Consider the following 68,571-nt stretch of genomic DNA (forward strand, 5'->3'; position numbering starts at 1 on the left):
CCGCCCCTACCCCGGTGGCCCTGGCCATCCCTTAACTTTGTCCCCCCTTTCTTCATATCCTTTCCTTTGGGCCATGGCTAAAACGTGGGCCCCTTTCTTCCGAGAACGGGGGATTCTGTTGCTTCCAATTATATAGCTCACTAGTGGTAAAGGGAACATATACCATAGTGAGATTACCCTCAGGGGCTACAGTTTCCTGCAGTGGATACAAATAATTCTGTTGCAGGGGCCCTTGGAGTACCGGGCCACCCTTGCTCCTGGTGTGGTTAGACACCGGGGAGCTCAGAGAGATCGGAGGGGGCTCCCGTTTGGAAAAGTCCTGGTCGCTTGGCTCACCCCTTTCAGTTGAGCCATTATCCTCAGAGGAGGGGGTGGGGATTTCAATTGAGGATACCGGAGCCAGGAGGCCGGGATACAAAGGGGGAGGGGGCATAGGATCAGGGGCAGAGGGAATCACAGCCCGCAGACAAGATTTCTTAACAGGGAAACAGGGTTTCCTAACAGGGGCACGGGCCATTAAGGTTTTAATAGTTTGTGATCTACATTTTTGTAACCATGGGGGATGATTGGCCACAAGGTCCTGCCAAATATCTATATAGGGATATTGGTCCCAATGCCCATCCCAGGTCACAATGCTATGTACTGCTTGTACAACCCCTGGTTTGAGCGTCCCTCCCTCGGGCCATTCCACCCCGAATGTCATCCATTCAAGAGTACAGAATTTTACAAGCTTGTCTTTACATAATACAATTCCATAATTAGCCTGGCGTCTAAACGCCTTCCAGTTATGCAGCATACATCCCAGGGGTGTCCAGGAGAAGGTGCTTTGTCTGGACCCCATTATGCTTTACCCAGAGTTTTCCGAGACAGAGATATCAAGAGGGGGAAGAGGTATAGATCTAGTTCTAACTCAGATATCCGCTGGGTCACGAGGTTCGGCTGACCCCCCTTGCAATCAAGATATCCTGGTCATCGGGTTTCCCCTTGCAGGAGTCTTGGGGCGGCTGAAGTCAGCTTAAGCCTCAGACCTGTCAGCAGCACTCATTCATCTTTCACACAGATCCTTTAATCAGTTACAATCTCGGTTTCCAACACACCATTAAGAGGAGAAACAAGATTACCCTTCTGTGACGTTATTGACATAAACTGGGACCGTATAGATCATTGTTGCAACCAAGGTCCTGTGGTGGCACCCAAATCTGGTATAAAGGGGGTCAAATGGGGTGTCTAGGACAAGGTTATGGTTTACTGGTTATCATAGAATCATAGAATCATAGAATCATAGAATATCAGAGTTGGAAGGGACCTCAAGAGGTCATCTAGTCCAATCCCCTGCTCAAAGCAGGACCAATTCCCAGCTAAATCATCCCAGCCAGGGCTTTGTCAAGCCGGGCCTTAAAAACCTCCAAGGAAGGAGACTCCACCACCTCCCTAGGTAACGCATTCCAGTGTTTCACCACCCTCCTAGTGAAATAGTTTTTCCTGATATCCAACCTGGACCTCCCCCACTGTTATGATTATGCTGTCTATATGTGTGTATCAGTTTTGTAGTTGAAGTTATGAATATTGGCTCTATACTGTCTGTATGGCAAACTTATGCTATGCTTCTGGGTGACATCCCAGACAAGCTGAGATTAGCTCTGCCTAGCCTGCTTGATGGCCCATTAAGGACCATCAGCTATACAATGGACCCATTGAGAGAAGGCAGATACGCCTTGTAACTCAGCAAAGTATGCAGGGACTGGCCCATGTGACTCCAGACTCCATTTTGCTGTAATTTTCCACAGTAAGAACAAAGAGGTATTCTTACACCTGGAAAAGACTATATAAGGCTGATGCCTCATCTCCATCTTGTCTTCAATCCTGCTTCATACCTCTGGAGGAACTTTGCTACAAGCTGAAGCTTTGAACAAAGGACTGAGGACCCATCCCAGCGGGGGATGTATTCCAGAGACTTGATTTGAACCTGCAGTTTATTCCATCGCTGCTGCAAGCCTGAACCAAGAACTTTGCCATTACTGTATGTAATTGATTCCATTTAACCAATTCTAACTCTCATCTCTATCTTTTTCCTTTTACGAATAAACCTTTAGATTTTAGATTCTAAAGGATTGGCAGCAGCGTGATTTGTGGGTAATACCTGATTTGTACATTGACCTGGGTCTGGGGCTTGGTCCTTTGGGATCAGGAGAACCTTTTTCTTTTACTGGGGTATTGGTTTTCATAACCATTTGTCCCCATAACGTGTGGCACTGGTGGTAATACTGGGAAACTGGAGTGTCTAAGGAGATTGCTTGTGAGACTTGCGGTTAGCCAGTGGGGTGAGACCGAAGTTCTCCTAGTCTGGCTGGTTTGGTTTGCCTTAGAGGTGGAAAAACCCCAGCCTTGGGCTGTAACTGCCCTATTTGAGCAATTTGTCCTGAGTTGGCACTCTCAGTTGGGTTCCGCCAGAACCACATTGTCACACCTTCCTATAGACAAGAGTAATCCCTGAGGTTGCTCCAAGTCCCAATAATTGTTAAAAATGGCCCATGGACTTGTGGAGTTAGTTACGTTACTCATTGGCCGTTATTTGCTTACCCTTTAACCAAAAACACAACAACAAGACATTTACAAAGCTACAATAATGTTAACATACCTTCCCGTATACAGGCTGCCTAGGGGATTTCCACTGTCCAACCCACACCTCGGGGGCGTTATTCCTCAAACCCAGGAGGTAAACGCACTTACCGCCCGAAGTGGCCGCGTCCGGCAGTCAGACTTCCCCTCCTTCTGAAGCCGTCTTGCTTCCGTGTCCTTCAGAGTTCTCTTCAGAGAGGACGCAGCCGCCCCGGCCGATTGTGACGATCCGAGGCCCGAGCAAAGCAACAGCTCGAGGTGGCCACTCCTCGGAATCGCCCTCGGCCGTCGGTCAGTGCCCTCTACAGGGAGAGAAGTCCCGGCAGAGTCGCCATTGTTAGCCAAATGGGCTCGTTTCCCCCTGGAGCTGCCCAATTACCCCAAGGAGGCACGGGAGTCTAGAAGACGGCTTCAAGTCCTTTATTGATCAGTCAGCTGAGCGGGTGTCCCCCTCGACTCATGCCAGAGGGAGGAACACACCTTACAAGCACAACTGGGCTTCTTTTATACAGAGAGACAAACAACTTAGCGTGTCTAAATTCTGCTAACCTATGCATTGTTTAAATTCAGTTCTAGTAGTAATCAGGATACATCTGTTTAGCTTCCCGTCCTTCACATTCCTTTCCCAGGGTCCGTCCAACCCCCTCCCCTTTGCCATATATCTTCTATACATCCTGTATACGTGCAGCTTCATGCATGGGAAACGACAGTGAGAACTGAGATAAGCATCTTTACTGGGATAACAAGCAGAAGCCGAGATAAACATGTTTTTCGGTTTTTGGGCCTAACACCTTCCAACCCTGATATTCTATGATTCTGTGATTCTATGAACAACAAAACGGAGTGTGTGTGTGTATGTGAGTGCATGTGTGTAATATAGATCATATGCATATGATACAGTGTTGATTGATATATGTATTACTAATAAATGTGGCGTTTTCCCTTACTCCCTGTGACGGTGCTGCCCGTGGGAGCCAGCTCAGGTCACTCAATTAGGGTGAACTGCAAACAAAACAGGGCAGACAAACCCCAAATGTGGGTGGTTGTTCCAATACTTAGATTTACCAACCAGCACAAAACCGCTTCTGTAGTACCTCCCTGGTTACTCAGAGTCCAACCAACGCAGTTCCCTTAAAGTGCCCAGCCTCAGGCCTCCGTCCAGACACACCTGTCAGATGTGATGATGATTCCTGAAAATCTGATCTCATCATATAAAAGAAAAGGTTCTTCCAACCCCAAAGGATCAGCCACATACCCAGGTCCAACTATAACTTAGATCTGACCCAAAATACACGCTATAGCCAATTCTTATTAACTAAACTAAAATTTATTAAAAAAGAAAAGAGAGAGAGTGTTGGTTAAAAGATCAGTATACAGACAGATTTGAATTCAATTCTCGATGTCCAGATGCATAGCAGAGGTGAGCTTGTAGCTGCCAAAAGTCCTTTTAGAAATAGTCCAGAGGTTATAGTCCAATGTCCATATTCAGGGTGGCTCCAGTCAGTGACTGGAGATCTCAGTCCTTATGGCTTAAGGTTTCCCCCTCTTGAAACCCAAAGCAGATCTGAGATGAAGCAGGATCATGTCCCAGGGTTCTTGTACATTTCCAGCAGCCTTTCGGCCTGAGAAAACAATAGGTTTAATTCTCCTTCCAAACATCCTGGCAATTAGCACAGGGTAACTTATCCATTACACAGTTCAGATACAGGTTACCACAACCTTCAAAGAGACATAGAGACAATAATACTATTTCACTCAAGTATCATCATAAATGTTAATATTCCTTTTTTGATCTTTGAATTAAAGCTATAGCAATAGACAAGACTTGTTTGCTTACATCACAAGCCCTGAGCAAACACCTCCCCTTCTACCTCTAACAATGCCGGCTGCATTTCAAAGCTCTGTTCATTTCCAGATCTTCCTAACCAGTCCTTAAGGTTCACCCATGGGTCAGGTCAGTCTGGGAGTTAATTAACTCTTTCTGGCCCTGTCAGCTTCCAATGAAATATTATATCCCACTCAGAACGTCACACTCCCCCTGCAAAGATCCTGTGCAGTACTTTAAGTACAACACCCCTCACTCCTGACCCACAGCCCCCCCACTCCCCCGGCCCCTGACTAAGGGGTCCGGTTTCTGTATCTACAAGCTCTGTTTTAGACTGTGTTCCTGTCGTCTAATAAACCATCTGTGTTCCCAGCTGGCCGAGAGTCACGTCTGACTGTGGAGCTGCAGGGTCCTCTGGCTTCTGCAGGAGCCCCACCTGTACGGACTCGCTGTGGGAAGCGCACAGAGGGGCAGGGGAGGCTGAATGCTCCGAGGTCAGACCCAGGGAGGTGGAAGCCGTGTGAGCTTCTTGCCCTGGCGACAGTCTGCTCCGAGGGAGAGGAGGCTCCCCCAGAGTCCTGACTGGCTTCATAGGGAGCAGCTCCAGAGCATCGCCCGGGGACTCCGGGACAGGGGCTCAGGTGCTGCAGGTATCAGGTGGTGTCACAGACTCCCAGGTCCTGCCCACTCTTGACCCCGTGTGGTCCGTGGGGAGGAAACCCCCTTCAGTGCAACAGCCCTTCTCGGGGGTCCACTCTCTCTCGGGGTCAGGCCCCTCCACCTCCTGGAGCCGCACCTCTCGGAGCCCTAGCACGTCTGTCTCTGCCGTGGGCCCCCTCAGGGAGTCCCCTTGCTCTGAACCCTCCGGGCCTCCACCCCTGAAGGGGACGATGTCCCCCTGCACCCCACCCCCAACCTGTTCTCTAGCCCAGAGCGACTCTCAGCCAGCGTAAAACAGGAGGGTTTATTGAGCGTTGAACCTAGCACAGGAAACTCTCCAGACCTCAGGCCTGGCCTCCCACAGCCCAGCACATCCCAGTCTCCCAGCATCCAGGTGGGCTCTGCCTGCTCCCCCTCTCCAGCCCAGAGCCCCCCTGCTCCCAGCTGGGCACCTGAGATCCCTGGCCCCAGGCCCCGCCTCTGTCCATTGTCTTCTCTCCAGGGAAACAGGTCGCCTGGGCCTCCTCTCCTCTCTTCTGTCCTCTGGCCCCTCTGGCTGGAACCCGCTGGTTACCGGAGTCCTCTCTCCACAGCCCATTGTCCTCCCACTGGCCAGAACCGGCTGCGACTCCTGAGCTGGGCCTCCCCGTCACCAGTCACTGGGGTCTCCATTCTCCAGGCCGTTGGCTGGGGTCCCAAGTTCCCTCTCCGGTCCTGTGTAACAACAAACTCCCTCTCCCCTCACCTCATTAAACCAGCAACACCCAGAGACACTGAGTCCCACCCCCTCTGCATGCAAACCATTGGAAAAAAGAGGAAAAAACAAGAACACCCCCCCCCCGACTTCGTCACACCACCAGCAAGGGGAACCCCAGGGACCGCACGGGGCCAAGAGTGGGCACAACCTGTAAGTCCGTGACAGGCGGTCGGTGGATCCCCAGGGTTGTGGGGGGTGTGACGAAGTGGGACTGTTCTTAATGTTTCTTCTGAATACTGTGTGGGTGCCTCAGTTTCCCCTATGCATCTCTTAAGTCTCCAAGGTGCATAAATGGCCGACACTGCATCCTGGCAACAAATGGCTTGGGCCCTTCCCCCCTGCAAGGGAATAGCTAAAGGTGAACAAAGAGGTCAGGTGACCTCCTGGCCCGGGAAAGGAACTCAGCAGAGAAGGAGGGGCTGGAGGGGGTGTCAGTTTGGAGCTGGCTGGGGACGGGGAGTGAGGGCAGACGGGGGTGTCTGGCTCGCTGGGCCCCAGAATGGACCTGGCTGAGGGATCCGGTTCTCTGGACCTACGAGCTCTGTGTTAGACCGTGTTCCTGTCATCTAATAAACCTCTGTGTTACTGGCTGGCTGAATGTCACGTCTGACTGCGAAGTGGGGGTGCAGGACCCTCTGGCTTCCCCAGGACCCAGCCTGTACGGACTCGCTGTGGGAAGTGCATGGAGGGGCATATGCTGAATGCTCCAAGGTCAGACCCAGGAGGTGAAGCCGTGTGAGCTTCTTGCCCTGAAGACAGTCTGCTCCGAGGGAGAGGAGGCTCCCAAAGTCCTGACTGGCTTTGTGGGGAGCAGTTCCAGAGCATCGCCCGGGGACTCCGTGACAGGGGGTTCCCCTCGCTGGGGCTCGGTGGATCCCCAGGGGTCTGCTCTGGCTCTGCCGAGGGGGCTGACGCCGGCGTGGCTGGGGGTCAGTAAATCCCCTGGAGGCAGCGCTCAGCCGGGGATCACAGTGGCTCCAGAAGGAGCCAGGACTCGGGGGGCAGGGACGCTGGGCCAGGAGCCCAGGCACCAAGCTGTGCCCTTGGCAGTCCTGCCCCCACCCACCACGTGGCTCACAGCGCAGATAAGGAGGATATCAGCGGGGAAGGTGCCCGCTGCTCAGTCCCGGCGCTCGAGCCAGAGGCAGCATCACCCCTGGGCACCCGGATCAGGTAGGGGCCACGGACTCGCTGCCTGGGGACCCTGGCTCTGCCCAGCCCGGCCCCTTGCTCCCGGGGCCGCGGGGCGGGGGGACCAGGCTGCTCCAGGCCTGAGGTCCCCCCATGCGGCCCCAGAGGCAGAGAGCCCTCCTGGCAAGGGGGTGTTGGCCGGGGGTCCTGCGGGTGCAGGTCTTTCTGGTCCCGGCAGGTGGCTGGGGGCCTTGGCAGAACAGGGGAGAAGGGGAGCTCCAGGCCCTGTGGGGCCCCAGTGAGAGGTCCCTGCCTGTCCCAGCTGGGCCGCTCCCTGGGGCTGTTTGCACCCCGGTCCCAGCGTCTGCCCTTGGAGCCGGCAACGCGTCTGGTGAGGTCACCTTCAGCGGGTGGCTCCCTGCCTGGCCCCCTGCGCCCGCCCCTGGAGCCAGCCCGGTCCCCTGCGCCCGCCCTTCCCCCCTGCCCCTGGAGCCAGCCCGGTCCCCTGCACCCGCCCTTCCCCCCCGCCCCTGGAGCCAGCCCGGTCCCCTGCACCCGTCCTTCCCCCCCACCCCTGGAGCCAGCCCGGTCCCCTGCGCCCGCCCCTGGAGCCAGCCCGGTCCCCTGCGCCCGCCCCACAGGAGCCAGCCCGGTCCCCTGCACCCGCCCCACAGGAGCCAGCCCGGTCCCCTGCGCCCGCCCCACAGGAGCCAGCCCGGTCCCCTGCGCCCGCCCCACAGGAGCCAGCCCAGCTCCCTGCCCCCGCCCCACAGGAGCCAGCCCGGTCCCCTGCGCCCGCCCCACAGGAGCCAGCCCGGTCCCCTGCGCCCGCCCCACAGGAGCCAGCCCAGCTCCCTGCACCCGCCCCACAGGAGCCAGCCCGGTCCCCTGCGCCCGCCCCTGGAGCCAGCCCGGTCCCCTGCGCCCGCCCCACAGGAGCCAGCCCGGTCCCCTGCGCCCGCCCTTCCCCCCCGCCCCTGGAGCCAGCCAGGCTGGAACGGGCTGTGTTGCCTGCCCCCTGCCCGAGCTCTGACTCCCCCTGAACTCCCCCTGCCCTGCACCCCCCTGTATCCCCCCCGCCCCCCGCCCGCACCTCCCACCGCACCCACTTTTCTGATAAAAGGGCGTTTGTCCCGTTCACTCTTGGTCGGCAGCAAGCGGGACAAATACCCACTTCTGCCAAACGTGGGGGGCTGGCAGAGAGCGGGGCTGAGTCCGGGCTCGCTGGGGGGGCAGGCGGCTGGGGCCCTATAGCACCAGGGGCAAGTGAGTTGGGGGCCCAGGCACTGTGTAGACCTGAGTGAGACCCCCACACACCCAGCCTGCCTGTGCACCCAGCCCCTACCGTGCACACATCCAGCCCCCCCAACATGGACCCAGCCCCCCGTGCACCCAGCCCCCCACCGTGCACACACCCAGCCCCCCCCACATGGACCCAGCCCCCCTGTGCACCCAGCCCCCCACCATGCACACACCCAGCTCCCCCAGTTGGACCCAGTCCCCATGCTTACACCCATCCCCTTACCATGCACGCAGACCCCCTGCGCACCCAGCCCCCCCACACACGCACCCAGCCCCCCCACATGGACCCATCCTCCCCCTACCATGCACGCAGACCCCCTGCGCACCCAGCCCCCCCCACACGCACCCAGCCCCCCCACATGGACCCATCCTCCCCGTGTGCACCCAGCCCCCCACTGCGCACGCACACAGCCCCCCACACACATGCACACAGCCCCCCTCACATGGACCCAGCCCCCTACCCAGGGCCGGCTCCAGGGTAGGGAAAAAAAAAAAAAAGCCATGATCGCGATCTACGGCGGCAATTCGGCAGGAGATCCTTCGCTCCGAGCAGGAGTGAGGGACCGTCCGCTGAATTGCAGCCGAACAGCTGGACGTGCCGCCCCAAGCACCTGCTTGGTAAGCTGGTGCCTGGAGCCAGCCCTGCCCCTACCATGCGCACACCCAGCCCCACAGCTGGCAGAGGGACGCGCTGTCCCTGGTGGACGTGAACACGGGGTTGGCGGGAGGTCGTGGTGATGACAAGTGGGGCAGCTTGCCCCCCTCCCCCCCGAGTTGCTCACACCCGGTGAGAGCAGCTCGGCCTTGAGGCCCCAGCCTCTGTGAGATCCCCCCTTGCCCCCCATGTGGGGGCCCTGCTCCTCTCTCCTCCCACCCCCAGGGGCCCTGCTGCAGCATGCCGCCTCCCCCCAATGCTCCCTGGGCACTGCCAGGATTCCCCCCTGCACCCCTCCCCCACCTCCACCCCCACCCACCCACGTCACCCCCTCAGCACCCCCGTGTGTCCGCAAACGCGGGGCCCCGGCTACTCCCCACTGCCGCACCCCCGGACCCCTGCCTAACTCTAACCCTGCACCCCACTGCCGCACCCCCGGGCCCCTGCCTAACTCTAACCCTGCACCCCACTGCCGCACCCCCGGGCCCCTGCCGTGTGTCCCCCAACCCTGGGACCCCTGCTGCACCCCACCATCACACCCCTGGGGCCCCTGCTGTGTCCTCCCAAACCCTGGGGACTCTGCCACACCCCGTAACTGAGTGTGACGTCCCCTCTCCCGCAGGCCCGGCATGGCGCTCTTTGGGCAGCTCCTGGAGCCCCACGGCTACCTGCAGTCTCTGCGCTCGCTGGTGCTGGGCGTGGTGGCGCAGCTGCAGGGCACGGCCACGCCCGAGGAGCTGGAGTTCGTGCGGCGGGAGCTGGAGCTGCTGGACCGGGAGCTGGCGGGGGGCCCGGGGCTGCTGGATGACGCGGAGGTGGGGCGCTACGAGGACTGCGTGGCTGCCGTGTACGGGCAGCTGGGGGCGGCCGTGCGGGCGGGCAGTGCCCACGCCCCGCGCGAGAAGGAGCTTTTCCTGCAGAGCTGCGCCCAGTACGAGCTGGAGCGGCAGCTGCTGGGGCTGTGCCGGCGGGCGCAGGGCGTCTCCGTGCTGACCGGGCGGCCGGCGCTGCTGGAGCAGGCGGTCCAGGCCCACCGGCCCCGCCGCTGGCAGATGGCTCAGTTCTGCCAGAAACTCAACCTGGTGGTGGGCGCGGGGCTGCTGTGTCTGCTGTGCGAGGCCGGACTGACGGGGCGGGACGGGACCCTGCTGCTGGGCCGCTGGGCCGGCCGCATGGGGGCGCTGCACCAGCGCATGAAGGAGGCCGTGGGCCGGTGCGCCGCCTACTTCCAGGGGCAGGCGCAGGAGGACCTGGCCGGCATCCTGGCCCAGGTCCCGCTGCCTGGCCCCGCCGAGGTGGCCGCCAAGGTCCTCACGAAGCTGGAGAAGAACTACGACTGGCTGCGCTGGGCGGTGATGGCGTGGGGCGGGGAGCCGCAGCCTGGCCCGGACGGGGAGCCGCAGCCCGGCCCTGACGGGGACCAGGTGCTAGCCCAGGGCAACTACATCACGGGCCAGGCGGCCTGCGGGCTCAAGGTGGTAGCCTGCTACAGTGAGAGCCCCTCCTCGCTGGACAAGGGCCGCACCCACCAGCTGATCGGGGATCTGGAGTGGAAGCTGCCCAACCCGCCGCCCGAGGTCTATGCCAGCCTGGAGGCCGAGCCAGCCCGGGCCCGTGGCTACCTAGCCCAGCGCATGCTGCAGAAGCTGGGTGAGGGGCTGGGGCCTGGCGTCACCGTCCACGTGGTGCCTGGCAAGCTGGAGATGAGGAGCAACTTCCCGCCGGCCGCCTGCCTGCTGCACGAATACCGACACCGCCTGGCCTCCGGCACCGTCTGCATCTTCGGCTGAGCCGGGACGCCCAGCGGGGCCGGGGCTGTTCTGGGGGCCCCTCCCGCCCGGCTGGCCTGAGCCAATAAAGCTTCATGCTACTAAATGCTGCCTCTGTCGGTCATGCATCACCTGCCCACATCCCCCTCGGGAACGTCCCCACATGGGCACCTCTCCAAGCCGCACCCTCCCCACTCCTAGGCAGCCAGTGCTACCCCCAACCTTCAAACAGGCCCTTGGGGGGCCCCCATAGGTGGGCCAGATCTCCAAGGGGTCCCGCTCTCCCTTCAGGACGTCACCTGGCACAAAGCCAGCCTGGGCATCTCGCTGCCAGGGGCTGCTGGGAAGGGCAAAAGTGTAACAGGGTCAAACAAGAACTAGATACATTCATGGAGGATGGTGTTACGGACTCACAGATCGTGCCCACTCTTGGCCCCGTGCGGTCCGTGGGGGGTGCCCCTTCCAGTGAGACAGCCCTTCTCAGGGGTCCACTCTCTCTCGGGGTCAGGCCCCTCCACCTCCTGGAGCCGCACCTCTCGGAGCCCTAGCACAACTGTTTCTCGCCGTGGGCCCCCTCAGGGAGTCCACCCGCAAAGAGGTTGATGCCCCCCCCCGCCCTGTTCTCTAGACCGGAGTGACTCTCAGACAGCGTAAAACAGGAGGGTTTATTGAGAGTTGAACCCAGCACAGGAAACTCTCAGGGCCTTAGGCCTGGCCTCCCTCAGCCCAGCACACCCCAGTCTCTCTGCATCCAGGTGGGCTCTGCCTGCTTCCCCTCTCCAGCCCAGAGCCCCGCTGCTCCCAGCTGGGCATCTGAGATCATCAGCCCCAGGCCCCACCTCTGTCCATTGTCTTCTCTCCAGGTTGTCACGGAGTATTGGGGGACTCAGGGCCCTGCACCCCCGGCTTCCTGCGATTCACCATGACTCTCAGCCAGCCAGTAAAGCAGAAGGTTTATTTGGATGACAGGAATACAGTCCAAGACAGGTCTTGCAGGCACAGACAACAGGGCCCCCCTCAGTTAGGTCCAGCTTGGGGTCCCAGGGCATGCCAGCCCACCCCCCTTTGGGGGGTCAGAGCCATCTCTGCCTCCCAGCCATCTCTCCAGCCTCCCTCCAGCCTGCTTCCAGCCCTCTCCCTTCCGCCCTCCCCTTTCAGCGACCCCTCCCACAGCCTTTGTTCAGTTTCCCGGGCTAAGGAGTCGCCTCGCCTTCAACCCCTTCCTGGGTTCTCATGTTACACACTCAGGTATGCGCCCTCGGGCAGATCCCATCCTACAATGCAGACTATCCCAGCACACTCCCCTGTCAGCATTCACAGACCACAGTGAGAACAGGCCCAGTTCTTCACACAGGTAAACAGGGTTGTAAACCGGGGCCTCCTCTCCTGCTTCTGTCCCCTGGCTGGAACCGGCTGGTTAGGTCACTGGGTCCTCACTCTGCAGCCCATTGTCCTCCCACTGGCCAGAACCGGCCGCATCTCCTCAGCTGGGCCTCTGGGTCACCAGGTCACAAGTTGCTGGGGTATCCATCCTCCCGGCCATCGGCTGGGTCCCCAAGTCCTCTCTCTGGTCCTCTGCAAAACAAACTCCCTTCCCTCACCTCGTTAAACCAGCAACACCCAGGGAAACTGAGTCCCACCCCCTCCGCATGCAAACCATTGAAACTCCACAGAAAACAAGAAAACCCCCCACTGCGTCACAGATAGGTCCATCAATGGCTATTAGCCGGGATGGGCAGGAATGGTGTCCGTAGCCTCTGTTTGCCAGAAGCTGGGAATGGGCGACAGGGGATGGATCACTTGATGATTCCCTGTTCTGTTCATTCCCTCTGGGGCACCTGGCCCTGGCCACTGTCGGCAGACCGGACACCGGGCTAGACTGACCGTCGGGCTGACCCAGTCTGGCCGTTTGTATGTTCAGGGCCGGCCATGGGACCTCCGAGACAGATGTAAGCAGGGGAATGATCCTGTTCTTGTGGGGAGCTTCCCTGGCCTGCCTGACTCGAGGGCTCCCCTTCCACTCCCCAGGGTGGCAGAGGCCTCGGACCCCCAACCAGGCTGGGCCCAGGATTCCTGGGGCTCGACCCCCAATCCGGCTGTCGTACTTAGGACAGGGCTTGGGTGTCCCCACTCCGGGGGGCTCTGTCCTGACCCACTGATCATTGCATACAGTTCAAAGCAAACACGATTTATTACACAGCAAGTCCTTAAAAAGAAGTAGAAACTGGGAAAGGTGGAGGGAAAAGCCGTCACCCCGCTCTGTGGCAGGGAATGCCAGGGCAGTGCACAGTCTGTTCCTCACCCGGCCCAGGCCCTGCCCAGGCCCTCGCTGTGCCGCAGGTCGGACACTCTCTCTGGTGGTGGCCACACGCCCTCAGGCTCTAGGGGGCAGCCCCCCCCCGCCCGTGGGGGTTACAAGCCCCCTCCCAGTCTGGGCTGCAAGGCCTCTTGGCCTGGGGGCATCTCCCTGCGCTGGGCCCTCTGCCCAGGGTCTCTCTCACTCTGCCCAGCCGGCGGCTCAGGCACTCGGCTCCGGACGGCTGCAGCCCCAGCCCCACCCCCAGCTCCAACTCCCACCCCCCACCCCCAGCTCCAGTCCCCCGCCCCCAGCTCCAGCTCCCGCCCCCAGCTCCAGCTCCAGTCCCCAGCTCCCGGCGCCCGCCCCTGCCCCCAGCTCCCAGCCCGACCTCCAGCTCCAGCCCCCACCCCCAGCTCCACCCCCCACCCCCAGGCCCCGCTCCCAGACTCCACCCCCAGCTCCCAGCTCCCGCCCCCATCCCCACCCCCAGATCCAGCTCCCACCCTCAGACCCCTCCCCCAGCTCCCGCTCCCACCCCCAGTGCCCAGCTCCTGTTGTACTTAAAGTCCTGCACCGGATCTTTTCAGGGGGAATAAGGCAAAACACCACATTTATCAGTAATACATGTATTCATTAACACTGTATCATATGCATATGATATATAGATATAGTACACTCACACACACATAAGCACACTCCGTTTTGTTGTTGTTACCAATTAGTCGCTCCCCTTAACTGCACTGGCCAGGTGAGTTAGATGGGGGAGGGGTGGAGCCGGATCAACGCTCCATGTTGACAAGATGAGACCCAGGTCCTCCGCAAGACACCTCCCATTTATATCCTTTAAATCGGCTTCTGTACCCAATGACTGGAAGTTAGCTAATGTAACGCCAATATTTAAAAAGGGCTCTAGAGGTGATCCCGGCAATTACAGACTGGTAAGTCTAAAGTCAGTACCGTGCAAATTAGTCGAAACAATAGTTAAGAATACAATTGTCCGACACATAGAAAAACATAAACTGTTGAGCAATAGTCAACATGGTTTCTGTAAGGGGAAATTGTGACTTACTAATCTATTAGAATTCTTTGAAGGGGTCAACAAACATGTGGACAAGGGGGATCCAGTGGACATAGTGTACTTAGATTTCCAGAAAGCCTTTGACAAGGTCCCTCACCAAAGGCTCTTATGTAAATTAAGCTGTCATGGGATAAAAGGGAAGGTCCTTTCATGGATTGAGAACTGGTTAAAAGACAGGGAACAAAGGGTAGGAATAAATGGTAAATTCTCAGAATGGAGAGGGGTAACTAGTGGTGTTCCTCAAGGGTCAGTCCTCGGACTGATCCTATTCAACTTATTCATAAATGATCTGGAGAAAGGGGTAAACAGTGAGGTGGCAAAGTTTGCAGACGATACTAAACTGCTCAAGATAGTTAAGTCCAAAGCAGACTGTGAAGAACTTCAAAAAGATCTCACAAAACTAAGTGATTGGGCAACAAAATGGCATAATTTAGCTAGAACAAGTCAGGAAAAAGATCTTGGAGTCATCGTGGATAGTTCTCTGAAGATGTCCACGCAGTGTGCAGAGGCAGTCAAAAAAGCAAACAGGATGTTAGGAATCATTAAAATGGGGATAGAGAATAAGACTGAGAATATATTATTGCCCTTATATAAATCCATGGTACGCCCACATCTCGAATACTGCGTATAGATGTGGTCTCCTCATCTCAAAAAAGATATACTGGCACTAGAAAAGGTTCAGAAAAGGGCAACTAAAATGATTAGGGGTTTGGAACGGGTCTGTCGCGGAGTATCGGGGGACTCAGGGCCCTGCACCCCCGGCTTCCTGCGATTCACCATGACTCTCAGCCAGCCAGTAAAGCAGAAGGTTTATTTGGATGACAGGAATACAGTCCAAGACAGGTCTTGCAGGCACAGACAACAGGGCCCCCCTCAGTTAGGTCCAGCTTGGGGTCCCAGGGCATGCCAGCCCACCCCCCTTGGGGGGTCAGAGCCATCTCTGCCTCCCAGCCATCTCTCCAGCCTGCTTCCAGCACTCTGCTTTCAGCGACCCCTCCCACAGCCTTTGTCCAGTTTCCCGGGCCCCGGAGTCACCTGACCTCCAACCCCCTCCTGGGTTCTCATGTTACAAGCTCAGGTATGTTCCCTCGGGCCGACTCCCATCCTCCGATGCAGACCATCCTAGTCACACTGCCCTGTCAGCATTCCCACACCCCAGCAAGAACAGTCCCAGTTCGTCACATCTCTCCCCCCCTTCGAGACCGAACTGAGCGGGGTCACTTTAGCCAGTGACCTGGGGAAGTTCGAACCTACCCCCGTTCCCATGGATGCCCCCGCATCCCTCCAGTTCCTTGGTGGGAATTACACCAGGCCCCTTCAATTTCACGCCCCCCCTTAGGTCGGGGTGCTTGATGGCACTCGCAGTTCGCATGTGGGAAGGTTTATGCGGCCTGTGCCCTTTTCCCACCCCCATACCTCTGGGGTTCCAACTGGGCTGTGGTCTTCTCCCAGCGCTTCAGTCTGGAGGTCTGTGCTTTGGGCTCCCTTGGTTTAGAGCCGCCCTTTTAACCTTCAGAGGGGTAGCCGTGTTAGTCTGAATCTGTAAAAAGCAACAGAGGGTCCTGTGGCACCTTTGAGACTAACAGAAGTATTGGGAGCATAAGCTTTCGTGGGTAAGAACCTCACTTCTTCAGATGCAAGTCACTTCTTCAGATGCAAGACTTGCATCTGAAGAAGTGAGGTTCTTACCCACGAAAGCTTATGCTCCCAATACTTCTGTTAGTCTCAAAGGTGCCACAGGACCCTCTGTTGCCTTTTAACCTTGGCCACCCTCTGGAAAGGATCCTTTATGCTGGGCAAGGGTCCTAAAGCTGTTTTCCCCTTGTCCCAGGCCTTCCTCCCCCTCTGACAGGGGTCACAGGATCCGCAGTACTGTCGGACAGTAACAAAGACCCCAGGCCAGTAAAAGCTCCGTAGCAGCCTCTGCTGGGTACGCCAGGTTCCCTGGTGCCCTGAGAGGGGAATGTCATGGACCCGGCACAGCAGCTGGCGGCGATACTTCTGGGGTACCACCAGCTGCCTCCTGATCCCCCCTGACTCCATTTTCCCTGGGGGAGCCCATTCTCGGTACAGGAACCCCTTCTCCCACAGGAACCTTTTCCGGCCACCTCGTCCCATGGTCTGTACCGCATTGAGGTTGGCCAGGTCCCTTATCTTCCGCAAGGAGGGATCTCTCTGCAACTCGGCCTGGAACTCAGCAGCTGGGACAGGGATGGCCACCTGCTCTTTCTCGCCCGCTGGGTGTGAAGCTGCAGCCTCCCTGAGCCGTGTCCCTGGGCGTTCCCTCCCCACCAGGTTAGGGTCCTGCGCCCCAGGCAAGGCACCCCCCCCAAGGCCAGGGCGCAGTGCCCCTCGCCGGCTCTGACCGCGGGTCACAACCAGTGCCTTTTGGGGGTTGCTTGGCCAGTTCTCCAGGTCCCCCCCCATCAATACCTCAGTGGGCAAATACGGGTGTACCCCCACATCCTTGGGGCCCTCCTTGGCCCCCCACTTCAGGTGTACCCTTGCCACGGGCACTTTGACTGGTGTTCTGCCCACCCCCGTCAGGGTCAGGTAGGAGTTGGGCACCACCTGATCTGGGGCCACCACCTCGGGCCGGGCCAGCGTCACCTCTGCGCCCGTATCCCAGTATCCATTGACCTTCCTCCCATCCACCTCCAGGGGAACAAGGTACTCTCTGTGAATGCTGACAGGGGAGTGTGCTGGGATAGTCTGCATTGGGGGATGGGAGACAGCCCGAGGGCGCATACCTGAGTGTGTAACATGAGAACCCAGGAAGGGGTTGAAGGTGAGGTGACTCCTTAGCCCGGGAAACTGAACAAAGGCTGTGGGAGGGGTCGCAAAAGGAGAGTGCTGGAAGCAGGCTAGAAGGAGGCTGGAGAGATGGCTGGGAGGCAGAGATGGCTCTGACCCCCCAAAGGGGGGTGGGCTGGCATGCCCTGGGACCCCAAGCTGGACCTAACTGAGGGGGGCCCTGTTGTCTGTGCCTGCAAGACCTGTCTTGGACTGTATTCCTGTCATCCAAATAAACCTTCTGCTTTACTGGCTGGCTGAGAGTCATGGTGAATCGCAGGAAGCCGGGGGTGCAGGGCCCTGAGTCCCCCAATACTCCGCAACAACTGGTGGCAGAGGTGGGATCTACTGCACCCCGTGGACGGCGCTTCCTGCAGTAAGTGACCGGGGAGCAGTAAAACGAAGGGGGATTGACGGGGACCAGGCGTGCTGAAGAGTGGGAGAGAGACGGTTATTACCCCTGGGAGTGTGTGACCAGCGAGAAGGACTTTTGCAGTAACAGGGTCCCCCGGGGGGATCGCAGCGAGTGGTCCCAGGGGCGGAGGAGTCTGCAGCTCGACCCTGGCAGAGAGGTGGTGACCTCGAGAAGGGCTGGCACACTAGGGGGCCCCCTGGGAACTGTGGGGAGCTGTGAGCACACAGGCCGGTGAGTGGCCAGCAGGAAGATGTATGCCAAGCGGCTTAAGAGCGACCTGGTGGAGCTGTGCAAGCAGAGGCGGCTGCGCATTGGGAGGCTCACCAAAGAACAGCTCATTGCCCAGCTGGAGGCAGAAGATCGCGCGAATGAACTGATCCCTGTGTCTCAGGGAAGCAGCCTGGCAAATGCAGCGCAGGCACCAGTGTCTGTCCCAGCTGGGAGTGGTCAGCCGGCTGCTGAGGGCGTCCCGAGACCCCTCCTTCCTATGCCTAGGGGAAGGGTGGGGAGGAGCCCAGCAAATACCGAAGGCGCCGTGGCCCCCCCGGCCAGCAGGGGGTCCCCCCGGCGAAGCTCGCCGGCCAGCAGAGGATCCTCCCGGCGACGTTCGGCATCCGGGGAGCGGAATTGGCTGGAATGGGAGAAAGAGCTAAAACTGAGAGAGCTGGAGGATCGTGAACAACAGAGACAGCATGAACGGGAGGAGAAAGAGAGACAGAGACAGCATGAACGGGAGGAGAAAGAGAGACAGCATCAGCGTGAACGGGAGGAGAAAGAGAGACAGCATCAGCGTGAAGAGAGAGAGCGTCAGCAGGAACGGGAGGAGAATGAGAGACAGAGACAGGAGAATGAGAGACAGCGTCAGCATGACCTGGAACTGGCGAGATTGAAGGGCAGCGAACCCCCGGCTGCGGTGAGTGAGGGGGGACCCAGGACTGCACGGAGCTTTGATAAGTGCATCATGGCCCCATACAAGGAGGGGGAGGACATGGATGACTTCCTGGAGGCCTTTGAGACGGCCTGCGAGCTGCACCGGGTGGATCCCGCGGACAGACTCCGGGTCCTTACCCCCTTACTGGACCCCAAATCCGTGGCATTGTACCGCCAACTGGGAGAGGCAGAGAAAGGGGACTACGAACTATTCAAAAAGGCCCTGCTACGAGAGTTTGGGCTGACTCCTGAGATGTACCGGGAAAGGTTCCGGAGTCAAGATAAAACCCCTGAGATCTCATATCTGCAACTAGCCGCCCGCATGGAAAGATACGCCAGCAAGTGGGCTGGTGGGGCCCAGACGAAGGAGGACCTGATTAAACTGCTGGTACTGGAGCAACTGCATGAGCGGTGCCCATCCGACCTGAGGCTGTGGTTGGTGGACAGAAAGCCAGAGAACCCGCGACACGCCGGGCAGCTGGCTGATGAGTTTGTAAAGAGCCGGTCAGGGGGTGGCAGGGAGGAGTCCCAAAGGAGCAATCCCACCACAACGCAGAGAGAGAGTCACCATGGGACCTCCCCGTGGGAAAATACAGAAAAACCCCATCAGAGGGGAACATCCGGCATCAGGACCATCCGACCCACTCAAGGGGACCCATGGGACATGGGCTGCTACCACTGTGGCCAAAAGGGCCACATACGGGCCCAGTGCCCCAGGCTCAGGGACAGACTGAGCAGGCCGAACCCACAGAGGGTTGACTGGGTAGAGACCCAGCCCGGCGAGAGGCAGCATTCCCAGGGAAGGGGGGCTGGCAGAGTACCACCTGCTAAGGAGGGAGGAGAGCCCCAGGCCAGCTTCTCTGGGGGGCCAGATGCTCCGGATTCAAAGTTCTCCGTTTACAGGGTTGGCGCGGGGCTGTCCCTGCGGAGCGAGTGCCTTGTTCCCCTGGAGGTGGATGGGAAGGAAGTTTATGGTTACTGGGACACGGGCGCAGAGGTGACACTGGCCCGGCCCGAGGTGGTGGCCCCAGATCGGGTGGTGCCCAACACCTTCCTGACCCTGACCGGGGTGGGCGGGACCCCATTCAAGGTTCCCGTAGCGAGGGTACACCTGAAATGGGGGGCCAAGGAGGGCCCCAAGGACGTAGGAGTGCACCACCATTTGCCCACTGAGGTGTTGATGGGGGGGGACCTAGAGGACTGGCCCAGCAGCCCCCAGACCGCCTTAGTTGTGACCCGCGGTCAGAGCCGGCGAGGGGCCCTGCGCCCTGGCCTTGGGGGGGGTGCCTTGCCTGAGGCGCGGGACCCTAACCTGGTGGGGAGGGAACGCCCAGGGACGCGGCTCAGGGAGGCTGCAGCTTCGGACCCAGCGGGCGAGAAAGAGCAGGTGGCCATCCCCGTCCCAGCTGCTGAGTTCCAGGCCGAGTTGCAGAGAGATCCCTCCTTGCGGAAGATAAGGGACCTGGCCGACCTCAATGCGGTACAGACCATGGGACGAGGTGGCCGGAAAAGGTTCCTGTGGGAGAAGGGGTTCCTGTACCGAGAATGGGCTCCCCCAGGGAAAATGGAGTCAGGGGGGATCAGGAGGCAGCTGGTGGTACCCCAGAAGTATCGCCGCCAGCTGCTGTGCCGGGCCCATGACATTCCCCTCTCAGGGCACCAGGGAACCTGGCGTACCCAGCAGAGGCTGCTACGGAGCTTTTACTGGCCTGGGGTCTTTGTTACTGTCCGACAGTACTGCGGATCCTGTGACCCCTGTCAGAGGGGGAGGAAGGCCTGGGACAAGGGGAAAACAGCTTTAGGACCCTTGCCCAGCATAGAGGAGCCTTTTCGGAGGGTGGCCAAGGTAAAAAGGGCGGCTCTAAACCAAGAGAGCCCAAAGCACAGACCTCCAGACTGGAGCGCTGGGAGAAGACCACAGCCCAGTTGGAGCCCCAGAGGTATGGGGGTGGGAAAAGGGCGCAGGCCGCATAAACCTTCCCACATGCGAACTGCGAGTGCCATCAAGCAACCCCAACCTAAGGGGGAGCGTGAAACTGGAGGGGCCTGGTGTAATTCTCACCAAGGAATGGGAGGGATGCGGGGGCATCCATGGGAACAGGGGTAGGTTCGAACTTCCCCGGGTCACTGGCTAAAGTGACCCTGCTCAGTTCGGTCTCGAAGGGGGGAGAGATGTGACGAACTGGGCCTGTTCTCACGGTGGTCTGTGAATGCTGACAGGGGAGTGTGCTGGGATAGTCTGCATTGCAGGATGGGATCTGCCCGAGGGCGCCCGAGGGCGCATACCTGAGTGTGTAACATGAGAACCCAGGAAGGGGTTGAAGGCCAGGCGACTCCTTAGCCCGGGAAACTGAACAAAGGCTGTGGGAGGGGTCGCTAAAAGCAGAGTGCTGGAAGCAGGCTGGAAGGAGGCTGGAGAGATGGCTGGGAGGCAGAGATAGCTCTGACCCCCCAAAGGGGGGTGGGCTGGCATGCCCTGGGACCCCAAGCTGGACCTAACTGAGGGGGGCCCTGTTGTCTGTGCCTGCAAGACCTGTCTTGGACTGTATTCCTGTCATCCAAATAAACCTTCTGCTTTACTGGCTGGCTGAGAGTCATGGTGAATCGCAGGAAGCCGGGGGTGCAGGGCCCTGAGTCCCCCAATACTCCGCAACACCCCCCCACACCCAGCCATCTGTGCCCCCCAGCCGCCTGTATCCCCCCTGCCCAGCCCCCTGTATCCCCTCTGCCCAGCCCCCCATGCCCCCCACGCCCAGCCCCCTGCGCCCCCCGCACAGCCATCTGTGCCCCCCCAGCCCCCTGTATCCCCCCTGCCCAGCCCCCCATGCCCCCCACGCCCAGCCCCCTGCACCCCCCGCACAGCAATCTGTGCCCCCCCAGCCCCCTGTATCCCCCCTGCCCAGCCCCCCTGCGCCCCCACGCCCAGCCCCCTGCGCCCCCCGCACAGCAATCTGTGCCCCCCCAGCCCCCTGTATCCCCCCTGCCCAGCCCCCTGTATCCCCTCTGCCCAGCCCCCCATGCCCCCCACGCCCAGCCCCCTGCGCCCCCCCGCACAGCAATCTGTGCCCCCCCAGCCCCCTGTATCCCCCCTGCCCAGCCGCCTGCATCTCCCCCAGCACCATGTCCCCCCCCCCGCCCAGCCGCCTGCGCCCCCCCACCCCCTGTGTCCCCCCCCTGCCCAGCCGCCTGCGGCCCCCCAGCCAGCTGCAGGCTCCATTTGGCTCTCCCCAGGCCAGCCCTTGTTCTGACTTCGGTGTCTGGGCCCCTCGGGTGCTGAGTCCCACGTGCCACTTGCTGGCTCCCTCGTGCAGCCCCGGGGCACCGGCTGTCTGGCTGAACCCGCCACCGAGTGGGGGCCCTATCACCCCCCGACCCGGCCAGGAGAGACCAATGGAGCTGGTCTGAGCCCGGCACGGCACAGACCAGCAAGCCCCCCACCCACCCCCGGCGCTCCCACAAGTCCCCCCGGCAGCTCCCCCAGCAGGCGCCCTCAGGGGGCTCAGCTCCCAGCTCTTGGCTCGTGTTCTGGGCCCCTCCTGCCCGGGGGGCGCGATGAAGGTGCCTGGGAGCTGGGCTGGGGGGCGCTAGCTGGAGGGCGCTGGGCAGCTTCTCCATGCCAGGCCCATCGCCAGCCCTGGCTGCAGGGTCCCAGCGTCGGGCTCCCCCAGCTACGGAGGGCAAAGCCCCTACTCCGCCTTGCTGCCCCCTGGGCCCGCGGCTGCCAGGCCCTAGCGCCGGGGAGAGCTGCCGAGCCCCTCCTGTGGGCAGCCCCCGGGCAGCCTCCCGCCCCCATCCCCTCGCGCCCCAGCCCATGTCTCGCCCTGACGGGACTCCTGGGGGGGGCTCCTTGGCTCGCCAGAGTCTCTGTGGCTTTGGGTGGGTTTCAACCATTCCTGTGACATCCCCATCATTACACACACCAAACACACAAACACGCAAACTCACACACACACACACACAAACACACACACGCAAACTCAAACACACGCACACACAAACACGCAAACTCACACACACGCAAACTCACACACACATGCAAAAACACACACAAACATGCAAGCTCACACACACGCAAACATGCCCACACAAACACGCACACGCATGCAAACACACACATACACCCCAAACACACCCACAAACATGCAAACTCACATAGACACAAACTCACACACACGTAAACAGTCACACACACAAACACACACAAACATGCAAACACACACACACACAAATGCATACACACAAACACACAAACTCACACACACACACACACACAAACACACACACACAAACTCAAACACACACACACACAAACACGCAAACTCACACACACGCAAACTCACACACACATGCAAAAACACACACAAACATGCAAGCTCACACACACGCAAACATTCCCACACAAACATGCACACGCATGCAAACACACACATACACCCCAAACACACCCACAAACATGCAAACTCACATAGACACAAACTCACACACACGTAAACAGTCACACACACAAACACACACAAACATGCAAACACACACACACAAATGCATACACACAAACACGCAAACTCACACACACACACACAAACACACACACGCAAACTCAAACACACGCACACACAAACACGCAAACTCACACACACGCAAACTCACACACACATGCAAAAACACACACAAACATGCAAGCTCACACACACGCAAACATGCCCACACAAACACGCACACGCATGCAAACACACACATACACCCCAAACACACCCACAAACATGCAAACTCACATAGACACAAACTCACACACACGTAAACAGTCACACACACAAACACACACAAACATGCAAACACACACACACAAATGCATACACACAAACACACAAACTCACACACATGCAAACACGCACATACACACATACACAAATGCACGCACATGCAAACACACACACACATGCACGCACATGCAAACGCACGCACAAAGACGTGCACACACACACACGCACATGCAAACATGCACGCACACACACACACAAACATGCACACACACACCTGTAAGCAGGGTCTGAATGAATTCTCCCCTGACAGCTAGGTGGGAGGGGGAGAGACTTCAGGCGCAAACTGTATTTCCATGAACACGCCGATGCTGCGTCAGTATCCAGCAGATAGAGCTGCGTTGCTCCAAGTGTTCAGGTTTCATAGAATCATAGAATATCAGGGTTGGAAGGGACCTCAAGAGGTCATCTAGTCCAACCCCCTGCTCAAAGCAGGACCAATCCCCAACTAAATCATCCCAGCCAGGGCTTTGTCAAGCCGGGCCTTAAAAACCTCTAAGGAAGGAGATTCCACCGCCTCCCTAGGGAACCCATCCCAGTGCTTTGGCTGGTGTTGGGTTACAAATCACTTTAGTACTGACTGCAGGGGTATGAAATGCTGTTATCAAGGTTGTCGTCTTTATTGTATGTGTAAAGGGGAGCAGAACTGTGCTTAACTTGTCCCAAATGAGGGGGTCACCCTCAGCTGAAAGGACCTCGTTAAGCCAGGGGCTCGAATGCCAGAGCCCTGTGACAGTAAGAGGGGTGGGAGAGAGGTTCTAGCTAGGAGGTGCCCCCCTCCCAAAGGGTCCCTGGCTGGGTTTAACCTGTTCCTCCCACTGTTCAAAGACAGAGCTAAATAAGCTTTATTAGGAGCCATTTTGTTATTTTAACTGCTCAAGGAGCGCAGAAGCCAGTTGTGGTGGGACAGTGTTTGTGCCCAGTCTGCTGAGAGCTCACAATCACTAAGAGACTGACCTGCAGAGGTCACAGCAGAGACGCAGGTGGAAGCACAAGGTGACTCATGGGTGGCTGATGAAAGTGCCAAGCTGGTGGGAGTGGGGAATGGGGGGTGGAGGGGCGGCCAGGTGGCAAGGAACCGTGGCTGGCAAAGTGGTCAGCCAGAGCGAGTGCTCAGATGGCAGAGCAAGCCAGGTGCCTTCTTCCCCGGGTGGGAGGGGAACTCACACAGATGCACCTCTGAACCCCGGGTCCTTACTGACCAAGGACAACCCCTGGGAGTGGGGTGTGGTGGAGGGGGAAGGGAGGGGCACAGTAAAGGAACGGGGGGGTTCAGGGAGCGTGGCGGCTGGAAGGCCCCACTCACCCCTGGGGATCGGGCAGGGTTGCCCCGTCAGTGGGGGCACCCGAAGAGGACGGCAGTCATGTTCTGCGGGGGGGAGGGCTTGGGGCTCGTCGTGAGCTCGGCCACGCTGGCGTAGTGATGGATGGTGTTTCCGTGGAAGAGGTGCACCCCGTCCGCATTGCACATGGCGCTGTCCACGTGGGCGTGGGGGATGGACCCCTCCAGCCTCGGGCTCCGCGGGCTCAGGGTCAGATCCACCCGCTCCAGGGCGTTTCCTGAAGAGCAGACAGGAGCTGTCAGAGCCCCCGGCCCGGCCCCACATGCCCCTACCCCAGCGACGTGAACAAAGCCCCCCGGCCCGGCCCCGCGCGCCTCTGTGACGTTCTGAGTGTGATATATTGTCTCATTGAAAGGTGACAGGGCCAGAAAGAGTTAATTAACTCAGACTGACCTGACCCATGGCTGAACTTTAGAGACTGGTTAGGAAGATCTGTAAATGAACAGAGCTTTGAAATGCAGCCTGCATTGTTAGAGGTAGAAGGGGAGGTGTTTGCTCAGGGCTTGTGATGTAAGCAAACAAGTCTTGTCTATTGTTATAGCTTTAATTCAAAGATCGAAAAAGGAATATTAACATTTATGATGATACTTGAGTAAAATAGTATTATTGTCTCTATGTCTCTTTGAAGGTTGTGGTAACCTGTATCTGAACTGTTAATGAGTAAATTACCCTGTGCTAATTGCCAGGATGTTTGGGAGAAGGAGAGTTAAGCCTATTGTCAGGGCCGGCTTTAGGACCTGCGGGGCCCGATTCGAATACCCGGTGGCGGTCCGGGTCTTCGGTGGCACTTCGGCGGCAGCAGGTCCTTCACTCGGCTCTGGGTCTTCCACGGCACTGAAGGACCCGCCGCTGAAATGCCGCCGAAGAGCCGGACCGCCGCCTGGTGAAAAAAAATTTAAAAATTAAAAAGGCACCTAAGGCACGGGGCCCTCTTAGGTGCAGGGCCCGATTTGGGGGAATCGGGGGAATCGGCCTAAAGCCGGCCCTGCCTATTGTTTTCTCAGGCCAAAAGGCTGCTGGAAATGTATAAGAACCCTGGGACACGATCCTGCTTCATCTCAGATCTGCTTTGGGGTTCAAAAGGGGGAAACCTTAAGCCATAAGGACTGAGATCCCCAGTCACTGACTGGAGCCACCCTGAATATGGACATTGGACTATAACCTCTGGACTATTTCTAAAAGGACTTTTGGCAGCTACAAGCTCACCTCTACTATGCATCTGGACCTCAAGAATTGAATTAAAATCTGTCTGTATATTGATCTTTTAACCAACACTCTCTCTCTTTTCTTGTTCAATACATTTTAGTTTAGTTAATAAGAATTGGCTATAAGTGTGTGTTTTGGGTCAGATCTAAGTTATTATTGGTCTGGGGCTTGGTCCTTTGGAATCAGGAGAACCTTTTTTCTTTTACTGGGGTATTGGTTTTCATAACTATTCGTCCCCATAACGAGTGGCGCTGGTGGTGATACTGGAGTGTCTGAGGGAATTGCTTGTGTGACGTGTGGTTCGCCCGTGGGGTGAGACCGAAGTCCTCTTAGTCTGTCTGGTTTGGTGCCTGGGTGTGCAAAGGGACCCCAGCCGTGGGCTGTAAGTGCCCGGTTTTAAGCAATTTGTCCTGCATTGGCACTCTCAGTTGGGTTCCGCCAAAGCCAGCGTCGTTACACCCTCCCCCGCGATGTGAACAGAGCCCCCGGCCCACAGCCGCGTGCCCCTCCCCCACGATGTAAAAGGAGCCCCCGGCCCGGAGCCGCGAGCCCTTCCCCCGCGATGTGAACCGGGGGGGGTTGGAAACAGAGATGCCCTGCCACACCCAGGGCCCGACAGTACTTCAGTCACTCACTGTTCTCCACGGCCCCTCACCCCGCTCAGACTCACCCAAGGACCCCTAGCATCAGAACCCAGGAGTCCTGGCTCCACCCCACCCCACTCTAACCCACCAGACCCCACTCCCCTCCCAGAAGAGAACCCAGGAGTCTCGGCTCCCCCACCCCCCTCCTCTAACCCACCAGCCCCGCGCCCCCCGCTCTGACCACTAGACCTCGCTGCCCTTCCGGCCAGGTCGTGCCCAGCTCGCACCGTGGATGACGAAGAGCTCAGCGGAGTGGGGGCAGGTGAAGGTGGCGTCAGCGCCCGTAATGCCCAGCTCCTCCTGCAAGTCGCGGGGGTAGCCCTGCACCAGCGTGTAGCCTGGGCCCACCCGGTAGATGTAGACCTGGGAGCCCTGCAAGGCACACGCAGACCGGTGGGGTGGGGGGCGCAGACACGCCAATGGCCCCTGCTGAGGTGCTCCCTGAACGCCCACTGGGGGGGGGAGACAGACACCCCAGCCCCTGCCCTGCCCTGGGGGGACGACAGACACCCCAGCCCCTGCCCTGCCCTGGGGGGATGACAGACACCCCAGCCCCTGCCCTGCCCTGGGGGAGACAGACACCCCAGCCCCTGCCCTGCCCTGGGGGGACGACAGACACCCCAGCCCCTGCCCTGCCCTGGGGGGATGACAGACACCCCAGCCCCTGCCCTGCCCTGGGGGAGACAGACACCCCAGCCCCTGCCCTGCCCTGGGGGGGACCAGACACCCCAGCCCCTGCCCTGCCCTGGGGGGGAGACAGACACCCCAGCCCCTGCCCTGCCCTGGGGGGACGACAGACACCCCAGCCCCTGCCCTGCCCTGGGGGGGAGACAGACACCCCAGCCCCCGCCCTGCCCTGGGGGGACGACAGACACCCCAGCCCCCGCCCTGCCCTGGGGGGGAGACAGACACCCCAGCCCCTGCCCTGCCCTGGGGGGACGACAGACACCCCAGCCCCTGCCCTGCCCTGGGGGGGGACCAGACACCCCAGCCCCTGCCCTGCCCTGGGGGGGTGGGACAGACACCCCAGCCCCCGCCCTGCCCTGGGGGGGGGACAGACACCCCAGCCCCTGCCCTGCCCTGCCCTGGGGGGGACCAGACACCCCAGCCCCTGCCCTGCCCTGGGAGGGGGCCAGACACCCCAGCCCCTGCCCTGCCCTGGGGGGGGGACAGACACCCCAGCCCCCGCCCTGCCCTGGGGGGGGGACAGACACCCCAGCCCCTGCCCTGCCCTGCCCTGGGGGGGACCAGACACCCCAGCCCCTGCCCTGCCCTGGGGGGGGGACAGACACCCCAGCCCCTGCCCTGCCCTGGGGGGGTGGGACAGACACCCCAGCCCCCGCCCTGCCCTGGGGGAGACAGACACCCCAGCCCCTGCCCTGCCCTGGGGGAGACAGACACCCCAGCCCCTGCCCTGCCCTGGGGGGGACCAGACACCCCAGCCCCCGCCCTGCCCTGGGGGGGGGACAGACACCCCAGTCCCTGCCCTGGGGGGGGGACAGACACCCCAGCCCCTGCCCTGCCCTGGGGGGGGGACAGACACCCCAGCCCCTGCCCTGCCCTGGGGGGGGGGGGGACAGACACCCCAGTCCCTGCCCTGGGGGGGTGGGACAGACACCCCAGCCCCTGCCCTGGGGGGGGGACAGACACCCCAGTCCCTGCCCTGGGGGGGACCAGACACCCCAGCCCCTGCCCTGGGGGGGGGACCAGACACCCCAGCCCCCGCCCTGCCCTGGGGGGGACCAGACACCCCAGCCCCTGCCCTGCCCTGGGGGGGGGACAGACACCCCAGCCCCTGCCCTGCCCTGCCCTGGGGGGGACCAGACACCCCAGCCCCTGCCCTGCCCTAGGGGGGGACAGACACCCCAGCCCCTGCCCTGCCCTGGGGGGGCGGGACAGACACCCCAGCCCCTGCCCTGCCTTGGGGGGGACAGACACCCCAACCCCCGCCCTGCCCTGGGGGGGGGACAGACACCCCAGCCCCTGCCCTGCCCTGGGGGGGCGGGACAGACACCCCATCCAAGCAGGCCCTGAGCCGGACACCCTGTTGTGAGTTGTCCACACAGCTGGGCGTGGCCAGAACACACACACACACACCCCCGGATTACCTGGATCAGGTAGAGCTTCTTGTCCCAGTTGAAGGCGCTGTCCACCTGCCCGCTCAGCTCCTGCCACGTGTGGTTGAGCGGCCACGAGTGCCAGCCGTCCCGCTTGGAGTCCAGGCGGAAGTACTGCCCCCCTAGGCCGGGCGAGAACACGCTGCTCTGCATCGCTGCCCTGGGGCAGGGCGGGGCTGGGGGGCTCCGGGGCCGCTCAGCAGGGGCTGATTCCGACCCTGGACCATGGCCGGGACGTCCCGGCCTTACCTGGAACCAGCAGCCGAGGGGCAGGAGTTTGCCCCCAGACAAGGGGGGCCTATGGGGTGGGACTCCAGGGAGCGACCAGACCACGGGGGGGGTTGATGGGGGTTGATGGGGCTCCGGGGAGCGCCCAGACCAGGGGGTCGATGGGGAGCGGTGGGACTCCAGGGAGCGACCAGACCACGGGGGGGGGGGGGGGTTGATGGGGGTTGATGGGGGTTGATGGGGCTCCGGGGAGTGCCCAGACCAGGGGGTCAATGGGGAGCGGTGGGACTCCAGGGAGCGACCAGACCACGGGGGGGGGGGTTGATGGGGTTGCTGGGGGTCGATGGGGCTCCAGGGAGCGCCCAGACAAGGGGGGTTGATTGGGAGCAGTGGGGCTCCAGGGAGCAGCCAGACAAGGGGGGTCAGTGGAGAGCGGAGGGGCTCTGGGGGCTCCGGGGAGCGTCCAGCCAAGGCAGGGTCAATGGGGAGCGGTGGGGCTCTGGGGAGCAGCCAGACCAGGAGGTGGGTGGGGAGCGGTGGGGCTCCGGGAAGCAGCCAGACAAGGGGGGTTGATGGGGAGCGGTGGGGCTCCGGGGAGCGTCCAGACAAGGGGGGGTCGATGGGGAGCGGTGGGGCTCTGGGGAACGTCCAGACAAGGGGGGGTCGAGGGGGAGCGGAGGGGCGTCGATGGGGGTTGATGGGGCTCCGGGGAGTGCCCAGACAAGGGGGTCAATGGGGGTCGATGGGGCTCTGGGGGCTCTGGGGAGCATCCAGATAAGGGGGGTCAGTGGGGAGCAGAGGGGCTCCGGGGAGCGGCCAGACAAGGGGGGGGTTGAGGGGGAGTGGAGGGGCTCCGGGGGCTCCGGGGATCAGCCAGACAAGGGGGGTCGAGGGGGAGCGGAGGGGCTCCGGGGGCTCCGGGGAGCAGCCAGACAAGGGGGGTCGAGGGGGAGCAGTGAGGCTCCGGGGGCTCCGGGGAGCGTCCAGACAAGGGGGGGGTCGAGGGGGAGCGGAGGGACTCCGGGGGCTCCGGGGAGCAGCCAGACAAGGGGGGTCAGTGGGGAGCGGAGGGGCTCTGGGGAGCGTCCAGACAAGGGGGTCGATGGGGAGCTGTGGGGCTCCGGGGGCTCCAGCCAGGGCGGCTGCAGGGCACCAGACAGGTTCCCCCTCGTCAGGCACAGTGGCCCAGGGTCGGGGCCGGGCCGCGGGGACCCCGGTGGGGGCCAAGGCAGCAGGTCGGGGAGCCGCTCCCCACTCACCCCGGAAGGCGTAGGTGCGGTTGGCGTCGTCGGCGGTGAAGGCCTGGAAGGCGAGGCCGCTGCAGGGGTCCCGGATGCCCATGGCGGTGGCGTTTCCGCGCGCCTTGTGCCCGTGCCCTGCACCCGCCGGCGGGGGAGAGAGGGGTCAGGTACAGGCAGGGGGCAGGGGCATATTGGCAGGGCCGGCTCCAGGCGGTAGGGGCGGCAGATTGTTGGAGGCGGCGTCCTGCCCAATCCTAGGGCGGCACGGCCGCCTTTTGGTTGTTGTTGTTGTTGTTGTTCCGCTCCGGCCGCCCTGTTCGGGTCGGCGGTGCGGAGAACCAGAGCGCCCTGCAGGGCAGTCCTCCTCCTTCCCTCCCCGCCGACCGGAGCGGAGCGGCGCCCTCGCGGCAGGCGGCAGGAGGCGGCGCAGCGGGAGGGGCCGCGTGGCAGCGCCCGGCTGTAGCCCTGCCCGCCCCCTTCTCTCTCTCTCCCGCCTGCTCCCCCCTCGCCCCCCCAGCCGGCCTTGCCGCAGGGTTGTTGTTTTTGCTTTGCCGTTCTGGCCGCCCCGTTTTTTTTTTTTTTTTTGCTTGGGGCGGCCAAAAAGCCAGAGCCGGCCCTGCATATTGGGGTCACGGGGTGGCTGGGGGGGTCCATGTCGTGTCTGGGGGGTGGCGTTGCCAGGAGGTGCTGGAGGAGGTTGGGGGTCACAGGTTGGCCAGGGGTATTGCAGGGGGGGTATTGGGGGTGAGGATGGGGGTGTCACGGGGGACAGGGGGTCAGAGTCACAGGGTGGCCAGGGGAGTTGTGGTCCAGGTGAGGCTGGGGATATTGTGGGGCAGGCACAATATCACAGGGGAGCTACTGGGGGCATCGGGGGGGCTGTGAGGATCATGGCAGGGTATCGCGGGGCGGGGGGCTGTGGCGGGGGGTATCACGGGGGTGCTTGACCCGGAGGGATCATGGGGGGGCAGCTGGGGGAACCGGGGGGGCTGTGACCCGGAGGGATCACGGGGGGGGCAGCGGAGGGATGGGGGGGCCTCTGACCAGGAGGGATCGTGGGGCGGGGGGCGAGCCAGTGATCTCACCTCTCCCGGGGCAGCTCATGAAGTAGTCGCGGGCGTCGCGGGGGTAGCCGGGGGGCACCAGGCCCGTGGCCGGCTGGAAGCGCAGGAAGTGGACACGCTGGAAGCAGTAATAACGCCCCAGCCAGCGCGCGGCCGCCGAACAATCGCTGACCCCGGGCCACGACCGGCGCTTCAGCACCCCCAGGCCCAGGTCGTAGGAGAACACGTCCCCCCCTGCAGGGAGAGAGACAGCTCCTGGGTCAGCCCCCACCCAGCCCCCCTGCCGCCTGGCCACCCGCATGGCCCAGGTCAGCGCCCGCCCAGCCCCTCCTGCCCCCCAGCCACCCACACGGCCCGGGTCAGCACCCACTCAGCCCCCCTGCCGCCTGGCCACCCGCATGGCCCAGGTCAGCGCCCGCCCAGCCCCTCCTGCCCCCCAGCCACCCACACGGCCCGGGTCAGCACCCACTCAGCCCCCCTGCCCCCCAGCCACCCTGGGTGGCCCACCCGCATGGCCCAGATCAGCGCCCGCCCAGCCCCGCCTGCCCCCCAGCCACCCCCACGGCCCGGGTCAGCACCCACTCAGCCCCCCTGCCCCCCAGCCACCCACACGGCCCGGGTCAGCACCCACTCAGCCCCCCTGCCCCCCAGCCATCCCCACGGCCCGGGTCAGCTCCCCCACCCCCCAGCCAGCCCCACAGCCCGGGTCAGCACCGACTCAGCCCCCCTGCCCCCCAGCCACCCCCACGGCCCCAGTCAGCACCCACTCAGTCCCCCTGCCCCCCCAGCCACCCCCACAGCCCGGGTCAGCCCCCACCCAGCCCCCCTGCCCCCCAGCCACCCGCACAGCCCAGGTCAGTGCCAATCGAGACCCCCTGCCCCCCAGCCACCCCCACAGCCCGGGTCAGCACCCACTCAGCCCCCCTGCCCCCCAGCCAGCCCGGGTGGCCCACCCGCATGGCCCAGATCAGCGCCCACCCAGCCCCGCCTGCCCCCAGCCACCCCCACGGCCCAGGTCAGCACCCACTCAGCCCCCCTGCCCCCCAGCCACTCCCACGGCCCCGGTCAACACCCACTCAGGCCCCCTGCCCCCCAGCCACCCCCACGGCCCGAGTCAGCCCCCATCCAGCCCTCCTGTCCCCCAGCCACCCACACAGCCCCGGATCAGCTCCCCCACCCCCCAGCCAGCCCCACGGCCTGGGTCAGCACCCACTCAGCCCCCCTGCCCCCCAGCCACCCCCACGGCCCCGGTCAGCACCCACTCAGGCCCCCTGCACCCCAGCCACCCCCACGGCCCGAGTCAGCCCCCATCCAGCCCTCCTGTCCCCCCGCCACCCACACAGCCCCGGATCAGTGCCAACCGAGACCCCCTGCCGCCCGGCCACCCCCACGGCCCAGGTCAGCGCCCAGGTCAGCCCCCCCGCCCCCCAGCCACCCCCACGGCCCGGGTCAGCTCCCCCGCCCCCCAGCCAGCCCTACGGCGCAGATCAGTGCCCACTCAGCCCCCCTGCCCCCCAGCCACCGGCACGGCCACGGTCACCGCCCGCTCATCCCCGCCTTCCCCCCAGCCACCCTCACGGCCCGGGTCAGCCCTCACCCAGTCCCCCTGCCCCCCAGCCACCCCCATGGCCCAGGTCAGCGCCCGGGTCAGCCCCCCCTCCGCCCCCCAGCCACCCCAATGGCCCAGGTCAGTGCCCACTCAGCCCCTCTGTCCCCCAGCCACCGGCACGGCCCCGGTCAGCGCCCGCTCATCCCCGCCTGCCGCCCGGCCACCCGCACGGCCCGGGTCAGCGCCAACCCAGCCCCCCGGCCACTCGCACGACCCAGGTCAGCGCCCGGGTCAGCCCCCCCACCCCCCAACCACGCCCACGGCCCGGGTCAGCACCCGCTCAGCCCCGCCTGCCCCCCAGCCACCCGCACGGCCCAGGTCAGTGCCCGGGTCAGCCCCCCCACCCCCCAACCACGCCCACGGCCCGGGTCAGCGCCCGCTCAGCCCCGCCTGCCCCCCAGCCACCCACACGGCCCAGGTCAGCGCCCAGGTCAGCCCACCCGCCCCCCAGCCACCCCCATGGCCTGGGTCAGGGCCCCCTCAGCCCTCCTGCCCCCCAGAAACCCGCACGGCCCAGGTCAGCGCCCGGGTCAGCTCCCCGGCCAACCTCACGACCCGGATCAGCCCCCGCCCAGACCCACCTGCCCGCTCCCAGCCCGGCCCCACCTGCCCCCCAGCCCGGCCCCGTACCCTTGAAGAAGAGAAGGCTCTCAGCAGTGCAGTCCTCGGGGTGACACTCCACGGCGCTGTCCAGGTCCCCAGGCACCCCCTTGAATTCCTCCCCGATGAGCCGGGGGTAGCCGGGCCGCAGCCGGCCCCCCGCATACGCCCAGACCCGCTCGCCCTGTGGGCACACGCAGCTCAGCTGGGACCGTGGGGCTGTGTGGAGATGGGCCTGGCCTGGCACCTGAGCCGGCAGGACCCCGGGCACTGGCCTTTCCCCACTGATTCTCTGCCCCAGTCCCCCTCTGAGCCCCCCCTGCAGCCTGGCCCCCCACTGAACCCCCCCCTGCAGCCCAGCCCCCCACTGAACCCCCCCCCCTGCAGCCCGGCCCCCCACTGAGCCCCCTCCCCCTGCAGCCTGGCCCCCCACTGAACCCCCTCCCCTGCAGCCTGGCCCCCCACTGAACCCCCCCCCTGCAGCCCGGCCCCCCACTGAGCCCCCTCCCCCTGCAGCCCGGCCCCCCCACTGAACCCCCCCTGCAGCCCAGCCCCCCACTGAGCCCCCTCCCCCTGCAGCCTGGCCCCCCACTGAGCCCCCTCCCCTGCAGCCTGGCCCCCCCACTGAACCCCCCCCTGCAGCCTGGCCCCCCACTGAACCCCCCCCTGCAGCCCAGCCCCCCACTGAGCCCCCTCCCCCTGCAGCCCGGCCCCCCACTGAGCCCCCTCCCCCTGCAGCCTGGCCCCCCACTGAGCCCCCTCCCCTGAAGCCTGGCCCCCCCGCTGAACCCCCCCCTGCAGCCTGGCCCCCCACTGAGCCCCCTCCCCCTGCAGCCCGGCCCCCCACTGAACCCCCCCCTGCAGCCTGGCCCCCCCACTGAACCCCCCCCGCTGCAGCCCGGCCCCCCACTGAGCCCCCTCCCCCTGCAGCCCGGCCCCCCACTGAACCCCCCCCCCGCTGCAGCCCGGCCCCCCACTGAGCCCCCTCCCCCTGCAGCCTGGCCCCCCACTGAACCCCCACCCCTGCAGCCCGGCCCCCCACTGAACCCCCTCCCCCTGCAGCCCGGCCCCCCACTGAACCCCCTCCCCCTGCGGCCCAGCGGCCCCACTGAGCCCCCTCCCCCGCTGCCCGGCCCCCCACTGAGCCCCCACCCCCTGCAGCCCAGCCCCCCACTGAACCCCCTCCCCCTGCAGCCCGGCCCCCCCACTGAACCCCTTCCCCCTGCAGCCCAGCCCCCCACTGAACCCCCTCCCCCTGCAGCGCGGCCCCCCACTGAGCCCCCTCCCCCTGCAGCCCAGCCCCCCACTGAGCCCCCACCCCCTGCAGCCTGGCCTCCCACTGAACCCCCTCCCCCTGCAGCCCGGCCCCCCACTGAGCCCCCTCCCCCTGCAGCCCAGCCCCCCACTGAGCCCCCTCCCCCTGCAGCCTGGCCCCCCACTTAGCCCCCCCTGCAGCCCGGCCCCCCACTGAGCCCCCTCCCCCTGCAGCCCAGCCCCCGACTGAGGCCCTGCCTGGCCCCCCGGCACCTGGAAGAGGTAGACGTTGTCGTGCACGCCGGGGGACTCCTTGTGGTGGATGCGCAGTGCAGCGTCCACAGGGCCCTGGATCTCAGGCCAGCTGGCATTGATGAGCTGGGCTGGGCCGTGGAAGCCCTTCCAGACGTGGGCACCTGCCGGGCGAGGCCGAGGGAGCCTGAGCAGGGCCGGGTGATGCAGTGGGAACGTTTTTAACGTTTTCTCTAAACACTGTGTGTGCCTCAGTTTCCCCACGTGTTAGTCAAGTACCGAGGCGGTGGGACCAGGGGGTGTGATTGTCACAGAGACCCTAGAGGGCAGGTGGGACTGCTGACGGGCTGCAGAGAACGGCCGACACTCGTAGCCTGGCAGCTGCTGGCTGCCCCCCGCCCCCCCCTGCAAGGAACGGGCGGGGGAGGGGTTGGTGCAGCCCAGGTGACCGGCTGGACCCGGAAAGGGACAAAGGACGGGGGAGGGCAACGGGTGTGATGGAGGCCGGGCAGCTGGAAGCGAGTCAGTCTCCTGGTTGGGGACTCGGGTCGAGGGCCCAGGGCCCTGCCCCTCCCCTGCCCCCCCAATGGACTTTGCCGAAGGTCCCTGATCTCAGTGCTACCAAGCTCTGGGTTCCCGACGATAATAACCCGTCTGTGTCACACACGGGCGGGGAGTCACGGCTGGCTGTGGTGTGGGGGGCAGGGCCCTTTGGGGGTGAGGCTCCCCCAGGGGTCCCGCCCAGGGAGACTCACTGCGGGGAGCTCCCGGGGTGACCAGGGGGCTGAACGCTCCGAGGTCAGGAGGTGCTGAAGCAGAGCAGGGTCCTTGCCCTGGGACAGGTGCCCTGAGGGGAGACGCTGCCCCAGAGTCCTGCCTGGCGTCACTCCGAGCGGGGCCAGAGCCCCCAGCCTGGGCACGCCTCTCTGTGACGAAGTGGGACTGTTCTTAATGTTTCCTCTGAATACTGTGTGGGTGCCTCAGTTTCCCCTATGCATTTCTTAAGTCTCTTAGTGGTGGGATAAGGAAGTGTAATTGTTGCAGAGCAAAGGGCCAGTGTGCATAAATGGCCCACACTCTGTCTCCTGGCAACTAATGGCTGGGGCCCTTCCCCCCGCAAGGTGACAGCTAAAGGTGTGGGAGAAGAAAGAGGTCAGGTGACCTCCTGGCCCGGGAAAGGAACTCAGCAGAGAAGGAGGGGCTGGAGGGGGTGTCAGTTTGGAGCTGGCTGGGGACGGGGAGTGAGGGCAGATGGGGGTGTCTGGCTCGCGGGACCCCAGAATGGACCCGGCCGAGGGGTCCCATTCGCTGGACCTACAAGCTCTGTTTTAGACCGTGTTCCTGTCATCTAATAAACCTCTGTGTTACTGGCTGGCTGAGAGTCAGGTCTGACTGCGAAGTGGGGGTGCAGGACCCTCTGGCTTCCCCAGGACCCCATCTGGGCGGACTCGCTGTGAGAAGCGCATGGAGGGGCATATGCTGAATGCTCCAAGGTCAGACCCAGGAGGTGAAGCTGTGTGAGCTCCTTGCCCTGAAGACGGTCTGCTCCATGGTGTGACGAACTGGGACTGTTCTTACTGTGGTCTGTGAATGCTGACTGGGGAGTGTGGCTAGGATAGTCTGCATTGGGGGATGGGAGACTGGCCGAGGGAACATACCTGAGCGTGTAACATGAGAACCCAGGAAGGGGTTGGAGGCCAGGTGACACCTTGGCCCGGGAAACTGAACAAAGGCTGTGGGAGGGGTCACTGAAGGCAGGGTTTTCAGGAGCTGGCTGGTGAGGTGGCTGGGAGGCAGACAGGGCTCTGACCTCCCAAGGGGGCTGGCATGCCCTGGGACCCCAAGCTGGACCTAACTGAGGGGGGCCCTGTTGTCTGTGCCTGCAAGACATGTCTTGGACTGTATTCCTGTCATCCAAATAAACCTTCTGCTTTACTGTCTGGCTGAGAGTCATGGTGAATCGCAGGAAGCCGGGGGTGCAGGGCCCTGAGTCCCCCAATACTCGGTGACAACTGGTGGCAGCGGCGGGATCTACTGCACCCCGTGGACGGCGCTTCCTGCAGTAAGTGACTGGGGAGCAGTAAAACGAAGGGGGATTGACGGGGACCAGGCGTGCTGAAGAGTGAGAGAGAGAGACGGTTATTACCCCTGGGAGTGTGTGACCAGCGAGAAGGACTTTTGCAGTAACAGGGTCCCCCGGGGGGATCGCAGCGAGTGGTCCCAGGGGCGGAGGAGTCTGCAGCTCGACCCTGGCAGAGAGGTGGTGACCTCGAGAAGGGCTGGCACACTAGGGGGCCCCCTGGGAACTGTGGGGAGCTGTGAGCACACAGGCCGGTGAGTGGCCAGCAGGAAGATGTATGCCAAGCGGCTTAAGAGCGACCTGGTGGAGCTGTGCAAGCAGAGGCGGCTGCGCATTGGGAGGCTCACCAAAGAACAGCTCATTGCCCAGCTAGAGGCGGAAGATCGCGCGAATGAACTGATCCCTGTGTCTCAGGGAAGCAGCCTGGCAAATGCAGCGCAGGCATCAGTGTCTGTCCCAGCTGGGAGTGGTCAGCCGGCTGCTGAGGGCTTCCCGAGACCCCTCCTTCCTATGCCTAGGGGAAGGGTGGGGAGGAGCCCAGCAAATACCGAGGGCGCCGTGACCCCCCCAGCCAGCAGGGGATCCTCCCGGCGAAGCTGGCCGGCCAGCAGAGGATCCTCCCGGCGATGTTCGGCATCCGTGGAGCGGAATTGGCTGGAATGGGAGAAAGAGCTAAAACTGAGAGAGCTGGAGGATCGTGAACAACAGAGACAGCATGAACGGGAGAAGAATGAGAAACGGAGGCAGCATGAACGGGAGGAGAAAGAGAGACAGAGACAGCATGAAGAGAGACAGCGTCAGCATGAACTGGAACTGGCGAGACTTAGGGGCCGCGAGCCCCCGGCTGCGGTGAGTGAGGGGGGACCCAGGACTGCACGGAGCTTTGATAAGTGCATCCTGGCCCCACACAAGGAGCGGGAGGACATGGATGACTTCCTGGAGGCCTTTGAGACGGCCTGCGAGCTGCACCGGGTTGATCCCGCGGACAGACTCCGGGTCCTTACCCCCTTACTGGACCCCAAAGCCGTGGCATTGTACCGCCAACTGGAAGAGGCGGAGAAAGGGGACTACGAACTATTCAAAAAGGCCCTGCTACGTGAGTTTGGGCTGACTCCTGAGATGTACCGGGAAAGGTTCCGGAGTCAAGATAAAACCCCTGAGATCTCATATCTGCAACTAGCCGTCCGCATGGAAAGATATGCCAGCAAGTGGGCTGATGGGGCCCAGACGAAGGAGGACCTGGTCAAACTGCTGGTACTGGAGCAACTGTATGAGCGGTGCCCATCCGACCTGAGGCTGTGGTTGGTGGACAAAAAACCAGAGAACCCGCGACGTGCAGGCCGGCTGGCCGATGAGTTTGTAAAGAGCCGGTCAGGGGATAACAGGGAGGAGTCCCAAAGGAGCAATCCCACCACAACGCAGAGAGAGAGTCACCATGGGACCTCCCCGTGGGAAAATACAGAAAAACCCCATCAGAGGGGAACATCCGGCATCAGGACCATCCGACCCACTCAAGGGGACCCATGGGACATGGGCTGCTACCACTGTGGCCAAAAGGGCCACATACGGGCCCAGTGCCCCAGGCTCAGGGACAGACTGAGCAGGCCGAACCCACAGAGGGTTGACTGGGTAGAGACCCAGCCCGGCGAGAGGCAGCATTCCCAGGGAAGGGGGGCTGGCAGAGTACCACCTGCTAAGGAGGGAGGAGAGCTCCAGGCCAGCTCCTCTGGGGGGCTGGATGCTCCAGACTCAGGGTTTTTGGTTTATACGGTGGGCGTGCGGCTGTCCCTCCGGAGAGAGTGCCTTGTTCCCCTGGAGGTGGATGGGAGGAAGGTCAATGGATACTGGGATACGGGCGCAGAGGTGACGCTGGCCCGGCCCGAGGTGGTGGTCCCAGATCAGGTAGTGCCCAACACCTACCTGACCCTGACGGGGGTGGGAGGGACCCCAGTCAAAGTGCCCATGGCGAGGGTACACCTGAAGTGGGGGGCCAAGGAGGGCCCCAAGGATGTGGGGGTACACCCGTATTTGCCCACTGAGGTGTTGATGGGGGGGGACCTGGAGGACTGGCCAAGCAACCCCCAGGGTGCCCTGGTCGTGACCCGTAGCCAGAGCCGGTGAGGGGCACTGCGCCCTGGCCTTGGGGGGGGTGCCTTGCCTGAGGCGCAGGACCCTAACCTGGTGGGGAGGGAACGCCCAGGGACACGGCTCAGGGAGGCTGCAACTTCAGACCCAGACGGCGAGAGAGAGCAGGTGGCCATCCCTGTCCCAGCTGCTGAGTTCCAGGCCGAGTTACAGAGAGATCCCTCCTTGCGGAAGATAAGGGACCTGGCCGACCTCAGTGCGGTACAGACCATGGGGAGAGGTGGCTGGAAAAGGTTCCTGTGGGAGAAGGGGTTCCTGTACTGAGAATGGGCTCCCCCAGGGAAAATGGAGTCGGGGGGATCAGGAGGCAGCTGGTGGTACCCCAGAAGTATCGCCACCAGCTGCTGTGCCGGGCCCATGACATTCCCCTCTCAGGGCACCAGGGAACCTGGCGTACCCAGCAGAGGCTGCTACGGAGCTTTTACTGGCCTGGGGTCTTTGTTACTGTCCGACAGTACTGCGGATCCTGTGACCCCTGTCAGAGGGGGAGGAAGGCCTGGGACAAGGGGAAAACAGCTTTAGGACCCTTGCCCAGCATAGAGGATCCTTTCCAGAGGGTGGCCAAGGTTAAAAGGGCGGCTCTGAACCAAGAGAGCCCAAAGCACACACCTCCAGACTGGAGCGCTGAAAAAAGACCACAGCCCAGTTGAAGCCCCAGAGGTATGGGGGTGGGAAAAGGGCGCAGGCCGCATAAACCTTCCCACATGCGAACTGCGAGTGCCATCAAGCACCCCCGACCTAAGGGGGGGCGTGAAACTGGAGGGGCCTGGTGTAATTCTCACCAAGAAATGGGAGGGATGCTGGGGCATCCATGGGAATGGGGGTAGGTTCGAACTTCCCCGGGTCACTGGCTAAAGTGACCCTGCTCAGTTCGGTCTCGAAGGGGGGAGAGATGTGACGAACTGTGACTGTTCTTCCTGTGGTCTGTGAATGCTGACAGGGGAGTGTGGCTAGGACGGTCTGCATTGGGGGATGGGAGACTGGCCGATGGAGAATACCTGAGCATGTAACACGAGAACCCAGGAAGGGGTTGGAGGCCAGGTGACACCTTTGCCCGGGAAACTGAACAAAGGCTGTGGGAGGGGTCGCTGAAGGCAGGGTTTTCAGGAGCTGGCTGGGGATATGGCTGGGAGGCAGACAGGGCTCTGACCTCCCAAGGGGGCTGGGATGCCCGGGGACCCCAAGATGGACCTAATTGGGGGGGGTTCCTGTTGTCTGTGCCTACAAGACCTGTCTTGGACTGTGTTCCTGTCGTCTAAATAAACCTTCTGCTTTACTGGCTGGCTGAGAGTCATGGTGAATCGCAGGAAGCCAGGGGGGGCAGGGCCCTGACTCCCCCACACTCCGTGACACATGGGAGAGGAGGCTCCCCCAGAGTCCTGCCTGGCTTTGTAGGGAGCAGTTCCAGAGCATCGCCCGGGGACCCCGTGACACCCTCCTCCCCCTCCCAGCAGCCAGAGACCCCCGTACCTCTGAAGAAGAGCATCACGCCATGCTCGTCCAGTGTGATGGCATCAAAGCCCCCCTCGTCCGCACACCGGCTCGACACCTCTGGGGAGGAGAGTACAGTGCAGTCCAGCACAGGGAACTGGGGGGCACCCCCCATCCTGCCCCCCAGGAACTACCCAACCTCCCTGCCACCAACCCAGCCTCCCCCCACCACGTTCACTGACCCAACCTGCCTCCGCCCTCTGCTGCCACATCCCCAGGAATCAACCCGCCCCCCACCCGCCATGAGAATGTGGGAATGTTCAGAGTGTTTTGTACGACAGTGTGTGCCTCCGTTTCCCTGTGTGCTGCACGGTTGCCCAGGGGCTGGGGGGGAAGGTGACTTGCTATTTGAAGAGACCCAGAGATCCAGGTGTAATGGTGTGACGTTATTAATATAATCTGGGACCGTATAGATCATTGTTGCAACCAAGGTCCTGTAGTGGCACCAAATCTTGTATAAAGGGGGTCAAATGGGGTGTCTAGGACAAGGTTATGGTTTACTGGTTAGGATTATGCTGTCTATATGTGTGTGTCAGTGATGGAGTTGAAGTTATGAATATTGGCTCTATACTGTCTGTATGGCAAACTTATGCTATGCTTCTGGGTGACATCCCAGACAAGCTGAGATGAGCTCTGCCTAGCCTGCTTGATGGCCCATTAAGGACCATCAGCTATACAATGGACCCATTGAGAGAAGGCAGATACGCCTTGTAACTCAGCAAAGTATGCAGGGACTGGCCCATGTGACTCCAGACTCCATTTTGCTGTAATTTTCCACAGTAAGAACAAAGAGGTGTTCTTACACCTGGAAAAGACTATATAAGGCTGATGCCTCATCTCCATCTGGTCTTCAATCCTGCTTCTTACCTCTGGAGGAACTTTGCTACAAACTGAAGCTTTGAACAAAGGACTGAGGACCCATCCCGGCTGGGGATGTATTCCAGAGACTTGATTTGAACCTGCAGTTTATTCCATCGCTGCTGCAAGCCTGAACCAAGAACTTTGCCATTACTGTATGTAATTGATTCCATTTAACCAATCCTAACTCTCATCTCTATCTTTTTCCTTTTATGAATAAACCTTTAGATTTTAGATTCTGAAGGATTGGCAGCAGCGTGATTTGTGGGTAAGGTCTGACTTGTATATTGACCTGGGTCTGGGGCTTGGTCCTTTGGGATCAAGAGAACCTTTTTCTTTTATTGGGGTATTGGTTTTCATAACCATTTGTCCCCATAACGAGTGGCACTGGTGGGAGTACTGGGAAACTGGAGTGTCTAAGGAGATTGCTTGTGAGACTTGCGGTTAGCCAGTGGGGTGAGACCGAAGTTCTCCTAGTCTGGCTGGTTTGGTTTGCCTTAGAGGTGAAAAAACCCCAGCCTTGGGCTGTAACTGCCCTATTTTAGCAATTTGTCCTGAGTTGGCACTCTCAGTTGGGTTCCGCCAGAACCGCATTGTCACAGATGGGCACCTGAGCACAGACACTGGCCCAGCCACTGGGTACTGACAACCAATCCCCCCCCGCCCCCCCCCGCCCACCGCGCGGGAAGCCAGCAGTCGGACCAGCTGGAGGACAAGGGCCAGGTGACCAGGTTTGCCCGAGAACTAGAACAGAGCACGGAGGGGCCGGGGGTAGTGACGCAGGGGCAGCTGGACACGGGGGAGCCGGGTGAGGGTGCTGGGCTGGGGGAGTCGGGCTGGGGGAGCCGGGCTGGGGGAGCTGGGCTGGGGGGGCCTGGCCGGGGGAGCTGGGCTGGGGGGGCCGGGCTGCGGGAGCCGGGCCGGGGGAGCCGGGCGGGGGGGCCGGGCCGGGGGAGCCAGGTTGTGGGTGCTGGGCTGTGGGAGCTGGGCGGGGGGGCCGGGGCAGGCGGGCGAGGGGGCTGGGCCGGGGGTGCTGTGTTGGGGGAGCCGGGCGAGGGGGCCGAGCCAGGGGAGCCGGGCGAGGGGGCCGGGCCGGGGGTGCTGGGCTGGGGGAGCCGGGCGGGGGGGCTGCGGGAGCCGGGCTGGGGGGGCCGGGCCAGGGGGGGCTGGGCTGCTGGATCCCTGACACACACACCCTGCTGCATCCCTGTTGCGGATTGTGGGGGAGTTAGGGCCCTGCACCCCTCTTCCCGAGATTCACTGTGACTCTCAGCCAGCCAGTAAAGCAGAAGGTTTATTTAAGGACAGGAACACAGTCTCAAGCAGAGCGTGTAGGTACGACCGGACCCCCTCAATTAGGTCCCTCTGGGGGGTTCAGGGAGCTTAGACCCCAGCTTGGGGTTCCCTGCGTTGCACCACCCAGCCCCAACCGAAACTAAACTCTCAGCCCCTCCCGCTGCTCCTCTCCTTTGTTCAGTCTCCCGGGCAGAAGGTGTTAATTCTCCCCACCCCCGTTCCTGGCTCAGGTTACAGCTCAGGTAGCTTCCTTCAAGGGAAGTCCCACATCCCCATTGCAACCCCCCTGCAACATTCCCAGGTCAAATCTGCCCTGCTCCGTCACATCTCTCCCCCCTTCGAGACTGAACTGAGCGAGGTCACTCTGACCAGTGACCTGGGGAAGTTCAGGGCTCCCTCTCCGGGACAACGCGTCCGCTATCAGGTTGTCACGTCCCTTCACATGGACCACGTCCATGTCATAATCCTGCAGGAGCAGGCTCCATCTCAGGAGCTTGGCGTTGGCTCCTTTCATCTGGTGCAGCCAGGTCAGGGGAGAGTGGTCGGTGTGCACGGTGAAGTGACGCCCAAAGAGATATGGCTCTAGTTTCTTGAGGGCCCACACCATGGCCAGGCATTCCTTCTCGATGGCCGCGTAGTTCTGCTCCCGGGGTAGCAACTTCTTGCTCAGGTACACGATGGGGTGTCTCTCCCCCTTTTCATCCTCCTGCATTAACACCGCCCCCAGTCCTGTGTCTGAGGCGTCGGTGAACACCATAAAGGGCTTGTCAAAGTCTGGGTTTGCCAGAACTGGGCCACTGACCAGAGCCTCCTTCAGCGCCCGGAGAGCCTCCTGGCACTCCTCGGTCCAGACCACTTTGTCTGGCTTCCCCTTCTTGCACAGCTCAGTGATGGGGGCGGCTATGGCGCTAAAGTGGGGCACGAACCTCCGATAGTACCCTGCCATCCCAATAAAGGCTTGGACCTGCTTTTTGGTTTGAGGAGCGGGCCAGTCTCTGATCACCTCCACTTTGGCTGGTTCCGGCTTTAGGCAGCCACTTCCCACCCGGTGGCCTAGGTAGGATACCTCAGCCATCCCCACCTTGCACTTCTCCGGTTTTACGGTCAGCCCAGCCTTCTGGAGTCGGTCCAGCACTTGTCTAACCTGGGATATGTGGTCCTCCCAGGTCTGGCTAAAGACACAGATGTCATCGATATACGCCACGGCAAAACTCTCCATCCCCCTCAGTAGCTGATCCACCAGGCGCTGGAAGGTGGCCGGCGCTCCCTTGAGGCCGAAGGGCAGGGTCAGGAACTCATAGAGCCCCAGAGGGGTGACAAAGGCCGATTTCAGCCTGGCATCTGCATCCAGCGGCACTTGCCAATAGCCCTTTGTAAGATCCATGGTGGTAAGGTACCGAGCACCTCCCAGCTTGTCTAGGAGCTCGTCCGGCCTGGGCATGGGGTAGGCATCGGCTACAGTGATGGCATTGAGCTTCCGATAGTCCACACAGAACCGGATCGACCCGTCCTTTTTGGGGACCAGCACCACCGGCGAGGCCCAAGGGCTGGAAGACGGCTGGATCACCCCCAAAGCCAGCATGTCATTGACCTCTCTTTCCAGGTCCTGAGCAGTTTTCCCTGTGGCTCGGAAGGGGGAGCATTTTATAGGCGGGTGCGATCCTGTCTGCACCCGGTGGACAGTCAGATTAGTGCGTCCAGGCTGGTTGGAAAACAGCTGCTGGTACAGATGCAGCACCCCTCCGATCTCAGCTCGCTGGGCAGGGGTTAGCCGATCAGAGAGAGGAATTGCTTCCAGGGGGAAGCCAACTCTTGTCCCAGGGAATAGATCTACTAAAGGGTCATCTCCCTGCCCCTCCCACTGTCCACACACGGCCAACACCATATTCCCCCTGTCATAATATGGCTTCATCATATTCACATGGTACACCCGGTGGTGGTGTGCCCGGTTCGACAGCTCCACCACATAGTTTACCTCGTTTAGTTGCTTGACAACCTTGAAGGGCCCTTCCCAGGCGGCCTGGAGTTTGTTTTTCCTCACGGGGATGAGGACCATCACCTGATCCCCAGTGGCGAAGGCGCGGGCCCGTGCTGTGCGGTCATACCAGACCTTCTGCTTCCTCTGGGCTCTGGCCAGATTCTCCCTGGCCAGGCCCATGAGCTCGGCAAGTCGTTCCCGGAAGGTCAGGACATACTCCACCACCGACTCTCCGTCAGGAGTGGCCTTCCCCTCCCATTCGTCTCTCATCAGGTCCAGGGGCCCCCTTACCCGCCTTCCATATAGCAGTTCGAAAGGCGAAAACCCGGTAGACTCCTGGGGTACCTCCCTGTACGCAAACAGCAGGTGAGGTAAGTACTTGTCCCAGTCCTGCGGGTGCTGATTCATAAATGTTTTCAGCATCATTTTTAGCGTCCCATTGAACCTCTCCACCAGCCCGTTGGATTGGGGGTGATATGCTGAGGCCCAGTTGTGCCGGACCCCACATCTCTCCCCCAAGCACCGGAGTAGGGCCGACATGAAGTTGGACCCTTGGTCCGTCAAGACTTCCTTGGGGAACCCCACTCGGCTGAAAATGGTCAGCAGCGCATCCGCCACAGTGTCTGCTTCAATGGACGATAAGGGCACTGCCTCGGGGTAGCGGGTGGCGAAATCGACCACCACCAGGATGTATTTCTTCCCAGACCGGGTCGTCTTGCTGAGAGGTCCCACTATGTCCATGGCCACCTTCTGGAAAGGCTCCTCTATGATGGGCAAAGGTCTCAATGCTGCCTTCCCCTTGTCCCGGGCCTTCCCCACCCTCTGGCAGGGGTCACAGGATCGGCAGTACTGCCGGACGTTGGTGAAGACCCCGGGCCAGTAAAAGTTCTGTAGCAGCCTCTGCCTGGTGCGCCGGATCCCCTGGTGCCCTGCGAGAGGGATGTCATGGGCCAGGTACAGTAGCTTGTGGCGAAACTTCTGGGGAACCACCAGCTGCCTCCTGATCCCCCACGACTCCACTTCCCCCGGGGGAGCCCACTCTCGGTACAGGAACCCCTTCTCCCACAGGAACCTCTCCTTGCATCCTCTCCTCATGGTCTGTACCACACTGAGGTCAGCCAGGCCCCTTAGCTTCCGCAGGGAGGGGTCCTTCTGCAACTCGGCCTGGAACTCGGCGGCTGGGGAAGGGATGGGGACCTGCTCCCTCTCGTCGGCTGGGTCGGAAGCCCCAGCCACCCCGCGGCCTGTCCTTGGGTGTTCCCTCCCCACCCGGGAAGGGTTCGCTGCCTCCGGTGGGACATCCTTCCCAAGGTCAGGGCGTAGTGCCCCTCGCCGGCTCTGGCTACGGGTCACGACTAAGGCGGTCTGGGGGCTGCTTGGCCAGTCCTCTAGGTCCCCCCCCATCAACACCTCAGTGGGCAAATGGTGGTGCACTCCCACGTCCTTGGGGCCCTCCTTGGCCCCCCATTTCAGGTGTACCCTCGCTACGGGAACCTTGAATGGGGTCCCGCCCACCCCGGTCAGGGTCAGGAAGGTGTTGGGCACCATCCGATCTGGGGCCACCACCTCGGGCCGGGCCAGTGTCACCTCTGCGCCCGTGTCCCAGTATCCATAAACTTTCTTCCCATCCACCTCCAGGGGAACAAGGCACTCGCTCCGCAGGGACAGCCCCGCGCCAACCCTGTAAATGGAGAACTTTGAGTCCGGAGCATCTGGCCCCCCAGAGAAGCTGGCCGGGGGCCCTTCTCTCTCTTGAGCAGTTGATAAGCTGCCAGCCCCTCTTGCGTGGGAAGCCTGCCCCTCGTCCGTCTGGGCCTCTACCAAGTTAACCCGGTGCGGGTTCGGTCTGCTCAGTCTGTCCTTGAGCTTGGGGCACTGGGCCCGAACGTGGCCTCTTCGGCCGCAGTAATAGCAGCTCAGGTCCCGTGGGTCCCCTCGAGCCGGTCGGTTGTCCCTGATGCTGGGCCTTCCCCGTGGGAGGGGATTCCCCATATTCCCCCTTTGGGAGGTCCCAGGGTGACTCTCTCTCTGCATCGCGGCGGGCCTGTTCCTTTGGGGCTCCTCCCTGCCACCCCCTGACCGGCTCTTTACAAACTCATCAGCCAGCTGCCCGGCGTGTCGCGGGTTCTCTGGCTTTCTGTCCACCAACCACAGCCTCAGGTCGGATGGGCACCGCTCATACAGTTGCTCCAGTACCAGCAGTTTAATCAGGTCCTCCTTCGTCTGGGCCCCACCAGCCCACTTGCTGGCGTATCTTTCCATGCGGACGGCTAGTTGCAGATATGAGATCTCAGGGGTTTTATCTTGAATCCGGAACCTTTCCCGGTACATCTCAGGAGTCAGCCCAAACTCACGTAGCAGGGCCTTTTTGAATAGTTCGTAGTCCCCTTTCTCTGCCTCTCCCAGTTGGCGGTACAATGCCACGGATTTGGGGTCCAGTAAGGGGGTAAGGACCCGGAGTCTGTCCGCGGGATCCACCCGGTGCAGCTCGCAGGCCGTCTCAAAGGCCTCCAGGAAGTCATCCATGTCCTCCCCCTCCTTGTATGGGGCCATGATGCACTTATCAAAGCTCCGTGCAGTCCTGGGTCCCCCCTCACTCACCGCAGCCGGGGGTTCGCTGCCCTTCAATCTCGCCAGTTCCAGGTCATGCTGACGCTGTCTCTCATTCTCCTCCCGTTCATGCTGTCTCTGTCTCTCTTCACGCTGATGCTGTCTCTCTTTCTCCTCCCGTTCATGCTGACGCTGTCTCTCTTTCTCCTCCCGTTCACGCTGATGCTGTCTCTCTTTCTCCTCCCGTTCATGCTGTCTCTGTTGTTCACGATCCTCCAGCTCTCTCAGTTTTAGCTCTTTCTCCCATTCCAGCCAATTCCGCTCCCCGGATGCCGAACGTCGCCGGGAGGATCCTCTGCTGGCCGGCGGGCTTCGCCGGGGGGATCCCCTGCTGGCCGGGGGGGTCACGGCGCCCTCGGTATTTGCTGGGCTCCTCCCCACCCTTCCCCTAGGCATAGGAAGGAGGGGTCTCGGGAAGCCCTCAGCAGCCGGCTGACCACTCCCAGCTGGGACAGACACTGGTGCCTGCGCTGCATTTGCCAGGCTGCTTCCCTGAGACACAGGGATCAGTTCATTCGCGCGATCTTCCGCCTCCAGCTGGGCAATGAGCTGTTCTTTGGTGAGCCTCCCAATGCGCAGCCGCCTCTGCTTGCACAGCTCCACCAGGTCGCTCTTAAGCCGCTTGGCATACATCTTCCTGCTGGCCACTCACCGGCCTGTGTGCTCACAGCTCCCCACAGTTCCCAGGGGCCCCCTAGTGTGCCAGCCCTTCTCGAGGTCACCACCTCTCTGCCAGGGTCGAGCTGCAGACTCCTCCGCCCCTGGGACCACTCGCTGCGATCCCCCCGGGGGACCCTGTTACTGCAAAAGTCCTTCTCGCTGGTCACACACTCCCAGGGGTAATAACCGTCTCTCTCTCACTCTTCAGCACGCCTGGTCCCCGTCAATCCCCCTTCGTTTTACTGCTCCCCAGTCACTTACTGCAGGAAGCGCCGTCCACGGGGTGCAGTAGATCCCGCCGCTGCCACCAGTTGTTGCGGATTGTGGGGGAGTTAGGGCCCTGCACCCCTCTTCCCGAGATTCACTGTGACTCTCAGCCAGCCAGTAAAGCAGAAGGTTTATTTAAGGACAGGAACACAGTCTCAAGCAGAGCGTGTAGGTACGACCGGACCCCCTCAATTAGGTCCCTCTGGGGGGTTCAGGGAGCTTAGACCCCAGCTTGGGGTTCCCTGCGTTGCACCACCCAGCCCCAACCGAAACTAAACTCTCAGCCCCTCCCGCTGCTCCTCTCCTTTGTTCAGTCTCCCGGGCAGAAGGTGTTAATTCTCCCCACCCCCGTTCCTGGCTCAGGTTACAGCTCAGGTAGCTTCCTTCAAGGGAAGTCCCACATCCCCATTGCAACCCCCCTGCAACATTCCCAGGTCAAATCTGCCCTGCTCCGTCACAATCCCGACCCCACAGGCCGCAGGCTGCCCCCCGGCTGCATCTCACCTGTGGCGTTGAGTTGGGTCTCAGCCCCATGGTGGAACCGTGCTCCGGCCTCCCCAGGTTTGCCAGGGCTGTTGTGGAGAGAAGGCAGTTTGGGTCCCGGTTCACTGAGGTCTCCTCCCCAGCTGGCTCCTCTCCTTGCTGGGGCAGTGGTGGGGGGGCAGGGACCCCATTAGCCTTGGGGCCCAGGCCCTGCTGTGAGCTCCTGGGGGTGGGGCACCTGGGTGCCGGGCCCCGGGGTCTGGGCAGGTGTGCTCAGCACGGGGACTGGTGTGGGGTAAAACACACCCACCTCTCCCTGCCTGCGGGAGCCACGCCCGGGGTCTGGGCAGCTGCTCGCACGAACACCTGTGCCCTCCTGCCGTGCACTAGCGCCCATCCCTCTTGCACCAGCGCCCGTCCCTCTTGCATCAGCACCAGTCCCTCTTGCACCAGCGCCCACACCTTCCTGCCATGCACCAGCACCCATCCCTCTCCCACCAATGTCTGTCCCTCTCGCACCAGCGCCTGTCTCTCTCGCACCAACGTCTGTCCCTCTCGCACCAGCGCCCGTCTCTCTTGCACCGTCTGTCCCTCTCGCGCCAGCACCCGTCCCTCTCGCACCAGCGCCTGTCCCTCTTGCACCAGCGCCCATCCCTCTTGCACCAACATCTGTCCCTCTTGCACCAGCGCCCGTCTCTCTCGCAATGTCTGTCCCTCTCGTGCCAGCGCCCGTCCCTCTCGCACCAGCGCCCGTCCCTCTCGCACCAGCGCCTGTCCCTCTCGCGCCAGTGCCCATCTCTCTTGCACCAACGTCTGTCCCTCTCGCACCAGCGCTCACGCCTGGCCTTCCTCACACAAATGCTTCTGCCAGTGCCATCCCCACCTGCCCGCATGGCCAGGCCCTGCCCCTCGGACATGGGCCCCTCTCACCCCATCCCCCCTCGCACGGTCCCTCCGGCAGTGCCCCTCACTGCCTGGCACCAGGAGCTGTGCCCAACGCCCCACGCTGAGCCCCTGGCCTGGCAGTGCCACTCACAGGGAGTGGGCGAGCCCCAGGGCCAGCGCCCAGGCCAGGGACAGGGCAGCCACTGCTCCACGCATGCTGGGTCGGGTCAGGGCTCTGGGCTGTCGCCCTCCCCTATATAGAGTGGGAGGCAGGGCCCAGAGCCCATGGCACAGCCCCCAGCCCGGAGCTGCTCCCATTAACCCCGCACACGCCAGGCTTCCCAGCACCACAGCCTGGAGCCGAGGAGACCCCCAGAAGGGATGGGGAGACTCTGCCCCCCTGGAGCCGAGCAGGGCGGGGGTCGGGCACTGTCTGCCCCAGGACTCGGCCCCCTGGACCGTGCTGGGATGGGGGACAGGGCTGAGCAAGGTGCCATGGGGCGGGGGGGGTCTCAAGGGCTCTTCGCACCTGAGCCGCTCTCCCTCGACCCAGGGCTGCCCCTGGGTCCCTGCTGGGTAAACGCCCTGAGTGCTGGCCAGGGGCCTGGGGACACCTGGGGGTGGGGCAGGGGGCCTGTATGGGGCAGAGGGACCAGGGCGCGGGGGCTGCATGGGGCAGAGGGACAAGGGCGGGGGGGCTCCATGGGGCAGAGGGATGGGGCAGGGGGGCTCCATGGGGCAGAGGGACGGGGCAGGGGGCCTGCATGGGGCAGAGGGACGGGGCGGGGGAGGCTCCAAGGGGCAGAGGGACGGGGCGGGGGGGGCCCCATGGGGCAGAGGGACCACGGTGGTGGGGCTGCGGGGGGCTCCATGGGGCAGAGGGACCAAGTAGGAGGGGCTCCATGGGGCAGAGGGACAGGGTGGGGGGGCTACATTGGGCAGAGGAACTGGGTGGGGGAGGCTGCATGGGGCAGAGGGACGGGGTGGGGGAGGCTGCAAGGGGCAGAGGGACCAGGGCAGAAGGGGCTCCATGGGGCAGAGGGACGGAGTGGGGGGGCTCCATGGGGCAGAGGGATGGGGCCAGGGAGGTTCCATGGGGCAGAGGGAGCAGGGCAGGGGGGGCTTCATGGGGCAGAGGGATGGGGCCGGGGAGGCTCCATGGGGCAGAGGGAGCAGGGCAGGGGGGGCTTCATGGGGCAGAGGGACCAGGGCAGGAGGGGCTCCATGGGGCAGAGGGATGGGGCCAGGGAGGTTCCATGGGGCAGAGGGAGCAGGGCAGGGGGGGCTTCATGGGGCAGAGGGATGGGGCCGGGGAGGCTCCATGGGGCAGAGGGACCAGGGCAGGGGGGGCTCCATGGGGCAGAGGGAGCAGGGCAGGAGGGGCTCCATGGGGCAGAGGGAGCAGGGCAGGGGGAGCTCCATGGGGCAGAGGGACCAGGGCAGGGGGGCTCCATGGGGCAGAGGGACCAGGGCAGGAGGGGCTCCATGGGGCAGAGGGACCAGGGCAGGGGGGGCTCCATGGGGCAGAGGGACCAGAGCAGGAGGGGCTCCATGGGGCAGAGGGACCAGGGCAGGGGGAGCTCCATGGGGCAGAGGGACCAGGGCAGGAGAGGCTCCATGGGGCAGAGGGACCAGGGCAGGGGGGGCTCCATGGGGCAGAGGGACGGGACAGGATGGGGGCGGGGGCACATTCCTGGCACTGTCCTGCCTGTTTCCCAGCAGCTCCCCGGGGACGCCCCGTGCGGGGACAGACCCTGGCCCCGGCTCTGTTTGCTCAGCTCAGGGCCACGACCGGGGCCGGGGCTAAAGTGCAGGTCAGTGAGCTCAGCGCCTGGGGGTCAGCGCCTCTGCGGTGCTCAGACGGGACAGCCTGGGCCCTGCCCCCCTTCCTGGAGCCTGGAGCCCTGTCCCCCCTTCCCTGGGCCCCACCCCCCTTCCCTGGACCCTGCACCCCCTTCCCTGGGCCCTGCCCCCCCTTCCCAGAGCCTGGAGTCCTGTCCCCACTTCCCTGGACCCTGTCCCCCCTTCCCGGAGCCTGGGGCCTGCCCCCCTTTCCTAGCCCTGGGTCCCTGCCCCCCCTTCCCTGGACCCAGCCCCTCTTCCTGGACCCTGCCCCCCCTTCCCGGAGCCTGGGGCCCTGCCCCCCCTTCTCTGGGCCCTGCCCCCCTTCCTGGGCCCTGCACCCCCTTCCTGGAGCCTGGGGCTCTGCCCCCCTTCCCTGGACCCTGTCCCCCTTCCCGGGTCTTGCCCCCCCTTCCTGGAGCCTGGGGCCCTGCCCCCCTTCCCTGGGCCTGGATGCTGTAACAATGCTGCCCAACAGGGGGCAGACAAACCCCAAACGCTGGTGGATATTCCAATACTGAGATTTACCAAAACCGCTTCTGTAGAACCTCCCTGGTTACTCAGAGTCCAAACAACGCAGTTCCCTTAACGTGCCAGCCTCAGGCCTCCCTCCAGACACACCTGTCAGATGTGATGATAATTACTGAAAATCTGATCTCATCATATAAAAGAAAAGATTCTTCCAACCCCAAAGGATCAGCCCTATAACTTAGATCTGACCCAAAACTCACGCTTGTAGTCAATTCTTGTTAAGCTAAAATTTATTAAAAAAGAAAAGAGAGAGAGTGTTGGTTATAAGATCAATATACAGACAGACTTGAATTCAATTCTTGAGGTCCAGATGCATAGTAGAGGTGAGCTTATAGTTGCCAAAAGTCCTTTTAGAAATAGTCCAGAGGTTATAGTCCAATGTCCATATTCAGGGTGGCTCCAGTCAGTGACTGGGGATCTCAGTCCTTATGGCTTAAGGTTTCCCCCTCTTGAACCCCAAAGCAGATCTGAGATGAAGCAGGATCGTGTCCCAGGGTTCTTGTACATTTCCAGCAGCCTTTCGGCCTGAGAAAACAATAGGCAGGGCCGGCTTTAGGCCGATTCCCCCAAATCGGGCCCTGCACCTAAGAGGCCCGCACCTTAGGTGCCTTTTTAATTTTTTTTACTCACCGGGCGGCGGTCCGGCTCTTCGGCGGCATTTCAGCGGCGGGTCCTTCAGTGCCGTGGAAGACCCAGAGCCGAGTGAAGGACCTGCTGCCGCCGAAGTGCCACCGAAGACCCGGACCGCCACCGGGTATTCGAATCGGGCCCCGCAGGTCCTAAAGCCGGCCCTGACAATAGGCTTAACTCTCCTTCTCCCAAACATCCTGGCAATTAGCGCAGGGTAATTTACCCATTAACAGTTCAGATACAGGTTACCACAACCTTCAAAGAGACATAGAGACAATAATACTATTTCACTCAAGTATCATCATAAATGTTAATATTCCTTTTTTGATCTTTGAATTAAAGCTCTAGCAATAGACAAGACTTGTTTGCTTACATCACAAGCCCTGAGCAAACACCTCCCCTTCTACCTCTAACAATGCAGGCTGCATTTCAAAGCTCTGTTCATTTACAGATCTTCCTAACCAGTCTCTACAGTTCGGCCATGGGTCAGGTCAGTTGGTGAGTTAATTAACTCTTTCTGGCCCTGTCACCTTTCAATGAGCTATTATATCACACTCAGAACGTCACACCCCCTTTCCCTGGGCCTGGGGCCCTGCCTCCCTACCCCATCCTGGGCACGGGACCCTGCCCCTCCTTCCCTGGGCACGGGACCCTGCCTCCCTCCCCTTCCCTGGGCACAGGACCCTGCCTCCCCTCCACCCACCCTGGGCATGGGGCCCTGCACCGTTGTCCCTCCACATTCCATTAAACTAGCTAGGGACATAAAGGGTAATACATTGGAAGCAAGAGGAAGACCAAGGACAGAGTAGGCCCATTACTCAATGAGGGGGAAAGACAATAACAGAAAATGTGGAAATGGCAGAGGTGCTTAATGACGTTTTTGTTTCAGTTTTCACCAAGAAGGTTCATGGTGATTGGACGTCTAACATAGTGAGTGCCAGTGTGTGACAAAGTGGGACTGTTCTTAGTGTTTTCTCTGAATACTGTGTGGGTGCCTCAGTTTCCCCTATGCATGTGTTAAGTCTCTAGGTGGTGGGATAAGGGGGTGTGATTGTTGCAGAGCCCTAGGAGACCAGTGTGATGCTGTCTGCACAGAGAAGGGCCGACACCCTGTCTTCTGGCAACTGATGGCCTGGGCCCCTCCCCTGCAAAGGTGCCAACTGAACGTGTTGGAGAACAAAGAGATCAGGTGACCTCCTGGCCTGGGAAAGAGACAAAGGCCAGAGGAGGGGCTGGAGAGTTTCAGTTTGGAGCTGGCTGGGGAAAGAAAGGGAGGCCCAGACCCCCTGGCCCCAAGATGGACCTGACTGAGGGGTCCTGTTGTCTGTACCTACAAGCTCTGTCTTGGACAGGGGTGGCAGGTTTGTAGAAATTTTGGTGGTGCCCAGAACCCGCCCCTGACCAAACTCTGCCCCCCCTAAACTCCGCCCCTCACCCGGCCAAGGCTCTGGGAGGGAGTTTGGGTGAAGGAGGACATCTTGGGTGCAGGCCCTAGGCTGGGGCAGGGGATTGGGGTGCAGGCTCTGGGAGGGAGTTTGGGGATGGGAGGGGTGCAGAGGTGAGGGCTGTGGGGCATGGCTGCAGATGAGGGGTTTGGAGTGTGGGAGGGGCTCAGGGCGGGAGTAGACGTGTGGGGGGTGAGGGCTCTGGCTGGGACTGGAGATGAGGTGTTTGGGGGGCTGGAGGGGCTCAGGGCTCAGGAAGAGGGTTGAGGGTGCAGTGGGGGGTGAGGGCTCTGACTGGGGGTGTGGGCGCTGGGGTGGGGCAGAGGGTCAGGGTGCGGGGGGATGAGGGCTCTGGCTGGGACTGGGTATAAGGTGTTTGGGGGGCTGGAGGGGCTCAGGAAGAGGGTTGAGGGTGCGGTGGGGGTGAAAGCTCTGACTGGGGGTGTGGGCGCTGGGGTGGGGCAGGGCTGGGGATGAGTTTGGGGTGCAGGCAGGCTGCTCTGGGACAGGGGACAGAGAGGAGGACTCCCTCCAGCCCTTTCCCTGCCGGCAGCAGCGAGCTCTGGGGGAGGAGCCCCCCTTTCCTGCCCCCCCAGCAGCACACTGTCACTGTAGCCTCACTGGGGGTGAGGGATGGGTCTGCCTCCTTGCATGGGGCAGGAGCAGTGACTGCGGGCGGGGAGGGCCCTGTGCTGCTGGAGGGTCTGAGGGGGAAGGGAAGGCTCACAGCAGTCTGCCCTGGCAGGGAGAGGGGGGCACTAGGACCCGGCAGGAGGCAGCATGGAGTTGCAGAGGGAAGAGACAGTCCGTTTTAAAGAATCCTTATTGCGGTTGCAGGAACAAACCATCCCGATGTGTAGAAAGAATAGTAAATATGGCAGGCGACCAGCTTGGCTAAACAGTGAAATCCTTGTGTAAGCAGAGTCGGGATGAGCTCTACCCTGACAGCTGGTGGTGAATTATGGCGAGTGTGGAAAAGAACTCCAGGGGCTGATCTTGTTTGCATAGGCACACCCACCCGCCTGGCAGGAAACAACAGCAACTCAAAGTGGTTACTTTGGCTGGTGTGGGATCCCCAGTTTCTCTGTTATTGGGGCAGGAAGAATAAAGTTTTGTTACCCTGATTCTGTGAATCAAGGCCAGTGGAACTGGTGTATGACAGAAGGACTGAGTGAGTCCTTCACCATTACCTAAGTAGCATTTGCTTGTCAAGAGGCATGGGTTACAAAACCCAGTGAATTGAGAGAGGTTGGGGGCCGGTATTGGTACCTGGTGGTGTGGGTCCCTTTTGTGGGCCTGAAACACCAATTGCACCTCCTCCTCTCTCCACTGTTGAATGTCAGAGCTAACTTTGATTCTAGGAGTCTAGTTACAGACTGCTGAGCTGAATTTACTCTGGGCCAATAGTGCACCAGCACTGGGGCTCCCCTACTACGAGCTGAAATCACTAAGAGCTAAAGCTATTTAAGAGCTGAGATCACTGAGGCTGTGTTAACTAGTGGGGGAGCCTAAAGCTATATTGCTAAGCTAACTTAGCTTAGCAGGGGCGAGTGGAGCGGCTGGAGGAGCAGCAAGCAGAGCAGAGCCTTGTGGGAGCAGCCCAAGGGACAGCTGGAGCGGAGCAGAGCGGAGCAGTGCGGCTCACAGGTCGGTGAGCGGAGCGGAGCGGAGCGGCCTGGCTCACAGGTCGGTGAGCGGAGCGGAGCGGCGCGGCTCACAGGTCGGTGAGCGGAGCGGAGCAGCTGCCAGAGCAGTTCGTGGGACGGCAGGAGTGGGACTGCGGGTGGAGTGGAGCAGTTCGTGGTAAGGCTGCGGTGGAACCCCACGGAGAAGCAGCCGGGTTGGCCTCGGATCACGTAAGGTGCCCCTTAACACCCTGCTCACCCCCCCCCCTTTTTGAACTCTGGGGCTGCACTGATCAGGGACAGAGACTTTGGGGGGTTGTCGGACTTTTGTGATTCTTGGGTTGCTGGACCCAAGAGACTTTGGGATCGGTGGACTTTTGGGACTTTGGTGATTCTTGGGTCGCTGGTTTCAAGAACCAACGGGAGAGGACACGGCCCAATTTGCTGGGGTGGGTCTTCGCTCATGGTTTGGTCTATGAACTCTAGTTGTGGTGTTTTCCCAATTTAATGCTATGTCGTTTACCTCATGTTATTAAACATTTTCTGCTACACCGAGGCTCTGTGCTTGCGAGAGGGGAAATATTGCCTCTTCGAGGCGCCTAGGGGTTTGTGTAAGATTTTCCCAGGTCACTGGGTGGGGGCTCGAGCTGGTTCTGTGTCACGCTGTTGGGAAGGGACCCCTATGTACTGAACCCGGCCCTTGCTGCTATCAACTTGGCCTGGCAGAAGGGTTACACTTGCTTATCTTAAACGCAAAAAAGAAGCTTACAAGAAGTGGAAGATTGGACAAATGACCAGGGAGGAGTATAAAAATATTGCTCAGGCATGCAGGAGTGAAATCAGGAAGGCCAAATCACACTTGGAGTTGCAGTTAGCAAGAGATGTTAAGAGTAACAAGAAGGGTTTCTTCAGGTATGTTAGCAACAAGAAGAAAATGAAGGAAAGTGTGGGCCCCTTACTGAATGAGGGAGGCAACCTAGTGACCGAGGATGTGGAAAAAGCTAATGTACTCAATGATTTTTTTGCCTCTGTCTTCACGCACAAGGTCAGCTCCCAGATTGCTGCACTGGGCAGCACAGCATGGGGAGAAGGTGACCAACCCTCTGTGGAGAAAGAAGTGGTTCGGGACTATTTAGAAAAACTGGACGTGCACAAGTCCATGGGGCTGGATGCGCTGCATCCGAGGGTGCTAAAGGAGTTGGCGGGTGAGATTGCAGAGCCATTAGCCATTATTTTTGAAAACTCATGGCGACCGGGGGAGGTCCCGGATGAATGGAAAAAGGCTAATGTAGTGCCCATCTTTAAAAAAGGGAAGAAGGAGGATCCGGGGAACTACAGGCCAGTCAGCCTCACCTCAGTCCCTGGAAAAATCATGGAGCAGGTCCTCAAGGAATCAATTATGAAACATTTAGAGGAGAGGAAAGTGATCAGGAACAGTCAGCATTGATTCACCAAGGGGAAGTCGTGCCTGACTAACCTAATTGCCTGCTATGATGAGATAACTGGCTCTGTGGATGAGAGGAAAGCAGTAGATGTGTTATTCCTTGACTTTAGCAAAGCTTTTGATACGGTCTCCCACAGTATTCTTGCTGCCAAGTTAAAGAAGTATGGGCTGGATGAATGGACTGTAAGGTGGATAGAAAGCTGGCTAGATCGTCGGGCTCAACGGGTAGTGATCAATGGCTCCATGTCTAGTTGGCAGCCGGTTTCAAGTGGAGTGCCCCAAGGGTCGATCCTGGGGCCGGTTTTGTTTAATATCTTTATTAATGATCTGGAGGATGGTGTGGACTGCACTCTCAGCAAGTTTGCAGATGACACTAAACTAGGAGGCATGGTAGATACACTAGAGGGTAGGGATTGGATACAGAGGGACCTAGACAAATTAGAGGATTGGGCCGAAAAAAACCTGATGAGGTTCAACAAGGACAAGTGCAGAGTCCTGCACTTAGGACGGAAGAATCCCATGCACTGCTACAGACTAGGGACCGAATGGCTATGTAGCAGTGTGACGGAGCAGGGAGCAGGGCAGATTTGACCTGGGAATGTTGCAGGGGGGTTGCAGTGGGGATGTGGGACTTCCCTTGAAGGAAGCTACCTGAGCTGTAACCTGAGCCAGGAATGGAGGTGGGGAGAATTAACACCTTCTGCCCGGGAGACCGAACAAAGGAGAGGAGGAGCTGGGGGGAGCAGGAAGGGAGGAGCAGCAGGAGGAGTTCTGGGTTTAGTTTCAGGTTGGGCTGGGTGGTGCAACACAGGGAACCCCAAGCTGGGGTCTAAGCTCCCTGAACCTCCCAGAGGGACCTAATTGAGGGGGTCTGGTCGTACCTACACGCTCTGCTTGAGACTGTGTTCCTGTCCTTGAATAAACCTTCTGCTTTACTGGCTGGTTGAGAGTCGCAGTGAATCTCAGGAAGAGGGGTGCAGGGCCCTGACTCCCCCACACTCCGCAACAACTGGTGGCAGAAGTGGGATCTACTGCACCCCGTGGACGGCGCTTCCTGCAGTAAGTGACTGGGGAGCAGTAAAACGAAGGGGGATTGACGGGGACCAGGCGTGCTGAGGAATGAGAGAGAGACGGTTATTACCCCTGGGAGTGTGTGACCAGCGAGAAGGACTTTGGCAGTAACAGGGTCCCCCGGGGGGATCGCAGCGAGTGGTCCCAGGGGCGGAGGAGTCTGCAGCTCGACCCTGGCAGAGAGGTGGTGACCTCGAGAAGGGCTGGCACACTAGGGGTCTCCCTGGGAACTGTGGGGAGCTGTGAGCACACAGGCCGGTGAGTGGCCAGCAGGAAGATGTATGCCAAGCGACTTAAGAGCGACCTGGTGGAGCTGTGCAAGCAGAGGGGGCTGCGCATTGGGAGGCTCACCAAAGAACAGCTCATTGCCCGGCTGGAGGCGGAAGATCGCGCGAATGAACTGATCCCTGTGTCTCAGGGAAGCAGCCTGGCAAATGCAGCGCAGGCACCAGTGTCTGTCCCAGCTGGGAGTGGTCAGCCGGCTGCTGAGGGCTTCCCGAGACCCCTCCTTCCTATGCCTAGGGGAAGGGTGGGGAGGAGCCCAGCAAATACCGAGGGCGCCGTGACCCCCCCGGCCAGCAGGGGATCCTCCCGGCGAAGCTCGCCGGCCAGCAGAGGATCCTCCCGGCGACGTTCAGCATCCGTGGAGCGGAACTGGCTGGAATGGGAGAAAGAGCTAAAACTGAGAGAGCTGGAGGAGAAAGAGAGACAGAGACAGCATGAAAAGAGACAGCATCAGCATGAACGGGAGGAGAATGAGAGACAGCGTCAGCATGAACTGGAACTGGCGAGATTGAAGGGCAGCGAACCCCCGGCTGCGGTGAGTGAGGGGGGACCCAGGACTGCACGGAGCTTTGATAAGTGCATCCTGGCCCCACGTAAGGAGGGGGAGGACATGGATGACTTCCTGGAGGCCTTTGAGACGGCCTGCGAGCTGCACCGGGTTGATCCCGCGGACAGACTCCGGGTCCTTACCCCCTTACTGGACCCCAAAGCCGTGGCATTGTACCGCCAACTGGAAGAGGCAGAGAAAGGGGACTACGAACTATTCAAAAAGGCCCTGCTACGAGAGTTTGGGCTGACTCCTGAGATGTACCGGGAAAGGTTCCGGAGTCAGGATAAAACCCCTGAGATCTCATATCTGCAACTAGCCGTCCGCATGGAATGATACGCCAGCAAGTGGGCTGATGGGGCCCAGACGAAGGAGGATCTGGTCAAACTGCTGGTACTGGAGCAACTGTATGAGCGGTGCCCATCCGACCTGAGGCTGTGGTTGGTGGACAGAAAGCCAGAGAACCCGCGACACGCAGGGCAGCTGGCCGATGAGTTTGTAAAGAGCCGGTCAGGGGTTGGCAGGGAGGAGCCCCAAAGGAACAGGCCCGCCGCGATGCAGAGAGAGAGTCACCCTGGGACCTCCCAAAGGGGGAATATGGGGAATCCCCTCCCACGGGGAATGCCCAGCGTCAGGGACAACCGACCGGCTCGAGGGGACCCACGGGACATGAGCTGCTATTACTGCGGCCGAAGAGGCCACGTTCGGGCCCAGTGCCCCAAGCTCAAGGACAGACTGAGCAGACCGAACCTGCACCGGGTTAACTTGGTAGAGGCCCAGACGGACGAGGGGCAGGCTTCTCACGCAAGAGGGGCTGGCAGCTTATCAACTGCTCAAGAGAGAGAAGGGCCCCAGGCCAGCTTCTCTGGGGGGCCAGATGCTCCGGATTCAAAGTTCTCCGTTTACAGGGTTGGCGCGGGGCTGTCCCTGCGGAGCGAGTGCCTTGTTCCCCTGGAGGTGGATGGGAAGAAAGTTTATGGATACTGGGACACGGGCGCAGAGGTGACACTGGCCCGGCCCGAGGTGGTGGCCCCAGATCGGGTGGTGCCCAACACCTTCCTGACCCTGACCGGGGTGGGCGGGACCCCATTCAAGGTTCCCGTAGCAAGGGAACACCTGAAATGGGGGGCCAAGGAGGGCCCCAAGGACGTGGGAGTGCACCACCATTTGCCCACTGAGGTGTTGATGGTGGGGGACCTAGAGGACTGGCCAAGCAGCCCCCAGACCGCCTTAGTCGTGACCCGTAGCCAGAGCCGGCGAGGGGCACTACGCCCTAACCTTGGGAAGGATGTCACACCGGAGGCACCGAACCCTACCCGGGTGGGGAGGGAACACCCAAGGACAGGGCTCGGGGTGGCTGGGGCTTCCGACCCAGCCGACGAGAGGGAGCAGGTCCCCATCCCTTCCCCAGCCGCCGAGTTCCAGGCCGAGTTGCAGAAGGACCCCTCCCTGCGGAAGCTAAGGGGCCTGGCTGACCTCAGTGTGGTACAGACCATGATGAGAGGATGCAAGGAGAGGTTCCTGTGGGAGAAGGGGTTCCTGTACCGAGAGTGGGCACCCCCAGGGGAAGTGGAGTCGTGGGGGATCAGGAGGCAGCTGGTGGTTCCCCAGAAGTTTCGCCACAAGCTACTGTACCTGGCCCATGACATCCCTCTCGCTGGGCACCAGGGGATCCGGCGCACCAGGCAGAGGCTGCTACAGAACTTTTACTGGCCCGGGGTCTTCACCAACGTCCGGCAGTACTGCCGATCCTGTGACCCCTGCCAGAGGGTGGGGAAGGCCCGGGACAAGGGGAAAGCAGCATTGAGACCTTTGCCCATCATAGAGGAGCCTTTCCAGAAGGTGGCCATGGACATAGTGGGACCTCTCAGCAAGACGACCCGGTCTGGGAAGAAATACATCCTGGTGGTGGTAGATTTCGCCACCCGCTACCCCGAGGCAGTGCCCTTATCGTCCATTGAAGCAGACACTGTGGCGGATGCGCTGCTGACCATTTTCAGCCGAGTGGGGTTCCCCAAGGAAGTCTTGACGGACCAAGGGTCCAACTTCATGTCGGCCCTACTCCGGTGCTTGTGGGAGAGATGTGGGGTCCGGCATAACTGGGCCTCAGCATATCACCCCCAATCCAACGGGCTGGTGGAGAGGTTCAACGGGACGCTAAAAATGATGCTGAAAACATTTATGAATCAGCACCCGCAGGACTGGGACAAGTACTTACCTCACCTGCTGTTTGCGTACAGGGAGGTACCCCAGGAGTCTATCGGGTTTTCGCCTTTCGAACTGCTATATGGAAGGCGGGTAAGGGGGCCCCTGGACCTGATGAGAGACGAATGGGAGGGGAAGGCCACTCCTGACGGAGAGTCGGTGGTGGAGTATGTCCTGACCTTCCGGGAACGACTTGCCGAGCTCATGGGCCTGGCCAGGGAGAGTCTGGCCAGAGCCCAGAGGAAGCAGAAGGTCTGGTATGACCGCACAGCACGGGCCCGCGCCTTCGCCACTGGGGATCAGGTGATGGTGCTCATCCCCGTGAGGAAAAACAAACTCCAGGCCGCCTGGGAAGGGCCCTTCAAGGTTGTCAAGCAACTAAACGAGGTAAACTATGTGGTGGAGCTGTCGAACCGGGCACACCACCACCGGGTGTACCATGTGAATATGATGAAGCCATATTATGACAGGGGGAATGTGGTGTTGGCCGTGTGTGGACATTGGGAGGGGCAGGGAGATGACCCTTTAGTAGATCTATTCCCTGGGACAAGAGTTGGCTTCCCCCTGGAAGCAATTCCCCTCTCTGATCGGCTAACCCCTGCCCAGCGAGCTGAGATCGGAGGGGTGCTGCATCTGTACCAGCAGCTGTTTTCCAACCAGCCTGGACGCACTAATCTGACTGTCCACCGGGTGCAGACAGGATCGCACCCGCCTATAAAATGCTCCCCCTTCCGAGTCACAGGGAAAACTGCTCAGGACCTGGAAAGAGAGGTCAATGACATGCTGGCTTTGGGGGTGATCCAGCCGTCTTCCAGCCCTTGGGCCTCGCCGGTGGTGCTGGTCCCCAAAAAGGACGGGTCGATCCGGTTCTGTGTGGACTATCGGAAGCTCAATGCCATCACTGTAGCCGATGCCTACCCCATGCCCAGGCCGGACGAGCTCCTAGACAAGCTGGGAGGTGCTCGGTACCTTACCACCATGGATCTTACAAAGGGCTATTGGCAAGTGCCGCTGGATGCAGATGCCAGGCTGAAATCGGCCTTTGTCACCCCTCTGGGGCTCTATGAGTTCCTGACCCTGCCCTTCGGCCTCAAGGGAGCGCCGGCCACCTTCCAGCGCCTGGTGGATCAGCTACTGAGGGGGATGGAGAGTTTTGCCGTGGCGTATATCGATGACATCTGTGTCTTTAGCCAGACCTGGGAGGACCACATGTCCCAGGTTAGACAAGTGCTGGACCGACTCCAGGAGGCTGGGCTGACCGTAAAACCGGAGAAGTGCAAGGTGGGGATGGCTGAGGTATCCTACCTAGGCCACCGGGTGGGAAGCGGCTGCCTAAAGCCGGAACCAGCCAAAGTGGAGGTGATCAGAGACTGGCCCGCTCCTCAAACCAAAAAGCAGGTCCAAGCCTTTATTGGGATGGCAGGGTACTATCGGAGGTTCGTGCCCCACTTTAGCGCCATAGCCGCCCCCATCACTGAGCTGTGCAAGAAGGGGAAGCCAGACAAGGTGGTCTGGACCGAGGAGTGCCAGGAGGCTCTCCGGGCGCTGAAGGAGGCTCTGGTCAGTGGCCCAGTTCTGGCGAACCCAGACTTTGACAAGCCCTTTATGGTGTTCACCGACGCCTCAGACACAGGACTGGGGGCAGTGTTAATGCAGGAGGATGAAAAGGGGGAGAGACACCCCATCGTGTACCTGAGCAAGAAGTTGCTACCCCGGGAGCAGAACTACGCGGCCATCGAGAAGGAATGCCTGGCCATGGTGTGGGCCCTCAAGAAACTAGAGCCATATCTCTTTGGGCGTCACTTCACCGTGCACACTGACCACTCTCCCCTGACCTGGCTGCACCAGATGAAAGGAGCCAACGCCAAGCTCCTGAGGTGGAGCCTGCTCCTGCAGGATTATGACATGGACGTGGTCCATGTGAAGGGACGTGACAACCTGATAGCGGACGCATTGTCCCGGAGAGGGAGCCCTGAACTTCCCCAGGTCACTGGTCAGAGTGACCCCGCTCAGTTCAGTCTCGAAGGGGGGAGAGATGTGACGGAGCAGGGAGCAGGGCAGATTTGACCTGGGAATGTTGCAGGGGGATTGCAGTGGGGATGTGGGACTTCCCTTGAAGGAAGCTACCTGAGCTGTAACCTGAGCCAGGAATGGGGGTGGGGAGAATTAACACCTTCTGCCCGGGAGACCGAACAAAGGAGAGGAGGAGCTGGGGGGAGCAGGAAGGGAGGAGCAGCAGGAGGAGTTCTGGGTTTAGTTTCAGGTTGGGCTGGGTGGTGCAACACAGGGAACCCCAAGCTGGGGTCTAAGCTCCCTGAACCTCCCAAAGGGACCTAATTGAGGGGGGGTCTGGTCGTACCTACACGCTCTGCTTGAGACTGTGTTCCTGTCCTTGAATAAACCTTCTGCTTTACTGGCTGGTTGAGAGTCGCAGTGAATCTCAGGAAGAGGGGTGCAGGGCCCTGACTCCCCCACACTCCGCAACAAGCAGTTCTGCAGAAAAGGACCTAGGGGTCACAGTGGATGAGAAGCTGGATATGAGTCAACAGTGTGCTCTTGTTGCCAAGAAGGCTAACGGCATTTTGGGCTGTATAAGTAGGGGCATTGCCAGCAGATCGAGGAACGTGATTGTTCCCCTTTATTCGACATTGGTGAGGCCTCATCTGGAATACTGTGTCCAGTTTTGGGCCCCACACTACAAGAAGGATGTGGAAAAATTGGAAAGAGTCCAGCGGAGGGCAACAAAAATGATTAGGGGTCTGGAGCACATGACTTATGAGGAGAGGCTGAGGGAACTGGGATTGTTTAGTCTCCAGAAGAGAAGAATGAGGGGGGATTTAATAGCATCCTTCAACTACCTGAAGGGGGGTTCCAAAGAGGATGGAGCTCGGCTGTTCTCAGTGGTGGCAGATGACAGAACAAGGAGCAATGGTCTCAAGTTGCAGTGGGGGAGGTCCAGGTTGGATATCAGGAAAAACTATTTCACTAGGAGGGTGGTGAAACACTGGAATGCGTTACCTAGGGAGGTGGTGGAGTCTCCTTCCTTGGAGGTTTTTAAGGCCCGGCTTGACAAAGCCCTGGCTGGGATGATTTAGCTGGGAATTGGTCCTGCTTTGAGCAGGGGGTTGGACTAGATGACCTCTTGAGGTCCCTTCCAACTCTGATATTCTATGATTCTATGATTCTATGTGACTGTCTGCCCCGGGGCTGGGAAAGGCGAGCGGGGAGGCGGGGGCAGCAAGTCGGGGCTGAGGGACACTCAGGGGAGGCGTGGGGGGGCCGCAGGTGGGGTGGGGGGGGACACCCGGCCCCACATATTGCTGGAGCTGGGCCCGGGGCTCTGAATATTGCTGGTGCCCGAGCACCATGTGGGTATGGAACTCGACGCCTATGGTCTTGGACCGTGTTCCTGTCGTCTGATAAACCTTCTGTTTTCCCGGCTGGCCAAAAGTCACGGTGAATCGCAGGAAGTGGGGGGTGCAGGGTGTCACGGGGTGTGGGGGAGACAAGGCCCTGCCCCCCCCGGCTTCCTGCGATTCACCATGACTCTCAGCCAGCCAGTAAAGCAGAAGGTTTATTTAGACGACAGGAACACAGTCCAAGACAGGTCTTGTAGGCACAGACAACAGGAACCCCGCCCCCCCCCCAGTTAGGTCCATCTTGGGGTCCCCGGGCATCCCAGCCCCCTTGGGAGGTCAGAGCCCTGTCTGCCTCCCAGCCATATCCCCAGCCAGCTCCTGAAAACCCTGCCTTCAGCGACCCCTCCCACAGCCTTTGTTCAGTTTCCCGGGCAAAGGTGTCACCTGGCCTCCAACCCCTTCCTGGGTTCTCATGTTACATGCTCAGGTATTCTCCGTGGGTCAGTCTCCCATCCCCCAACGCAGACTATCCTAGCCACTCTCCCCTGTCAGCATTCACAGACCACAGTCAGAACAGTCCCAGTTCGTCACACAGGGCCCTGACTCCCCCACGCTCCGTGACACAGTGAATACCAGTGAAAATGAGGTAGGATCAGAAGAGGCTAAAATAGGGAAAGAACAAGTCCAAAATTACTTAGGCTGGGTCTACACTACCCGCCTGAATCGGCGGGTAGAAATCGACCTCTCGGGGATCGATTTATCGCGTCCCGTCGGGATGCGACAATCGATCCCCGAATCGACGCTCTTACTCCACCAGCAGAGGTGAGAGTAAGCGCCGTCGACCGGAAGCCGCAGAGGTCGATTTTGTCGCCGTCCCTACAGCGGGGTAAGTCGGCTGCGATACGTCAAATTCATCTATGCTATTCGCGTAGCTGAATTTACGTATCTTAAATCGACCCCCCTCTGTAGTGTAGATGTAGCCTTAGACAAGTTAGGTGTCTTCAAATCACCAGGGCCTGATGAAATGCATCTTAGAATACTCAAGGAGCTGACTGAGGAGATAGCTGAGCCATTAGCGATTATCTTTGAAAAGTCATGGAAGACGGGAGAGATTCCAGAAGACTGAAAAAGGGTAAATCTAGTGCCCATTTATAAAAAGGGAAATAAGGACAAACCAGGGAATTACAGACCAGTTAGCTCAACTGCTGTACCAGGAAAGATAATGGAGCAAATAATTAAGCAATCAGTTTGTAATATCGAGACGATAATAAGGTGATAAGCAACAGTCAGCATGGATTTGTCAAGAACAAATCATGTCAAACCAGCCTGAGAGCTTTCTTTGCCAGGGTAACAAGCCTTGTGGATGGGGGGAAGTGGTAGACACGGTCTATCTTGACTTTAGCAAGGTTTTTGGTACTATCTCGCATGACCTTCTCATAAACAAACTAGGGAAATACAACCTAGATGGAGCTACTATAAGGTGGGAGCGTAACTGGTTGGAAAACCCGTTCCCAGAGAGTAGTTATCAGTGGTTCACAGTCATGCCGGAAGGGCATAACGAGTGGGATCCCGCAGGGATCAGTTCTGGGTCCGGTTCTGTTCAAAATCTTCATCAATGATTTAGATAATGGCATAGAGAGTACACTTATAAAGTTTGTGGGTGATAACAAGCTGGGAGGGGTTGCAAGTGCTTTGGAGGATAGGATTAAAATTCAAAATGATCGGGACAAACTGGAGAAATGGTCTGAAGTAAATAGGATGAAATTCAATAAGGACAAATGCAAAGTACTCCATTTAGGAAGGAACAATTAGTTGCACACTTACAAAATGGGAAATGACTGCCTAGGAAGGAGTACTGTGGAAAGGGATCTGGGGGTCATAGGGGATAACAAGCTAAATATGAGTCAACAGCGTAACGCTGTTGCAAAAAAAGCAAATCTCATTCTGGGATGTATTAGCAGGAGGAGTATTGTAAGCAAGACACAAGAAGTAATTCTGCCACTCTACTCCACGCTGATTAGGCCTCAACTGGAGTATTGTGTCCAGTTCTGGGCGCCACATTTCAGGAAAGATTTGAGAAAGTCCAGAGAAGAGCAACAAAAATGATTGAAGGTCTAGAAAACATGACCTATGAGGGAAGACTGAAAAAAATGAGTTTGTTTAGTCTGTATATTGATCTTTTAACCCACACTCTCTCTCTTTTCTTTTTTAATAAATTTTAGCTTAGTTAATAAGAATTGGCTATAGTGTGTATTTTGGGTAAGATCTAAGTTATAATTGGACCTGGGTATGTGGCTAATCCTTTGGGATTGGAAAAACCTTTTCTTTTATATGATGAGATAAGATTTTCAGTAATCATAATCACATCTGACAGGTGTGTCTGGACGGAGGCCGGACGCTGGGCACTTTAAGGGAACTGCGTGGTTTGGACTCTGAGTAACCAGTGAGGTTCTACAGAAGCTGTTTTGTGCTGGTTGGTAAATCTGAGTATTGGAATATCCACCAGCGTTCGGGGTTTGTCTGCCCTGTTTTGTTTGCAGTTCACCCTGATTGAGTGACCTCAGCTGGCTCCTACGGGCAGCACCGTAACAACATGATAACAGTTTTCAAGTACATAAAAACAGGTTTCAGAGTAGCAGCCATGTTAGTCTGTATCCGCAAAAAGAACAGGAGTACTTGTGACACCTTAGAGACTAACAAATTTATTAGAGCATAAGCTTTCGTGGACTACAGCCCACTTCTTCGGATGCAAATTTATTAGAGCATAAGCTTTCGGACTACAGCAAGTGGCTGTAGTCCACGAAAGCTTATGCTCTAATAAATCTGTTAGTCTCTAAGGTGCCACAAGTACTCCTGTTCTTTTTGCAAGTACATAAAAGGTTGTTACAAGAAGGAAGGAGGTAAATTGTTCCTCTTAACCTCTGAAGATAGGACAAGAAGCAATGGGCTTAAATTGCAGCAAGGGCGGTTTAGGTTGGACATTAGGAAAAACTTCCTAACTGTCAGGAAGCACTGGAATAAATTGCCCAGGGAGGTTGTGGAATCTCCATCATTGGGGATTTTTAAGAGCAGGTTGGACAAACACCTGTCAGGGATGGTCTAGATAATACTTAGTCCTGCTTTGAGTGCAGGGAACTGGATGTGACAAAGTGGGGATTTTTTGTAGTGTTTTACATGAATAGTGTGTGCATGCCTCAGTTTCCCTGTGAGCTGCATGTTTAACAAGGTGGTGGGAGAGGGGCTCTTGTTGCAGGGGACCACATGTGACCTCGCCTGGCAGCCGGGACCCCCAGACAACGGCCTGGAGATGGGGGACCCTAACAACTGGTGACCTGGAGACTAAGAGGCCCAGCCCAGCTTGGCCGTCGGCCGGTTCTGGCCAGTGGGAGGACAAAGGGCTGAGGAGAGAGGAGCCCGGTGACCGGCCGGTTCCGGCCAGTGGGGAACAAAGGACGGAAGGGAGAGGGGGCCCAGGCGACCTGTTTGCCTGGGATGGAGGACAAAGGCCGGGGGAGGAGCCCAGGCTGCGCAGTGTGAAGCCCCCAAGGTTGCTGACCAGCGATGACAGGACCCCTCACTGCGTGGGGCTCCTCAAAACGAGAGACACCTTCACCACAATCCCGCTGAGGTCTGACACCACCTCCGTCCCTGTATCGCCAGGGCTGGCACTGCTGAGTGCAGTGCTGGGGGACCAGTCCCCATCTCAGAGACCAGGCCGGCTGGGGTATCAGACTGGCTCGCACAGCATCTAGTGTTTGGCCAATGCGCCAGAGGGAATGTCTGCACCCTGGCCCCCCACGTTCGCACGGGATTTGATCATCACACATTTGTAACGAAAAATAATCTCTCTTTTGGGGGGTCTCGGATCCCCAGGTCAGGGCTGGGCCCCCAGCCTTGAAACAGGCCTGGGGAGAAACCCCTCAATGGGCCAGGCCCCCCGAGTTCCTGTTCTCCCTCCAGGGCCGGGCGTATGGCCTCACCGCCTCCTCTGGGCTCCAGTTCCTGTGACTCCGGGTCAGAGGGAGGCCCCACGCTCCACCGGCCAGAGCTTCCCGTCTGGGGGGCTGAGTGGTTCAGTCCTTGGAGTCCCCATTGTCCTTTGGGCCCTGCACTGATACGGGCTGGTCCTAGCCAGTCTGAATGCCCCGTTCTAGCATCCCAGACGGCTATAGGATGCAAACACCTCAGCTCTCCTGCTCTGCCCTGTGAGCAGCCCCTGAGTCGGG

The 68,571-nt window shown here is 60.5% G+C and overlaps 4 protein-coding genes across 4 annotated transcripts; 2 read left to right on the forward strand and 2 right to left on the reverse strand.

The window, feature by feature from the left end:
* Nucleotides 1–6,855: 6,855 nt before the first annotated feature.
* On the forward strand, nt 6,856–10,818 carry LOC128834252 (uncharacterized). Its single transcript, XM_054022870.1, has 2 exons — nt 6,856–7,034; nt 9,572–10,818. Exon 2 carries the CDS (start codon nt 9,579–9,581, stop codon nt 10,737–10,739), a length of 1,161 nt encoding a protein of 386 aa, XP_053878845.1. The 5' UTR covers nt 6,856–7,034; nt 9,572–9,578; the 3' UTR covers nt 10,740–10,818.
* Nucleotides 10,819–15,344: 4,526 nt separating this feature from the next.
* LOC128834261 (uncharacterized) lies at nt 15,345–16,642 on the reverse strand. Its single transcript, XM_054022877.1, has 2 exons — nt 15,857–16,642; nt 15,345–15,605 (listed from the first exon to the last, which is right to left on the reverse strand). Exons 1-2 carry the CDS (start codon nt 16,520–16,522, stop codon nt 15,552–15,554), a joined length of 720 nt encoding a protein of 239 aa, XP_053878852.1. The 5' UTR covers nt 16,523–16,642; the 3' UTR covers nt 15,345–15,551.
* A 674-nt stretch (nt 16,643–17,316) lies between these two features.
* LOC128830288 (uncharacterized) lies at nt 17,317–40,283 on the forward strand. The gene is made up of 2 exons (XM_054016092.1): nt 17,317–17,460; nt 36,740–40,283. The coding sequence occupies exon 2, from the start codon at nt 36,962–36,964 to the stop codon at nt 38,807–38,809; it is 1,848 nt and encodes a 615-aa protein (XP_053872067.1). The 5' UTR covers nt 17,317–17,460; nt 36,740–36,961; the 3' UTR covers nt 38,810–40,283.
* Nucleotides 23,647–49,617, reverse strand: HPX (hemopexin). Its single transcript, XM_054016097.1, has 10 exons — nt 49,513–49,617; nt 48,498–48,565; nt 40,304–40,384; nt 34,630–34,772; nt 33,133–33,286; nt 30,915–31,127; nt 29,848–29,964; nt 28,352–28,482; nt 26,471–26,615; nt 23,647–24,610 (listed from the first exon to the last, which is right to left on the reverse strand). The coding sequence occupies exons 1-10, from the start codon at nt 49,575–49,577 to the stop codon at nt 24,384–24,386; spliced, it is 1,344 nt and encodes a 447-aa protein (XP_053872072.1). The 5' UTR covers nt 49,578–49,617; the 3' UTR covers nt 23,647–24,383.
* Between the last annotated feature and the right edge of the window lie 18,954 nt (nt 49,618–68,571).

Source organism: Malaclemys terrapin, chromosome 1, assembly GCF_027887155.1.
Source record: "Malaclemys terrapin pileata isolate rMalTer1 chromosome 1, rMalTer1.hap1, whole genome shotgun sequence".
Classification (NCBI taxonomy): Eukaryota; Metazoa; Chordata; order Testudines; family Emydidae; genus Malaclemys; species Malaclemys terrapin.

Excerpts from the sequence above, each read along its gene's own strand:
- LOC128834252 (XM_054022870.1), top strand. The coding sequence starts at position 9,579 with ATGGCGCTCTTTGGGCAGCTCCTGGAGCCCCACGGCTACCTGCAGTCT.
- LOC128834261 (XM_054022877.1), bottom strand. The coding sequence starts at position 16,522 with ATGGGGGGGGACCTGGAGAACTGGCCAAGCAACCCCCAAAAGGCACTG. Across the intron at positions 15,606-15,856 it reads CTTTCCAGAGGGTGGCCAAG|GTTAAAAGGGCGGCTCTAAA; the intron begins GTTAAAAGGCAA and ends ACCCCTCTGAAG.
- LOC128830288 (XM_054016092.1), top strand. The coding sequence starts at position 36,962 with ATGTATGCCAAGCGGCTTAAGAGCGACCTGGTGGAGCTGTGCAAGCAG.
- HPX (XM_054016097.1), bottom strand. The coding sequence starts at position 49,577 with ATGCGTGGAGCAGTGGCTGCCCTGTCCCTGGCCTGGGCGCTGGCCCTG. Across the intron at positions 28,483-29,847 it reads CCGCACCTACGCCTTCCGGG|GGGGGCAGTACTTCCGCCTG; the intron begins GTGAGTGGGGAG and ends CGCCCGGCCTAG. Across the intron at positions 24,611-26,470 it reads TGAGCTCTTCGTCATCCACG|GAAACGCCCTGGAGCGGGTG; the intron begins GTGCGAGCTGGG and ends TCTGCTCTTCAG.